This window comes from Solanum dulcamara, chromosome 3 (assembly GCF_947179165.1).
Source record: "Solanum dulcamara chromosome 3, daSolDulc1.2, whole genome shotgun sequence".
NCBI classification, from domain to species: domain Eukaryota; kingdom Viridiplantae; phylum Streptophyta; class Magnoliopsida; order Solanales; family Solanaceae; genus Solanum; species Solanum dulcamara.
The window spans coordinates 7,151,025-7,223,113 of record NC_077239.1 but is presented as its reverse complement, the minus strand read 5'-3'; the positions used below and the strand labels follow the sequence as shown (position 1 = coordinate 7,223,113).

The following is a 72,089-nucleotide window of genomic DNA, read 5'->3' as shown; positions in this document are numbered from 1 at the left end:
CTTTCAAGAGTAGTTTAAATAGGCATTTATAACATTATACAATCCTATCAAATCATTCCTCTATTCATTTAGTAAATCTTTCTGAGACTCATCAAGACTCGAAGGTTCTAAATAGACAATTTAGGATAATCAACAAATTTAAGAAAATTAACATATTTAAAATAACCAACATATTTAAGAAAATCAACAAAGTATGTTTAACAACTCATATCAATAAACTCATACTAACATGAAGAATTTAGCAATTTCTTGACTCAACAACATCAACATAACAAAAATTAAGATAATAGATGAAAAGACTCATTTGGACATAAGCCTATCAAGAAACTCCATTTTTTTGAACATTTAACCTCAAAGAAGGTGTAGGGCACATGGGTTGGCTCAACCCATTCTTTGAGTAGCCTTACATTCCTTGGTGAAGATTTTGAAGGAACCTTGATGTTAGGTCTTCAATGGAAAGCTTGAATCCTTGAAATGTTTGAAGGCAACTTCTTGTTGGAGATGGATTGGAAGAGAATGGGGTGGAGCCTAGGGATTTTTTGAGAGCAAAGGACTGAAAATAATCAGTCCCAAAACGTTCCAAGGCTAGAGTATATATAACTAGGGAAATTCCCAATTTGCCCTTCATCAAAAATCTGCAAAATCAGGCTAAAACCCTCATGGCGCTATCGTGGCACGCCGTGCCACTGCAGCTCCAAGTCGAATATAGGCTTAAAACCTGCACATCTGATAGTGGCGCGTCGTGCCAAGTACCAAACTACTGAGGCTTGTTCTTGGCGTTATAGTAGCGCGTCGCGCCCTTGCAGCGCCAAGCCTAAATTTCCTTAGTTCTGAAAAATGGGCTTAAAAACCCTGCACATCTAATAGTGGCGCTTCGCGCCAAGGACCAAACTACTGAGGCTTATTCCTGGCGCTATAGTGGCGCGTTGTACCACTGCGGCGCCAAGCCCAGGTTTTCCTCAGTTATGGTCCAGGCCTAAAATTCCTGCAGCACTTAGTCCGTAGTAAAATAGTCATAACTTTTGATTTCGAACTCCAAAAAATGCAATCTTAGTGGTATTGGAAAGAAGACGCAAAGACCTTTAATGTAATAGGTCATGGTCCACCCAGTTCATTATATTCAAAAAGATAAGGTCATTAGAAGTCGACCCTTATACAAACTCATTAGGAAACTTAGACAAGACGAGTTCTTTGGACTTGGCTTGGTTTAGGAATCCCTTATGACCCTACATTACATCCAACACTCTCTAATTTCTTAGGAATTGATCCTAACTCATGCATGCACTTTACAATCGTCTAGTACGATCCTATACGTACACGAAGAACGGTCCAAATCTTAGTGGAAACTTTTAGAGGTGTTACAATATCGCACTCACATTGTCACAATAAACTAGGGTAGCCTTTTGAATGGGATAATGCAACTCTAGTAGTAGGTTTCGGATCCAGCATGAATTAGAAACAACATTAGCAACACCCCTGTACTCCGCCTCTGCACTACTACGGGAGAGAGTAGGTTGCTGTTTGGAAGACCAAGAGACCAAATTATCCCCAAGAAAAATACAATTCCCAGAAGTGGAACGACGGGTGTCAGGACACCCACACCAATCAACATTTGTATAAGAGATAAGTCGATTAACTGAGGATTTGTACAAATGCAAACTGTGGGTTAAAGTACCCTGAAGATAGCATATAATACGTTTGAGGGTACGCATGTGCTCATTAGTTGGAGCGTGCATATGAAGATAGACCTGCTGCACGACATATGAAATGTCTGGCCGAGTGAATGTGAGATACTGAAGATCACCTGTAAGACTATGATACTTAGTTGGATCATCATACGGAGTATCTGCGGTTGCACTAAGTTTGGACTTAGTGTCAACAGGAGTAGGACAGGGACTGTAGTTAGACATTCCAACACATTCAATGATTTTTGTAGCATATTGTGTCTAAGATAAGAAGATACCGTGGGTGTTACGGGTGACCGCAATACCCAAGAAGAAAATCAAATGACCTCGATCTTTCATAGCAAATTCAGAAGATAAGAGAGACATAATATACTTACGAAGATGGTTAGAAGAAGCTGTAAGAATAATGTCATCCACATATAATAGAATATAAGCAATAGCAGAACCATTCTTGTAAACAGATAAATAGTGATCTGACTTACTATGAGAGAACCCAATGGTAGACACAAAATCAACAAATCTTTGGTACCAAGCCCGAGGAGCTTGTTTTAACCCGTACAAAAACTTTTCAGAAGGCAAACATAGTCTGGAAATTGTTTGCTATGGAAACCCATGGGTTGATGCATATAAACTATTTCACTGAGACGACCATGTAAGAAAGCATTCTTGACATCCATTTGATGAATGGGCCAAGATTTAGAGAGAGCGATGTTGAGAACTTCTCTAATAGTAGCCGGTTTAACCATGAGGCTAAACGTTTCATCACAATCAATGCCCTGCTGTTGTGTATTTCTTTTACTAATAAGACGATCTTTGTAACACTCAAAAGAACCGTCAGAATTATGGTTATGAAGAAAAATCCACATAGACCGAATAACATTCACATTAGGTGGCCTAGGCACTAATTCCCAAGTCTTATTTTAAATTAAAGCATTAAATTCAGCTAACATTGCACTTTTCCAATTATGATCAGGAAGCGCACTAACAGGATTCTTTGGGATAGGAGAAATATCAGTAGTGATCGTAGTGTGGTAGTTGGAAGAGTATTTGGGGTTGGGTTTGAAAATGTTGTTAGATGTACGAGTGGTCATGCGGTGTGAAATGGGGTTAGTAGGCCTAGAAGTGGTGTGAGGACGGGTCAAGATAGCTAGGATGGGTGTAGGAGAAGTAGCATGAGGTGAGATGTGATCTGGGCCCGTGTGAGACTATGACCCAGATTGAGAAAGAGAAGCCGAATTTGTTTTGGGCTGCACAGGTTGGTCCGGTTGATTAGGTGGGTTAGTTTGCAATGTAGTTTGAGTGGAATTATTTGACAAATGATATATTAAATGGGAATTAATAGTGTCACTAAAAATATCATAATTCGAATGTTTTATTTTGTGAAGTTGGGAGAATGGAAATTCAGTTTCAACAAAACGAACATGACGACAGATTATGATTTTACCACTCAACATGTCGTAGTATTTTGAACCACGATGATTAGGAGCTGGACCTAAATAAGCACAAGGAGTGGACCTTTCTTGTAATTTATGAATAGTAGATGAGGGAAATAATGGTAAACATAAGCAACCAAAAACACGCAAACCCGAATAATCTGGATCACTTTGATATAAGATTTGAGCGGGTGATTGGTTATTCAATACCTTGGAAGGAAGGATGTTGAGAATATATGTGGTCATGAAGAGTGCATGATGCCAAAAGGATAGTGGCATGGATGCATAAGCAATAAGAGTTCGGATGATATTATTGATGGATTTTATGTGTCTTTTGGCCTTGCCGTTTTGAGGAGATGTATGAGGGCATGAAAGATGGAAAAGCATGCCATGTTTCTCAAAAAATTCCGTAAAAGTTCCATTTATGTATTCCATACCATTATCACACTAAAACGTCTTAATATTACGTTCAAATTGAATTTTGACTAAAGCATGAAAAACTAAGAAAAGGTGTTTGACTTGAGATTTCTTGGCAATAGGAAATGTCCACAAAAACTTACTATAGTCATCAAGAAAAAGAACATAATAACAATGGACGGAAGTACTAACAATGGGAGAAGTCCAAAGATCACTATGAATAATATCGAACGGAAGAAAAGTATATGAAACCAAATCATAAAAAGGTAGCTTAGAATGTTTCCCAAGAGGACAAGAAGAACAAAAAGTTTTACAAGCCTTATTACAATCAATAAACGTTTTACTACAAAGAGACTTAAGTATATTATCTCCAGGGTGACCTAGACGATTGTGCCAAATATCCGAAGGCAAAGCAGTAAAAGCAGATTGATTGGTGGAAGAAATGACTTGAGAGTTGGAGAAAGTGGATATAAGTCTCCAGTGCTATCACATCTCATTAGTCTGTTCCCCCGTCTGTAATTCATTAACAGAGAAATCAAAAGGGTCAAATGATATAGAAACCATATTATCTGTGGTAAACTTACAAACTAAGACTAGATTTTTGATGAGTTTTGGAGCATGTAACACATTGTTTAAGGTAAATGGTGGATAGGGTGGGGGAAAATAGTGTGACCATGACCAATAATTGGAATTAAATGACCACTACAGACAACAATGTTATGATGCTTATTGCTTGAATTAAAATAAGAAGAGAGAATACCTGCATCTGCCGTCATGTGAGATGTAGCACCGTTATCCATGTAGTAGTTCCCATCGGGTTGAGAAAAAGAAAGAGCATGCATAGCGGCCTCAATATCGGTGGGTGTGTAGCTAGGAGCAGTAGGTGCAAGAGCATTAAAAGATTGAGGTCTAGGCCTAAGTACGCCTAGCCTAGAGGTTGAAGGGAGTTGGGCCCCTGGATTGGGCCTTGGCTGCCACTGGAATGTAGGAAACTGGCAAGGAGGCACTGTCCAACCTCCCCAACTAGGCTGCCACCTTGGCTGCCACTGTGGTAGTAGACGTTGATGACGTGGATGCCACTGGTGCTGCTGATGTGGCGGCTGACTTAGACTGGGTCTACTTGAGCTTTGTTGAGATGCCTTTTTCTTGCCATTTGATTTTGAATTTTTCCTATTTTTATTATTATTGTTTCTTTTGGTTCTAGCAGAGGAGTCATTCGAAGAGGAAGAAGGTGAGGCAACCATGGCAGCGCTATCGGCCCGACTTCCGGAAACACCATTTTCACGAGCTTGGCGAGCCTTTATGGTACGCTCAGCCATTTTCAACCTGGAAGGAAAACTTTCAAAGGGGGAAAATGGCTCTTGATTTTGTATAAAATCCACCGTACCACTATACGCCTCCGGTAAGGAGCCGGTAAGACGTAAAACCAGGCGACTATTAGTCACCGGAGCATCAACATTAGCCAACTTGTCTGCCAGAGATTGTAAATAATTACAATAACTGTCAATTGAGGTGAAACCTTTGAAAACAGCGTTCATAAAGTCCTTCTCGAGATGGGTGGCTCGGAAGGCTTTGTTGTCTTGAAAAAGAGATTCAAGATGGTTCCACGCACCCTCTGCCGTGTTATTGCATTTGAGGATAGCTAGAAGAAGATCAGGTGCAATGGTAGTGTAAATCCATTGCAATGTAACAGCATCCAAACACTTCCAAAGAGTCGGATCAGCCGACTTGGTCGTAGAGTAGGCAGCCAGAGCCGACGCTTCTGTGGGTGGAACCAAATGATCGTAAAGATCATAAACCCTAACAATATTGATGAATAGAGTAGCCCAAGAATGATACAAGCCTTGCTCATTGTCTAATATTATGGGTACAAGAGACTTAATATTAGTGACGGTGAGAGCGGGATTAAATTTGGGCGAATCTGCCATGAGAAGAGATGAAAGGAGATAGGAAGAAGAAGAGATGTGGCTAGGATTAGGAGATCGTACTAGTCTGATACCATTAAGGAAGTGAATTATTTGCTTAATTTCATTGAACTTGGTCAATATATACAAATTACAAGATATGCTAAATACAAAGATTGATACTAATAGTTAAAACTAAGGAACCTAAATATATGTTTGCTATAAATACAAAAGTACAATATTAATTAGAATATATTCAAAATATATTATTAAAGGCATAATATATTTTAACATATTCTAACACTGTAGAAGCTCATTAAGTCCTAGAAATAATAAGCAGGCTGATTTTTGCTTTCGAATTAGTTCATTTAGATAGTTGAGGGCCATGTACTGTTGTATCTAATGCTGGGTATAGATATTTTGTTACTTTTGTGGTTGCATTTTCCCTAATGACATGGATTTACTTTATGAAAAATCATTCCAAAGTGTTCTTCCATTGCTCCAATTTTTGTGCTGAGATTAAGACACAGTTTAATGCATCTGTACATAGATTGAGGTGTGACAATGCTAAATAATTCATGTCAGCATCATTTCAGATCTACATGAATCAATATGGTATTGTTTATCTATCTTCGTGTGTGGATACAACCTCTCAAAACGGAGTGACTGAGAGGAAAAATAGACATTTTCTTGAGACTGATCGTGCTTTGCTATTCCATATGAAGGTACCTAAGCAATTTTGAGCGGATGTGGTATCCACAACTAGCTTTTTAATTTAATCACATGCCATCCACATTTCTTAATCACTAAAAAAAATGCTATTTAGACATGGACAAAACCGTGGCTATATGGTACATATTGCGTGGCTAACATACCTTCACCACGGTAACTTCGCCACAGTTAGAAGCTTCCTCATTACGGGCGTTGCGAGTAAATTCTCCACGATTTTTACCCTCGTTGTAACATTTAGTTAGCCACGGTTTCCCTAAGATATAGCCACGGTATGGTCGTAGGCTAAGTTAATTGCCGGAAAATAAATTTCATTTTGAAAATTTAATTAGCGACTAGTTTAAATTTTAATTAGCCACGGTTGACCTAATAAAATGCAGGACATTAATTTTAGCCACGGTTGAACGGTGGCAAAATGTGCAGTTTTTTTTTATAAAAAAAGTAGCAATTAATTCCCTACAATAACTTGGTACTATACACTAACAAATCCACAAATCCTTACTTTAATTATCTACTCATCATATATATATTACTAACAAAATGTAAGTTTCATCAATAACACAAGTACTGCTAGTGTAATCAAAATGCAAAAAGGTAGAAGCAACACCATATATATAAACTAAGAAGAATCTAAGTTCAAAGTAGGCAATTCACTACCAAATTTAGCTTGTAAAAATCTATGAAGAGTTGCCAAGTGATTCTCATTTTGCGCAAGCCGTTTCTTGGTCTCCTCAAGCTTTTCCTTGGTCTCTTCTTATCTGATCAGCTTCTCTTCCAAGGTTTCTACATGTTTCTCTAGGTCTTCAACACATTGATGAGATATGTTACTGGAACTACCGACGTTAGCATGACTAATTGAATGTCTAGGAATCCCAAAAGCTGTTGAAGGACAAACATTACCACCTATACCACGCACGCGACCAGAATGTTCAACACCAAACACTTTTCCAATGGCTTCATTAGGATGAGCCAATATCTTCAACGGAACACCTAAAATAGCAACATGTTCTTGATCTTCAGGTAGATGCTCCGAATATTTTATCCTACAAACAAAATAGAAGACATGATCCTAAGTAGTTGCAACCTTTGATCCATCCAACACCCTGCAACAACATCAAAGAGCTGCAAAAGTCTTTTTTCTCAGATGGAAAACACAAAATTACTTTGACAATCAAATTTCCAATTGTAAAATGGTTGATTATATTAGAATGTAGAGATAAAAATGAGAGTAAAATCCTTCTAATATCTTGCACGAACTCATTGCTCTATTGATGTCCTCTTAAAAGGTACGAGAGAAGCAACTTCTACCAAGATAATACACTACCGGGAAATGCTGAGATCTGTGGGAATAGAACAACTTCTAAACCAAATGCTTTAAGCCTTGTGGTATTATAGCTCTTGAATGATCTTAGCAAAGAAACTCCAAGAATTAGTGGTTTCTTCGCAGCCACAAAGAGGGAAATATCAGGTGTTACTGTCTATGGAGTAGCACAATGTGCTGAAACCATAACGGAAAGTGGCTGCCAAGATTGCTTGACAGTGGCGTATAAGAACATAGAAGGTTGTTTACCTAAATATGCAGAAGGAAGGGCTTTTGATGCAGCGTGTTTTATGAGGTATTCGGATAGAGATTTTTTTGGTGATAACATGACAACTGATATCACACCATTTCTTGGCGGAGGAGGTAGGAAATGAACCTCTTTTTTTCTCAACTCTTACTGGTATTAGCTCATTTTACAACGCGTTTATAATTAGTGGTGGTACTTTATGTAGGAAGTTCAAACAAGAAGAAAACCGCCATTATTGGGGGTGTAGTTGGAGGTGTAGGACTTATTTTGATTGTATTGGCTGTTATTTCCTATGGTATCGACTATCAAGAAAGCCAAAGGCAGCTGAAAGAGGTCAAATTCGGATGATCATTTCTATATCTTTTTTAGTTCTTTTTCGTCCTTCCGTTTATTTATGTTGTTAACTGATATAGTAGGTCATGTTCAGGTAATATACTGGGAGAAACTGATCTGAGAGGACCGATGAGCTATAGCTTCAAGGACCTAAAAATCGCTACCAAAGATTTCAACGAAAGTAATAAACTTGGTGAAGGCAGTTTTGGTGACGTATACAAGGTATGTAACACTATAACAGTTGAAGATCCTAATGTTGGTCATATGGACTTGATTATCTTGAATTTTTGATGTATTATTCATTTGGTGACTCTAATGTTATCGAACAGGGAACTTTGAAGCTGATCATGAAGCTGTAAACATTCATCTGAACTGCAGCAACATACAGAGCTGCAAATATTCATCTGAACTGCAGCAACATACAGAGCTGCAACATGCTGTATTCAATGCAAGCTGCAGCATTCTTGGAGTTCAAATCAACTAGAGTGTAGATACATAGAGTTGCAGCATCAAGTACTTGCAGATCCAAGAAGCTGCAGCCTGGCACAGCATAGTGTTCTCAATTAACAAAAATTTCCAACAGCCTGGCACAACATAGTGTTCTCAATTAACAAAAATTTCCAACAGCCTGCAATACTCATACATTGAAGCACTTTATACTTATCATAGATGAAGAGGCATTCTGTGATAAGCTTTGTATGGTGAACTACTCAATAGGAGCTGCAACTACATCAACCACCTACAACATTGTGAGCTCCTTACAAGTGTTTAACGTCTTTGTTTACTTATTAGTAACTGGGAGATAAGTCAAACGACTTTAATAAGTTAATCGACTTAGGTTCCGCCTAGGATGTATGCTTGTTCTTTTTCAATCGACTTAGGTTCTGCCTAGGATGACGACACATTTATTTTGTATAATAAAGTTGCTCTCAAATAAGAATGGAATTAACACGCAAGCAAAAGAAAGAACTACAAGAGTTCTGCTTGTCCCTCTGTTTGTCCCTCTTTATGTTAGACAGATTCGGAGTTCAAAGGTCAAACTAGCTAATTTTCGATGAACAATTGAAAGCACCAAAAGGAACATTATTTTGTATAATAAATTTGCTGTCAAATAAACTTCAAGGTAAAGAAACTTACCATTTGACGACCTCTCCTTGCATTGCTTTTACTACCACCGGCATGTGAAACTTTAAGTTTTTTTCTATTTCTCGCATTTTGTGCACTTTGTGTCTGCGATAATCAAACATTTGTCCAAATTACTAGACTCAAAGTAGAAATATCTATACATTAAAGTAGCGACATAGAAATTTGTGAAGCATAACAGTTGTTTAAAAGTCTTTAAGGCAATAATTTTTGGCCAAAAATTTAGAAGTAGTGATTGTTTTGAGTTTTAGGGTGAAGGATGATGAAATAAACTAAAGAGCCAAGTACAGACAGCATAAGGATGGATTACTTCCAACTTCAGAAACTGATGTTAACATTGCAGTACTTTCACTTAAAATATGGCTGCAATTTCACTCGAATTTGACCAAAAAATAATAGCGTACTTCAACTACTAAGGAGAAAGACAATCATTCAAAGACCGCCAAGCAAATTCAAGTTACAATACATTCCTACGACCTTTACTTAGGCGAATACAATCTAAATAATATTGTATTATAGAAACGAATGAGTAAATAAAAATAATGCAGCAAAATAATACCAAATCTATAGCAAAATTGAAGAGAAAGAGAGAATAAAATTATGAAGATCAATTACCTTCATCTTGTCCTCTTTATAGTGATGAACAAAAGCAGTCCAATCATTCCACGTTTGCTGGACGATTAGCAAGTATCTCTTCCTTACTTTTGTTAGGATAGAAGCGCTCACATCTTAACTTATATTTATAGGCCCTCCATCTTTCGCATAGAGAATGCATCACCCATTTAATTCCAACCGCATAATCAAACTCAAAATTCTCCTTCAAACATTTTTATATTTATAATTCAATATCTCATGAAAAAAGATACATTAATTAAATTAAGTTTAAAGAATGTATTACCTCAATAAGCTGCCACTGAAGGCGTGTTTTTGCCTCTGGCATCCTATCCCATCTCTCAACTGATATGGGGCAAAATATCGACTTTTGAGAAAGTTTGCCAAGAAATCATACAAGCAAATTTGAACCATTATCACTTCCTTGTCCATCCCCATTGTCACGCCCCGGGAGGGTACCCTAGACGTGACCGGCACTCGAAGACCATTTCTGGTCCCCAAGCAAACCACTTGGTCCAATCACACATCCGTTCATATCAATCAATCAGCGGAAAGTTTAAAATAAAGAAATAATTTAGTGGGCAATCCAAATCAATGATCTAACTGTAACACCCCTCAAAATTTTTCCCTAAGATTCGGACCTTTCTTGTATTCGGGTAGGGTCAAACTCGAGTATTATGGAGCATTTGCATGAGTAAGACGAGTCGATGAGAAATTTAGCAGCGTTAGAGGTGATGTGGGGTCATGAAGGACCCCTAGGACCAAATCAATCCAAAAGATTCATCGTGGCTAAGTTTGAGGAGGAGTTCGCATAAGGGGTTGACTTCTAACAACCCTATATTTAGAAAGATGACAATCTGGGTGGCCCACGACCCATTAAATTAAAGGTCGTCGAGTCTTCTTTCCAACGCCACCAAGAATGTAACTTTTGGAGTTCGAAGTCAAACGATATGGCGATCCTAAGATGAACTAGCACAGCAGGGATTTTCAGGCCTGGGTTGCAATTGCTGGAAAACTGGGCTTGGCGCCGCAGTGGCGCGACACGCCACTATCGCGCCAGAAACATGCCTCAATAGTTTGGGCTCTGGCGCAGCGCGCCACTAAAAGGTGTGCAGGTTTTTAGGCGTAATCGGCCTGGCGCTGCAATGGCGCGACGCGCCACTATCGCGCCAGGTGCATTTTTGCCTATTTTCAGAACTTTTTGAGAAGGGGCAATTTGGGAACTCACCCAAATTATATATGTATCATCCTTGGGCAATTTGGGATGATATTTTGCAGCCACTCTCTCTCTCTAGAAAATCCCTAGAAAACTCTCTCTTCTTCATCTTCTTTTTCTTCTTCTTCTTCTCCATTTCCAACAAGAAGAGTTCCAAGAGCTTCAATATTTGAGTCCTCCATTGAAGACCCAACATCAAGGTTTCCTTCAAGTCTTCACTAAGGTATGTAAGGCTATTCAAAACATGGTTTGAGTCCGCCCATGTGTCCTACTCTTGCTTTGAGGTTAGATGTCCATGAAAATGGAGTTTCTTCGTATGGTTTTTGTTTGAATGAGTTTTGTCCCCTATCTATTTGATGCTATATGTGTTGATGTTGTTGAGCTAAGAAGTTTCTAAAACCTTCATGTTAGTATGAGCTGATGGAGATGACTTGTTATTATGTTTTGTTGATCTCTTTAGCCACGTGATTGTGTTGCTTAAGTCAATTTCCTTGAATGTGTTATTCTACTTGAATTGTTGAGCTAAAGTCATAGAGTGGTGATGAGTCTTGAGGAGATGTCATAAATGCTTACCTAAATGAGGCTTGATTGCGTTAATTGGAAGGTAGAATTGACGAGTGGACGAGGTCCTACATGGAACTTGCCATTATGACTTAATTGAGTTGAGAATGAGGATAGAGTTGATGAATGGGCAATGTTCCACATGAAACTAGCCGTGAGGGATTGTTTGAGATGATTGGAGGGAGTCTTATGATCATAGAGTCATGGGAGGAGTATCGAGCACCGAAGCGGGTAAGAGTATAGTCCATACTCGAACCCCACGAACTACACCACCAACGTAGGTAAGGATGGAACCGTTAAAGTCGGATGCTTCCCATGGGATCGAACCGTTAAAGTCGGATGTTTCCTATTTATTTGTCCTGACATGATAGGACTTGACTAATCGATGGTATCCATGATTAGGGAGACGTTCATGCCCTGGCAAGGTATGGACGGACGTGGCAACAACGTCTGATTATTGTACTATCACTGGCTCATAGGTGATGGTTGTCGGATAAAAGAAACTCCCATTTAGGTCTTGATAGTTGTTACACCCCGTACTTTGGTACCTTAGAATGCTTCTTAAGCTTCTCAAGTTTCTGGGAAGGCTCTTCAGTTTCTTAAAAATCGTTATGTGAGTCGGATAGTTTATAATGCTATCAAATAACTCCAAGGAAAGGAGAACGAAATGCTTCATAATAAGGAAGATTGGAAATAGGGTTATAAAAATTCGAAAGGAGTTGGAGGCCGAGAAATGAGTCGTAGGACTCGATTTACCTACGTAAGCTACCAACTTAGACGTCTTACATACTTGAGTTTCTTAAGGACATACCAAGCTTACGTAGCATGAATTACATAGGCTCCTAAAATAAGACGAGATTACGAACCCACGAGGAAGGGGAAAAGACGACACGTGGAAGCCAATGGAGGAGTGACACATGGCAGCACCTCAAGCAAGCAGGTGACCCACCTACTTAGGGTCAAGTAGGTGACCCACCTACTTGGGAGGTGGGGCCCACAAGGAAAGGTGGCAGCCCCTCCTTGAAAGCATGGATCCGTGGCCCAATAAGGGTTTGACACATGTCACCCTTAGGGGCTGACACGTGTCACTTCCTAAGGGACCCTATATATGTATGTTAATGACTCTTAAGTCATTTGAAGTCCAAAAATCAGCCAAATTATAGAGAGAAACGTGAGAGAAAGAGAGCTCACAACAACAGCCACAAATTGGAGGAAATTAAGGTAAGTTCTTCATTTTTCTTCCTTGAATTAATTATCTACGGTATTCTTAAATTACGTGGAGGTGTATATATGTATATTACGATGCCTACGGAACCATATTTTCAGTTCTTCACTTGGAAACCTAAGAGAAACATAAAGAGAAAACGCTAGGGAACAGACCCATTTTTGGAGAGGACAGTTGTTAGTAATATTGGTATAACTTCTTGTGTATAGCTTAGTTTCGGGTGATTCAATATGTTTTAGAAAGGTATTTCATAGGTTTATAACTTTTATTTAGACCTTTAAATCCAGTTTTTCTTTTAGCGTCACTACAAAGGGTGATGAAGTGTAGAGGAGGTACTGTCCAGATTTTGTTTTGGAAATCCTACACGGACAGCTGTGAGTATTTTGAGCATATATTTTCGTAAAAAATTGCTGTAGGGGTAATTCAAAATTTTTTGCGACCTTGATAAACATGTCTATAACTTTCATTGAGGTCACAAATCCTGTTTCCCTCAATTACCCCTCCGAAACTAAGCGACAATATAGGACAGTGGGCTGTCCAGATTTCGCGTTTTGATAGTTTTGGCGAGTTTGACAAGTTTAACGTAAGGTAAGGCCTTTCCTTTTAAATTGGAGTTTATGGTGTTGTTATAGAGGATATTACACGTTTTGTAAGTTGCTGGAAATGTGAAAATATGATAAATATGCTTGACGTCCGAAATAAACCAAATTGGAATCGCTATAGTTAAATTGTAGTCGAAATGAGGCGTTGTGCGTGTGGGGGGCTGTTTCAGGTGTGTGATGGTGTGTTTCAGGGCCTAAAAGTATTCTAAAAGAGGTGTGGGAGCTTCCGGTTGCAGCCACATGGTCCTCCGCTTCGTACGGTTAAAGGTTTTGCAAAACAGAAACTAGAAACCTTATTTTGGTATCGTGGTTTTGAGTGAGTCGTTTGGAGTTTATGTGGTATAAGATTGGTGTGAATTGTATATGTATATGCTGCAGGTTATTGTTTTTGGTTGGCTATAGCTATTAGGAGTATAATTGGAAATTCGGATAGGGCACATTATAAGGGAGATGCTGCCCGATTTTTCGTTAACTCTTTAACTAACTAAGGAACTAGTCGAGAAGGCGAGCAAGGAGATGAGTTCTATAAATATTTGTGTGTAACCTAAGGTGCTGGAAAGACTAAGGTTGTTGATACTTGTATTGCTTACATGTTACTTAGGTTTAAAGGACGACGAGACAAACGGGATAAGAAGTAACCCGTAACAGGTATGTAAAGCTAACGTTTCTTTCTTTTGGCATGTTTTGGCATACGTATGTAAGGCTTATACTTTCTTTTAGCATTTATTTGACATAAGTATATAAAGCTAATATTCCTTTTCATCATGGATTTTAAGAAACAAGTATATAACTTTCATATGATTTTAAAGAAGTTCCTGTTCGTAAAGCCGCTAGAATGGCCAACTTCTCGACGTCCAAAAGATATTTGGTTATGCCTTGATATGTGTATATGATTCCCAAAAGTTTTATTTTGATATAACCTATAGTAACTTTCAAAAGGTACTTGATATGATCCTTGTCTGGATTTTGAATGATAGCTAATTTTGATTATTCCATCGAGTCTCAAATATGATTTAAATTGCATTTGGTTTCTCACTACTCCACTCGTGGATGCCTCAATGCTTCTTTCACCGAGCCCGGGCCAGGTTTTGTAATCGTGCATACTTCTCTGCATTGTTCGCCATGCTCCGATGTGAGGGGAAGGTACGACCTATACATGGGTTTGATTTGTGGAGTTATGATGTGCCATGTACACCTATGATATGATATGATCTGATATAACCATCTGATATGATATGATCTGTTATGGAGATATTCCCTACTCTTGAGTTATGATGTGCTGTAGCGCCAGTGATGGGGCGGCGACCACATTTTGTATTTGTTCACCGAGTCCCATAATGGGGCCGGATATGGCATATGTTTTTCCACATACATTATCTGTGATTATGAAAAACATTTTGATATTCTGGATATTTTGCTCATTTTTGCACCTTTTGTTCTGGTAACGACTTTATTTATTACAGTCCATGCTTTATATACTCAGCACATATATTGTACTGACCCTCTTTCTTCGGGGGGGGCTACATTACATGCCCGCAAGTACAGACGCCCGGTTTGCCGATCCGCTCGCCTAGGACATCCATCTTGTTGGTTGGTAGTGCTCTTTTATCCAGAGCCCTATTTTGGTACTTACTTTTTTTTTGTTATACATTTGTACATATTGGTTAAGGGTACGACGGGGGCCCTGTCCCGTCATATGATTATGCTACCGTTCTGTAGAGGTCTGTAGACTTGTGTTGTGGGTTTTGTATATGTGTTTTGGGCCTGTGTTTAGTGATGGCCTTAGCGGCCTTCGTGTGCTACATCTATTTTTGTGCGCTCTCTAGCGATCTCTTTTGATTTCCTAATTTGTTTGTTCTGCTAACATACTCAGTGAGGCTAAGGGTACGTATGGGTGCCCAAATAGGGCACCAGTCATGGCCTACGGAGTTAGGTCGTGACAATAGTGCTCCGAGTCAGTTGAGTTGAGTGGCTTATGAGTTAGTCCCGTCTAAACTATTCTTGTTAGACTTAGGACATTTGAGTGAGTTGTCTTGTATATATATATGAGTTGAGGTCCTGAGTTGATATTGATGTCTCCTTGATGTTTGTTTCATCCGACCATTTTACATACTCATACATTCCATGTACTGACGCCATTTGGCCACCATCATTTCATGATGTAGAGACAGGTACTAGAGATCATCGACCGGCGCTCCGTTAAAGATCCACATACACTCCCAGCTAGTTGGTGAGTCCTTCTAGTTTCCGGAGGGTCTTGAGCTCCTTGCATAGTTTTGTTTTGTCTCTGTATTTTAATTGTTGGTAGCCATGGGCTTGTCATTGGCACCTTCCAAACTTTGATAGAGGCTTCGTAGACTAGAGTGTGGAGAGGTTGGACTGTATTTTGAGGAGTCCTATTATACTTATTTTGTTGATTTTAACATGTTTGGCCTTCGGCCCCCATATCGTAAATAGCATGTTATATTTGAGCCTTCCTTTGAGCGTGTATGACGGAATGATTGAGTTAGGTGGTTCGCTTGAAGGTCAGAAATGGCTTTCAAGTGCCGGTCACATTTAGGGTACCCTCCCGGGGCGTGACACTAACTCAAGAAAAAATGGCCATGGGCCAACAAATCAAACTCCACTCTTTGTCATAAAAAAATAGTTTGACAAGAATAATTCAAGGAAAGAAAATATTCAATCGACCCATCACTATCTAGTCTATGAAGCCTCTATTACTACTATCTAATTGGTGCCAATGACATGTTCATGGCTACCTCAAATCAAAATGGTAAGGGCTAACTCGACGCAACAATAACATAAGCAGTGTCCTCTGAATGTGGGAGAAGACTCACCAATACACTGAGTGTGTAGAGATCCTCAATGGTGCTCCTATTGACGATCTCTTAAACCTGTATCTGTATCATGAAACGATACAGGTCTAAATGGACGTCAGTACATGGAATGTACGAGTATGTAATATGGCAGAATGAAACATACCTCAAGGTAGAATAATATCAGTTCAAATATCTCGAATCATGAGATATGAGAGACTCAATCAAAGTGTCGTAAGTCTAAAGTAAGAATGCATTTTTTGACAAAGACCAATCATATACCATACAATCCAATCCAATCATTTACAATACAGTTCAGTCAAATCATTTATAATTCGATCCCATCCAATCACATGCAACTCTATTCAACCCAATCCAATCGTACACTATTCGATCACATATCATTTAATCTAATCCGCCACATATCACCTACTCCAATCCAATCATACATAATCCAATCATATATCATCCAATCCAATTCAATCATATACAATCAAATCAACAAATAACTCAACAATTAATTCAAAGGACTCAACTCAATAAATATGCAAATTAGAACTTAGTAATGTGATATAATCCAACTCAATTATCAACAAGCTCAATCAAACCAATCAAATCATGTACAATCCACTCAATTTGGGAGTTTCTCTAACCGACAACAATCTCACCACCTATAAGTAGGTGATGCACTACAAGCACGTCGTTGCCATGCCCGTCCATACCTTGCCAGGGCATGAACGAATCAACAAATCATGGGTTCCATCGATTAGCCAAGTCCTATCATTTAAGGACAATAAAATGGGAAACATCCGACTTTAACATTTCGATCCCATGGGAAGCATCCGACTTTAACGGTTCAATCCCTTCCTACGTTGGCGACGTAGTTTATGGGGTTCGAGTATGGACTATACTCTTACCCAATTCGGTGCTCTATACTCCTCCCCAAACTCAATATACACATATCCATCAAGTGAGTAAAATATTCAAAATACTCATTTAGTCTCTTAGGACTTAGTTCCAAATCAGCTCATTTAGTCTTATTGGACTCTTTTCAAAACTCAAATCAAATCTTGCCTCATTGGACTTTCTTTCAAATCGACGCATCTCAAATCATCAAACTCTTCTTTTTAAAATTTATACAATCTCAACTCAATCTCAAAAATCGACATTTTAAGGTAAAAATGCTCAACTCATTTATACTCAAAATGCTCATATTTAAAAATAATTAAAAGACTTCTCAAACTCAACTCATGCTTAAACTCTTTTTAAATCATAGATGAAAATAATCATTCCTTAAACTCAAAAATAGTGTATAAATAGTTTATGCAAAAATGTTCACAAATCATTTATTTAAAACTCCTTCTCAAAAGATCATTTATTTTCAAAATGTTCATAAGACTCCAATCAAATCAAATTACGCAAATCACATATCACATGATCACATTATACTCCAATCCACTTCATCACACAACATCCTCATCAACATAACCTCTTCATCAATCATTCTACATATGTTAAATAACCACCATTCACATCATCACTCACACCATCATCAAAATATCACCATTCACATCATTATCAAACATCATCATTCACATCATTATCAACACATCTTACTCCAAAATTCTTATTTAATTCTATATTCCATTTATAGAAACAAAATTGACATTCTAGCTCTACCAATGTTTCATTTCTTTTTATGCCATTCACATTCATAACTATCCCAATTCTCATATAACTCAAAATCAATTTCATCAAACTCATGTAAAAGAATACCTCATTCCACTATGAAAATAATATTGTTTTTATTATACATAAAAACCATCAATCTCATCCTCAAGATAATTTATGACCAAAAAGAAATCTCATCTTGGGTTCATGTGAATGAATACATGACTTCATACTCTCAACAAAGTCAACTCAAGAACATCATTAATACATTTTAGTAATATTCTATAGTTTAGGAAATTTCAAGAAAACCTTCATAGAAGGTTAAAATCTTTCACAACTTCTATCTAACACATCTATAGGCATATGGAAGAACTCAATCCATATTTTAGGTTAGCCTTACATACCTTAGAGTAGATTTTGAAGAAACCTTCTTGTTGGGTCTTCAATGGGATGCTTGAATCCTTGAATTTTTTAGGGAAAATCTTGTTGGAGATGATTTGAGAGAAGAGGGTGAAGGTCAGGATTTCTTTGGAGGTGAGGAGGCTGAAAACAATGAGCCTAAAATGTCCTATGTTAGTGTCTATATGTTTAGGGAAAATATCTAAGTTGCCCCTTTTCAAAAATCTGGAAAACTGGGCAAAAACTCTCCTGGTGCTATAGTGGTGCGCCGCGCCACTGCAGCACCAAGTCAAAATAGGCGTAAAACCTGCACATCTGATAGTGGCGCATCGCGCCAAGGACCAAACTACTGAGGATTGTTCCTGGCACTATAGTGGCGCATCGCGCCCTTGTAGCACCAAGCCTAAATTTCTTGGGTTCTGGTAAATGGGCTTAAAAACCCTGTATATCCAATAGTGGCGTGCCATGCTAGGGACCAAACTACTGAGGCTGGTTCCTGGCGCTATAGTGGCCCAGGTTTCTTACAGTACTAGTCCATCTTAAGATAGTCATAACTTTTGACTCCAAACTCTAAAAATTACAATCTTGGTAGCGTTGGAAAGAAGACTCGAAGACCTTTAATTTAATAGGTCATGGGCCACCCAGATCATTATATTTCAAAAGATATGATCGTTAGAAGTCGACCCCTTATATGAACTTATTCTAAAACTTAGCCAAGATGAATTCTTTGGACTTAGCTTGGTATTAGGGATCCTTTGTGACCCCACATCACCTCTAACACTATTCAATTACTTGGGAACTCATCCTAACTCATATATATAATTACAAGTCCTTCGGTTCGAGTCTACACATATGTGGAGAAGTGTTCGAGTCTTTGCAAAAAATATTCTGGGGTATTACATTATCTCCCCCTTGGGATCATTCATCCTCGAATGAAGATCAACTAGAGATGGCCTCGAGGAATGAATAACAATCGAGACTCAATTAAATCAACCAATCAAGCAATCTAGACAATCAACTATTCCAACTCAAGAATAGCCAAATCAATTCAAGTCAAGAGTAGGGACATTTCCTTCATCATTCTCATCATTAGGCATGAATAAAACATCGAAACCCTATCAATTGAATCATTCAAACATCTAGATCATCAACCGTCGAACTTCAATTTATGAGTGACATCCCTAATTCTCTTTACAATTTTGTACGACCAATATATCGGTGCCCAAGATCCCCTATCTTTCCAAGCCTTATAACAACCTTCACGTATATCCAATCATTCGCCCAAAAGTCAACAATAGCCTACTCCCATCACTCTCATAGAGACTACCACACACTTAAGCCTATCACTCTAACCACTTCAACCACATCTAAGAATTGTCATGCTTACTTTAACGCTTCTACTTTCATTATTGTATGACCTCTTACCCAGAGACACACTAAAATACTCTTATTTATCTATTGCACATCACAAGGTCTAACCTCGCTCATTTTCCACACATCTATCCTCAACTAGACAAGTACAACACAACTATCATAATTAAGAAACACTCACTCTTCCCCATCTACTCTCACTCAACTCCACCTACTATCATCTTGTCCAACTCATCACTATCGAAAGCTCAAAACTTACTTTGGTTCATTACCCTATCATCTCATCTCCCCCTTAGCTCAAAGGAAACAACTAATAGATACTAACTAGGCACCCAAAGAAACTCATAAAATTAGAGCCTCATTCAAATCTATACTATCTCATATACACCTCTTAAGCCTCTTCTTACCATATGACTTAGACTCAATTCACTATTTAAATCTAAGGGTCACATACCCATTCATTCATAACACATACTCCTTACAAGTGAATATCTTAATCTCTCGCATCTATCATGTCAAGCCTACTAAATCAAATCCTAATTCTAGCAATATCACAATTATTATTTCCCCATTTGGAAATAACCAGTACTACTATCTTTCCACTCTTTGATAGGAACGATTAATATCTAAAACTAAACATTCCAAATTCTACCATTAAGGCCAGTCCATGCCTAGAATGAAATTGGAATCAATCATATTTAACTCGAATCAGTTTAACCATAGTATCTTCATGAGGAACAGGAGTGGTACAATCATTATCGACTCACTCAATCACAATAAACTCATCCATGAGCATCACAAAAGAAGTGGTACCCAGCCCAAACAATTCACAACTATCATGGGAAAGGATTCGAAACATACCAGGGACATCATCTGGTGAGCTCTCCTAATCTTGGTAATAACTCATGGCATACAAATGGTTTGTAGCCCCGCTCATACCAAAAGTAGCACCCCTCTGATTTTCTCGAATTGGTATTGCTGGGGTAGAAGATTGGGATTTACTGGCCCACATTAGACATTCTCTTTGAAAGTGACCCCCTTGTCCACACTTATAGCATCCACTAGTGCCCTTTCGACACTTCCCCAAATGGAGTTTTCCACAAATGCTGCATAGCGGTTTTCCTTTAGGACCTTAGGCCACACCTCTTTTCAACTGAGGATTTTGGACCTTGAAGTTCTGATTACCACGTAGCCTTAGATTATACCTGTTACTAGACATAGGTGTCCTCACTGATGGCGGTGCATGACTCGAGGACCTCTTGAGAAAGGAAGACTTATTTTTATTCCCTTGCTCCTGTTGACGATGCTTACATCCTACCACTTCAGTCTTTTTGCTCCTGGGTTTCTCCCTATCCTCCTCTACCCATTGAGCGAGTACATTGGGCTGAGTAGCATACTCAGGCTCCTCTGCCCAGAACTTGGTCTCCATTCCAGATTGTGAGGGGATGATTGGAGAGGAAATCTCAGTGCTGACAGCCTCTCTCGGGCTCACTATGTATTTTGAAGGCATGGTCTGATAACACCGCGTAAACACACGAGTTAGAAGTGGTTATATGGAGTTAAACCCTAAAGCATGAAATAGAATACGAAAAGAAGGTCAGCACTTCCTAATGTTATATAGCCTCCCCATTATGGATGTAGCGCGCTTCACACCAATAACAAGGACTCTACTAGACACGGCTTTATAGACTCCCTAGGACTCTTGAACTCTGTGCTCTGATACCATTTTGTCACACCCAGGAGGTTGGTTCCTGGCGCTATAGTGGCGCGTCACGCCACTGCGGCGCCAAGCCTAGGTTTCCTACATTACTAGTCCATCTTAAGATAGTCATAACTTTTGACTCCGAACTCCAAAAATTACAATCTTGGCGGCGTTGGAAAAAAGACTTGAAGACCTTTAATTTAATAGGTCATGGGATACCCAGATTGTCATATTTCAAAAGATATGGTCATTAGAATTCAACCCCTTATATGAACTCATTCTAAAACTTAGCCAAGATGAATTCTTTGGACTTAGCGTGGTCTTAGGGATCCTTTGTGACCCCACATCACCTCTAACACTCTTCAATTACTTGGGAGCTCATCCTAACTCATATATATAATTACAAGTCCTTCGGTTCGAGTCTACACACACATGGAGAAGTGTTCGAGTCTTTGCGAAAAAATTTCTGGGGTGTTACACCCATTTAGTTCCACCATTATATTTTATTTTTTTCCAAGTTCCAAACTCGATCTGGTTGCATCTTTTGAGTAGTAACTTCTCCGGTCGAAGTATCTATTATTGTAACAAGCAAACAACATTAATCAGTTATTTTGTTAATAATAAAACTTGAAAAGTTTGAAGAAGAAAAATATGGTCTCTTACAGATCTGCTAATTTGACAATAAATGTAACTTTTATTGCCAATAAATAAATAATACCAAAATAAGATAGAGATTAAAAAATAATAATCAATTCTAATATGAAATTACTTCTAACCTTTAACCTTGACAACTAAGGGCTCCTCTTTCTCTTGTATGCTGGCTTCATTAGAGCTTGAAGAAGAATTTAAGTTGTTATTACTGAGTGCAGGAGTTATTATGTTCTCATTTTCAAGTTGGTTTTCTTGTTGATCCTCATTAAATTGTTGTTGTGGATCTTGAAAAATTATGCTAATATTGTTAGCTTGTTGTCCTCGTAAGCTTGGTAATAGTTCTTGTACCGACTTCTTACCTTTTTGCTTTATATGGAACTTATCCTGTAGAGATTACTTTAAAGAAACAAGCTTAAAGTAAAAATCAGCACCTATTCTGCACACATACCAGCAGAAAGCTTTTTCATCATTGTAAAATTCCTTAAAATGTAAGTTTTTATTCCAAGTCACTAGCAAGCAAGACAGGAAATCTTCGATACAATAGATTATGCAAAATATCTATCAGATGAGTAGATAAATATACTAAAGATGCAAAACACACATAATTAATTAAAACAAGGCAAGCAGACTACAATCTTAGTGCAATTCTTCAATTTCATAACAAAAGAATTGAACTAATCTCGCATTCCTTCACCATTTCATTCACTCCCATCATCATCATCTCCATCACTGTCACCATCATCATCATCTCTATTACTGTCCCTTTCATAATTATCATTACTGGAATCATCTTGTTCTTGTTCATCATAAATATCTAGGACTAATGGTAAGTCTTCAATATTTTCCAAATGTTGCTCACGAAAAGGTATGTCCTCCATTGATAGCTCCTCTAAATATACAAAATCCACATCTCCCATATCATATATGTCTCTCGGCTTCATATGACAAACACAACACCAATCTTCTTCAATTGGATCATCAACATAGTACACCATTCTAGCATCAGTTGCAAGTATAAATGGTTCATCTGTTTCTTTTGCACCTGTGTGTATCAAACGGGAAAAGTTTACACTTGTAATTCCAAATTCATCTATCTTGATTCCCTTGTTAAGTGTAGTGTCTACCCAAAAATATTTGAATAACACAACCTTTAACTTGCCATAATAATTTAACTCTATGATGTCAATCAATTTACCATAGTACATGTCATCACTTGATTATTCAGTAGATTCTCTACCATTTGAAAATCTTTTAGTAACAGCAGACATAACAACACCACTATTTTGTGTTTTCAATCCTTGCTCCTTCCACATTGTAACACCCCCAAAATTTTACACTAAGATTCAGACCGTTCTTCGTGTACGTATAAGATTGTACTAGATGATTGTAAAGTGCATGCATGAGTTAGGATCAATTCCTAAGAAATTGGAGAGTGTTGGATGTGATGTAGGGTCATAAGGGATCCCTAAACCAAGCCAAGTCCAAAGAACTCGTCTTGGCTAAGTTTCTGAATGAGATTGTATAAGGGTCGACTTCTAATGGCCTTATATTTTTGAATATACTAAACTGGGTGGACCATCACCTATTAAATTAAATTTCTTTGAGTCTTCTTTCCAACGCCACCAAGATTGCATTTTTTTGAGTTCGGAGTCAAAAGTTATGACTATCTTACGACAGACTAGTATTGTAGAAATTTCAGGCCTGGACTATAACTGCGGAAAACCTGGGCTTGGCTCCGTAGTTTGGTCCTTGGCGCGATGTGCCACTATTAGGCCTGCAGGGTTTTTAAGCCCATTTTCCAGATTTCAGAAAATTTAGGCCTGGCGCTGCAATGGCGTGACCCGCCACTATAGCGCCAGAAACTAGCCTCAGTAGTTTGGTCCTTGGCGCGATGCACCACTATTAGGCTACAGGGTTTTAAGCCTATTTTGACTTGGCGCTGCAGTAGAGCGGTGCGCCACTATAGCGCTAGGAGGGTTTTAGCCCATTTTTCCAGATTTTTGAGGAAGGTCAAATTGGACATTTTCCCTAATTATATATACACTGACTTGGTCACATTTTAGACCATTTCTTTTCAGTCCATTGCCTCTCCGAAAAGCCCTAATCCTCATCCTCTCTTCTTCAATCTATCTCCAACAAGAATTGCCTTCAAAATTTTTTAGGATTCAAGCCTTCCATTGAAGACCTAACATCAAGGTTCCTTCAAAATCTTCACCAAGGTATGTAAGGCTACTCAAAGCATGGGTTGAGTCCATCCATGTGCCCTACATCTTCTTTGAGATTGAATGTTCATAAGAATGGAGTTATTGATAAATTTATGTCCAAATGGGTCTTTTTCATCTATTAACTAAATTTTTATTATGTGGATGTTGTTGAGTCAAGAAAGTGATGTGCTACATGTTGATATGAGTTGTTAAACAAGTTTGGTTAATCTTCTTAAATACGTTGGTTTTCTTAAATTGTTGATTTAGAATCTTGGAGTCTTCATGAGTCCCAAAAAGATTTGCTAAATGAATGGAGAAATGATTAGATAGGATTACATATTGTCATAAATGCATATCTAAACTACTCTTGAAAGATGTGATTGGGATTGATCGGATAGTATGATTGGAAGAGGTTTGATTGTGATAGAATTTATGAACTGACAAGGTTCCAAATTAGACTTGTCGATATGATTAGATTGAGTTGATTGGATGGATTTTTATGAGCTTTTGAGTCTTGGGAGGAGTATCGAGCACCGAATTGGGTAAGAGTAAGTAATAACTTGAATCCAATAACTACATCGCCAAACATAGGAGGGGATCAGACCGTTAAAGTCATATGTTTCCCAAATTATTGTCCTGACATGATAGGACTTGGTTGGTTATAGATCCATGATTGGTTGATTCATTCATACCCTAGAAAGGTATGAACGGACGTGGCAACAACATCAGCTTGTTGTACTATCACTGGCTCATAAGTGATGGTTGTCGGATAAGAGAAACTCCTATATAGGTCTTGATAGTACTATGAGTCGGATTGGGTTGAATTACATGTGATTGGTCTCATCAGAACCATATTCTTGTTTAGACTTAGGACACTTGATTGAGTTGTTCTTTCCCCTGAGTTGAGAATCCGAGTTGATTTGATTCTTCCTTGATGCTTGTTTTATTCGTCCATTTTACATACTCATACATTCCACGTACTGACCCCATTTGTCCTACATCGTTTAATGATGCAGAGACAGGTACTAGAGACCATCAACTGGCACACCGTTAAAGATCTACTCACTTCCAGCTAGTTGGTGAGTCCTCCCTGTTTCCGGAGGATGCCGAGATTATCTTTCTAGCTTTGACTAGTGTTCCTTTATTTTGATTTTTGGTAGCCATGGACCTGTCATCGGCACCTCCTAGATTATTGATAGAGGCTTCATAGACTAGAGTGTGAAAAATATTGAATTATTCGTTTTGACTAGTTTTATTCTTGCTAGTTGTTGATTGGATATAAGTTTGGCCTTTGGCCCTAAATTATGAATAGTATTCTTATGATTAAGTCTTCCGCTGATAGAATGTGACTGAATGAAAGTGTGATTGGACCAAGTGGTTCGCTTGAATGCCAGAAATGGTTTTCGAGTGTCGACCACGTCTAGGGTACCCTCCTGGGGCTTGACACACATAGTACGAAACTTAAATCCATGAATGTTATACTCCTTGAATCTCCTCACAACATTATTTGGTCCATTTGCAAGCAATTCGATTTCAGGCGGAATCTCCACACCATTCTGACTTGCAACCTTTGTTATAAAATATATTAGGACAGTTATATATAAATTACAAGATTGAGTTTAAAAGGGAATGAAATATTTGAGATCTTACATATTTCTTAAACCACTCGTGAAAATGTTTGTGCACATATTCTTCCATAAATTTTGAGGAGTTTCTTTTGCCACGATGCATCCTAGTGACCTCAATTCTAAATTTTCTGAATGTAATTATAAATCATAAGTCAAGATATTTATATATATATATATATATATATATATATATATATATATACACATACATATTAGAACTAAAAAATGAAAAATATGAAAGATCATATAACTTATTCTCGAAATACATCAACTAATTCACAATTAGTTAATATATATCGCTAAGCTTGTATGATTTCCAAGGAAGATATGGATAGAGTCTTAATAGCCCCAATAGGCTTGCCCAATGCAGGAAACAAATTTCACAAGATAGCAGATTCACTACTAGCATTAATTTCACTTTCATCATCATTATGCCTTGGCCGATTAAACCTTGTTTCAATATCACCATCCTCAAAATATCTAGAACAATTAGTAAGATTTTCCTCTGTAAGGCAACCTTCAGCTATACAACCTTCTGCATCGGAATTGTTACGAACATAAGATTTAAAATGGCCCATTCCCCTAACAAAATATTAAAACAAATCGTAAGATTAAAAAAATTAAAAATACATAGACTTACTAAGCAAAGAATATACCTTTCAATAGGGTACATCCAATGACCTTGTATAGGACCAACAAGAATTGCTTCCTCTCCAATGTGAATGACCAGGTGAAACATAATAGTAAAGAAGGATGGAGGGAATATTGCTTCCATATTAGCATGATTCAACCAAATTCATCGCTGGAGATCCTCTACATGCTTAACATCCAAAAACTTGCTTGATATTTCTCTAAAGTAGTTACATAACTCAATCAATATTGAAGTAACTTCTTTAGGAAGAGATCTTCTACAAGCAATTGGCAAAATATGCTCCATCAAAATGTGAGAATCGTGACTCTTTAAATTAGAGATCTTGCATTTCTTAAGATCAACACATCTTGAAATGTTGGATGCATAATTATCCGGAAACACCACATTGTTTAAAACTTTTAGAAAGATATCTTTCTTATCTTTCTTCATGTTAAAGCATGATGGAGGAAACTTAGAAGAATTAGGATATGGGTGAAGTTTTTCTCTAATTCCCATCACTTGCAAGTCTTTACGAGCTTGCAAATTGTCTTTTGATTTTTTTTGTCACCAAGTATTGTAAACAAGACATTGTCACAAACATTCTTCTCTACATGCATCAAGTCAAGATAATGACGAATAAGATGGTTCTTCCAATAAGGTAAATACCAAAAGATACTCTTCTTCTTCCATTGTTTTGGGCTAGCCTTACTTGTACCATCATCACGATGCCTCTTTAGACTCTCCTCAATTTGTCTTAACAAAGTTAATCCTGATGGTGGGATAGGCGCGGGTCTATGCTCCTTAAAACCATTAAAAGACTTCTTGTTGTACCTATATTTGTGATCATGTGGTAAAAAACGGCGATGTCCCATAAAGCAATTTTTTCTACCAAACTTTAGCCTCATAGAATCTGTATTATAATTACATGATGGACAAGCAAGTAATGTATGTGTATTCCACCTAGACAAGTTATCAAGATCTGGAAAATCACTTATGGTCCACATCAATGCAGCACGCAATTGGAACATTTCCTTAGTTGGGGAATCATAAGCATTTACACCATTCCATAATTGTTTTAACTCAGCAATTAGAGGTTGGAAGTAAACGTCAGTGCTATTTCCAGGCATTTTAGGACTAGGAATTATCATCGACATGACAAGAAAAGTTTGCTTCATAAAACACCATGGAGGATAGTTATAACATATAACATCACAGGCCAAATGCTAACACTGGAACTTAGATTTCCAAATGGATTGAAACCATCCGTAGCTAAAGCAAGTCACACATTACGAGTCTCTGAAGCAAAGTCTGGATAGAATGAATCAAAATATTTCCATGCTTTGCCATCTCTAGGATGCCGCAATAACCCATCTGGATTAGCTTTTGTAGCATGCCACTTCAAGAGTTCCACAATTTTAGAGCACATGTATAGCCTTTTCAGTCTAGGTATAAGTGGGAAGTACCGCAACACTTTTGTTGGCTTTCATTTCTTTCTATGTTGGTCATCAATTACAACATTTGCACCAACACCATTTTCATCTAATATATACCTGGAAGTATTACATACCTTGCATTTATGTCTATTCTCATCCCCTGATGATCCCCAATATAGTATACAATGGTTCGAACATCCATCAATCTTATTGTAGCTCAAACCTCATCTTTTTTGAGTCATAAAATGATGATGGTAGTTTCGCTTAGGGAAAAGCATCCTTTAAAAGGTCAAGAATCATTGAAAATGATTTATCTGTTGCACCACATAAGACCTTAATATGATAAAAACTAACAATGAATGACAATTTACTATATTTTGTACAACCATCATAAAGTTCTTGATTCCCATCCTCCAACAACTTCTTAATTTCCTCTCTCTATTATTGACTCTTACCTTCATCACCTCTAGGATTCTCATTATTTAGTAGATTTGATGGACCAAAATCTTGAAATTCATTATTATCAAAGACACCAAAAACATCATTTAACATATCATGCATAGGATATTGTCTAGCTGGCTCATTATGTACTCGGGGTAATGATTCTACATTCGATTGAGCACGTTTTTCTCCATGCATATGCCAACAAGTATACTTTTCTGGAAACCCCCTTTGAAGTAGATGACTAAACACTTCAGCTCTATTGCGCATAATAGAAAATCCACATAAAATACAAGGACATAAAAATTTTCCATTAATAGATGCATTTGAAAAGGCAAATTCCAAAATTGAACAACACCATCCGAGAATTCTTTCGATCTAATTGGACTCTCAATCCAACTCTTGTCAATCATGTTGGACTAAAGGTGTTGAAGATATGAACAAATAAAAAATTAGGACTAAATTTTTTATAAACTTAAGTGGAAAATTTTTCAGTGAATTTAATCGTATACTTACTTCTCCCCTCCAATTAAACCATTCAAAACAAGCATATCATAAAAATAACTACTCAAAAAAAAGCTTTTTATTACTCTATTTCTTTCCTTTCTTGCAATATTGTTTTAGCAATTTTGCCTATGAATGCCCAAATTGTGACATCTGTATGTACAACAACAATGCTGACTAGTTTTACTCCTTCTGGAACAGAGGCTCCAAGTGTTTCACCAACATTAGATCCTAGTCCTTCTCAACATTAGCTCCTAGTCCTTCTCCTAGTCCTAAAGGTATTACTTTTAATTACTTTTAATAGTATCACTGTGTGGGACCAGAAGTCCCCTATAATTATTCTAATAATCACATATCCAAGATCATATTTGCATTTGCTGTACCTATGAGGGAGGGGACTAATAATCAAGATGAAACTCAGGCAGCTCTGTTTGGTCTCACATGGTGCCTTCAACTTGGATACAAGAAGGTTATCATGGAAATAAATTCTGAGCTACTCCTTAATTGGATTAATCAGAGTTCTACTCCTCCATGGTCAGTCAGAAGTCAAATGGATCATCTATATAAGACCATTGAACTTTTCCAACACTTTAGATGCTACCATGTGTATAGAGAAGCCAACTTTGTTGCAGACCAACTTTCTAAACAAAGTCACAAATGCACCAGGTCACAGATCTACTTCAAATCAAGTCAACTACCTAAGGAAGCAAGAGCATACTATGAATTGGACAAGGTTGGTTTGGTCAACTTCAGAAGGAGGAAACTCAAAAGAATACAAGAACCTCCATGAGTGATGCTGCAGCAAGCTGGAGATCTCCATTTAGTTTGTCTCTTAGTAGTAATAATTTTATGAAGAATTATTATAGTTAGGACCATTGTAAATGAGAGAGTGTCTCCCTTGTTTATTGCTTTCATAGACTAGTATATTTTAATTTTCTTGCCTCTTTTGTGCAGGTACCTTCAGAACTTCAGCATCCAAGTGCAAAATGGAGACTGCAAGTTGGCCCTACAAGGTGTCACACCCCTAAAATTTTTCACTAAGATTTGGACCCTTCTTCGCGTACGTGTAGGATCGAACTCGACTATTGTGAAGTGTATGCATGAGTTAGGATGATTTCCCAAGTAATTGAAGGTGTTAGAGGTGATGTGGGGTCACAACAGATCCCTAGAATCAAGCTAAGTCCAAAGAATGCGTCTTGGCTAAGTTTTAGAATGAGTTCGTATAAGGGTTGACTTCTAATGACCATATCTTTTGAAATATGACGATCTGGGGTGGCTCATGACCTATTAAATTAAAATTCTTTGAGTCTTCTTTCAAACGCCGCCAAGATTGTAATTTTTGGAGTTTAGAGTCAAAAGTTATCACTATCCTAAGACGAACTAGTATTGCAGGAATTTCAGGCCTGGGTTGTAACTATAGAAAGCCTGGGTTTGGCACCGCAGTGGCGTGTTGCGCCACTATAGTGCCAGGAACCAGCCTCAGTAGTTTGGTCCCTGGTGCGGCGCGCCACTATTGGATGTGCAGGGTGTTAAAGCCTATTTTCTAGAACCCAGAAAACTTAGGCTTGGCGCTGTAAGGGCGCGACACGCCACTATAGGACCATAAAACAGCCTCAGTAGTTTGGTCGTTGGTGCGATGCGCCACTATCAGATGTGTAGGTTTTAAGCCTAAATTCGACTTGGCGCTGCAGTGGAGCAACGCGCCATTATAGCGCTAGAAGGATTTTAACCTATTTTTCTAGCTTTTTTAGGAAGGTCAAATGGGACATTTTCCCTAAATATATATACACTGATTTGGTCATGATTTAGACCATAATTTTAAGTCCATTCCTCTCTCTAAAAGCCGTAGAAAATCCCCTTTCTTCTCCTTTAAATCTTTTTTCAACAAGGATTGCCTTCAAGAACTTCAAGAATTCAAGCCTTCCATTGAAGACCTAATATCAAGGTTTCTTCAAAGTCTTCACCAAGGTATGTAAGCTACTCAAAGCATGGGTTGACTCCACCCATGTGCCCTACATCTTCTTTGAGATTGATTGTTCATAAGAATGAAGTTTATTGGTAGATTTATGTCCAACTAGGTCTTTTTCATCTATTATCCTAAATTTTATGATGTTGATGTTGTGGAGTCAAGAAAGTGATGTGCTACATGTTGGTATGAGTTGATTGAGATGAGAGTTTGAACATATTTCATTGATCTTTCTTAACTATGTTGACTATGCTAAATATGTTAATCTTTCTAAATATGTTTCTCACCTTACATTGTTGATTAAGAATCTTGGAGTTTTGATGAGTCCCAAAAGATTTGTTAAAACGATTGGATAGGTTTGTATGTTGTTATAAATGTATATTTAAACTACTTTTGAAAGACATGATTGGGATTGATCAGATAGTATGATTGGGAGAGGTTTGATTGTGATAGAATTGATGATTTGACAAGGTTCCAAAACGAGACTTGTCGATATGATTTGATTGAGTTGATTGGATGGAGTTTTGTGAGCATTGAGTCTTGGGAGGAGTATCGAGCACCGAATTGGGTAAGAGTAAGTAATAACTTGAATCCAATAACTACATCGCCAAACGTAGGAGGGGATTGAATCGTTAAAGTCGGATGCTTCCCCAAAATTATTATCCTGACATTATAGGACTTGGTTGGATTGGATCCATGATTGGTTGATTCTTTCATACCCTGGCAAAGTATGAACGGACGTGGCAACAATGTCCGTTTGTTGTACTGTCACTGGCTCATAAGTGATGGTTGTCGGATAAGACAAACTCCCATATAGGTCTTGATAGTATTCTGAGTCGGATTGGATTGAATGGTATGTGATTGGTCCCATCTAAACTATATTCATGTTTAGGCTTAGGACACTTGATTGAGTTGTTCTTCTTTCTGAGTTGAGATTCCGAGTTGGTTTGATCCTTTCTGATGTTGTTTTATTCGGCCATTTTACATACTCGTACATTCTATGTACTGACGCCATTTGGTCTGCATTATTTCATGATGCAGAGACAGGTACTACAGATCATCAATCGATGCACTGTTGAAGATCTTCTCACTTCCCGCTGGTTGGTGAGTCCTCCTAGTCTCCGAAGAATGCCGCAATTTTCTTAATAGCTTTGTTTTGTCTCCTTTATTTTAATTGTTGGTAGCCATGGGCTTGTTATTGGCACCTCCTAGATTGTTGATAGAGGCTTCATAGACTAGAGTGTGGAAGTGTTGAATTGTTCATTTTGACTAGTTTTATTCTAGTTAGTTATTGATTGGGTATTTTTTTGGCCTTTGGCCCTAAATTATGAATAGTATTCTTATAATAGAGTCTTCCGCTGATAGAATGTGAATTAATGAAAGTGTGACTGGATCAAGTGGTTTGCTTGAAGGCCAGAAATGGCTTTCGAGTGCCGGCCACATCTAGGGTACCCTTCCGGGGCGTGACACAGGGTGACCACCATCAACATACATACTACACCATCTAGGAAAAAAGAATTGGTATACTGCAGAGCTACAGCAGCCAACATTCAGCCTATCAACACACAACATATAGAGTTGCAACATCTTGTACATTTAATGCAGGATGCAACACTCTTGGATCTCAAGTTTTACCTCCTGCAACACATCATACTTGGAGTTGCAGCAGCTGATCTTGGAAATCTTCCAATGTGCAGCAACAACTCCCTATGCTTTGTGAAAAAAAGTGAGATGCAGATTGCCATTCAGCAAAATGCAGGTCTCCTTTTTTGTGCAATTGTAGGTAGTTGGGATGCAAAATACTCAACAACAACTTCGGATGCAAAACACTCAACAACAACTTCCACCAACCAGATTTGGAACACATCACATACTTTGGAGCCTCTTTTTATGTATTCACGTAGATAAATAGGTCTTCTTCTTGGTTGGTAAGCTTTGATTGAAGTTGTCGTCAACAAGATACACCATCTAAACCTCATTTGGACAAACTTGGTACGACAATGATGCACTCTCAATTCATGGAAATTAGAAATTTTTTTATACTTGCTCTTCTTCAATTTAGCTATATATTAATATAGCTTACTTGAATAGGACTAGTGTAAGTTACTTTCTTTTTCACATGTAAGGGGAGAGTCTCCCTTATTTAATGCTTTCCTAGACGCTTTGTATTAAGAAGACTCTTCTCGTAGGTGCATAGTTACCGAGGGGCCACTAGATTGTATTGGGGATGAGTTGACAAATCTTAGTAGGTTAGTCGACTTATGAACTACCTAAATTTCGGAGGTAAGGGGCATAACTCAAATCTTAGTAGGTTAGTCGACTTATGAACTACCTAAATTTCGAAGGTAAGGTTTATGCCCCCTCCTTGTATTTTTCTGTTTTTATGTATAATAAAGCTTGGGGGTGTGCGGCTCAACCCTTGACCGCGATGAGGGTGAGAACCTCGAAGCAAAGTCCGTTTCCCATTAAAAAAAAGCCTATCCAATTTACCCAAACTGTAGATTTTTAGGTTCCAGACCAACAATTTAAACACTAGCCATATATAGACTCACAAAATGGAATAAAGTTAGAAGTATAAATTCACACCATTCATAAAATTGAGTACTAATACTTCAGAGTGGATCAATAAAAGGCCACAACTTTGTAGCAATTGTCACATGAGAGTAAATAAGAATGGAATTAACACGCAAGCAAAACAAAGAACTATAAGAGTTCTGCTTTTGAGCCATTCTTAGTACAGCAGAAGCAGACAAAAGCATTTCAAACCATAAAATTTCTATTCTACGATTACAAGTCATGTGAAAATAGAAAGTAGGGTTTGTTGGTCATATGATAAACATATATGTGGAATACAATAGAAGATTGAGATAAATGAGATAAATAGAGAGCAAAGAAAATAGAGGAACGTACTCGCCGATGGAAAGTTCGTCGATGGAAAGTTCGTCGTCGCCAATGGAAAGTTTGCCGCCGCCGATGAATTTACTGAAAAACTTTAGATTTTAATTTTGGGTATATGAGAAAAGAAAAGTGTGGGAATAAGAGGGAAATAATAGAAAAAAGGAGGAAGTAAAATTTTTTACCGCCTTTTTTGGCCATGAATTTTAGCCATAGTTATAAATGCGTAGATATTTTTAACTTTTAAATTAAATTTGCCACGGTTTTTATAACCATGGCTAATATACATTTTTTTGGTAGTGAATGGTGATTTTCCCTAAGGTGTTATCTTTCCTAATAAGTCCTTATTTTCATTAGAGTCAATTGGCCTTTCGATCAAGGATTGACCTTTTATATAATATTCATGTACCCACTTAATCCATAAACTGTCCTTTTTGTTGGCTAAATCCCAATGTGACTTAGCAATTGCAGCTCTATTCCATACTTTTAGTTGGTTAAGCTTAAACCTCCTCCGGCCTTGGGTAAACATACCCTTTCCCATGTAACAACGACCTTCTTAGTGGAAAGAGGTATGCCTAGATATTTGAATGGGAGCTCTCCTTACATAAATCCGGGTTGTTGCGGAATTTTGTCTCTGTCTCTACCAAAATTGTAACACCCCGGATTTTTTTCGTAAAGACTCGAACATTTCTTCACGTGTGTGTAGACTCAAACTGAAGGACTTGTAATTTTATATATGAGTTAGGATCAATTCCTGAGTATTTGAAGAGTATTAGATGTGGTTTAGGCTATTGAGGGATCTCTAACACCAAGCCAAGTCCAAAGAACTCCAATCGATTAAGTTTCCGGATGAGTTAGTATAAGGGTCAACTTCAAACGACCATAACTCCTAGAATACGATGAAATGGGCCCATAACCTAAAAAATTAAAGGTCTTTGAGTCTTCTTTCCAACGCCACCAAAATTGCAATTTTTGGAGTTCGAAGTCAAAAGTTATGACCATTTTACTACAGACTAATACTGCAGGAATTTCAGGCCTGGGCGACCACTGCAGGAATTTCAGGCCTGGCGCGACATACCACTATAGCGTCAGAAAATAGCCTCAGTAGTTTGGTCTTTAGCGCGACGTGCCACTATTAGGTTTGCAGGGTTTTAAGCCCATTTTGACTTGGCGCTGCAGTGGCGCGACGCGCCACTATAGCGCCAGCAGGATTTTTGCCCAGTTTTCCAAATTTTGAAGAGGGGCAACTTGGACATTTTCCCTAAATATATATACCCTAACTTGGAATATTTTGGGATCATTTTTCAGTCTCCTCACCTCCCAAAAAAAAACCTAATCTTCATCCCCTCTTCTGTTCCAAACATCTCCAACAAGATTTGCCCTCAAAAGCTCAAGGATTCAAGCTTCCCATTAAGACCCAACAACAAGGTTTCTTCAAAATCTACTCTAAGGTATGTAAAGCTAACCTAAGATATGGATTGATTTCTTCCATATGCCCCATAGACGTGTTGGATGAAGATGGTGAAAGACTTGAACCTTCTATGAAGATTTTCTTGAAATTTTCCTAAACTCTAGAATATTTTTATGTACTAGTAATTGATTGGTGATTTTCATGACTTAAATTCTTAAATAATTATCTTTCATATTTATTTCACAAACCGTAGTTACATATTGACAACAATAAATTTTGAATATAAATTGATATGTAGTGATGGTGTTCTTAAGTTGAGTTTTGTTGAGAGTATGGGTTCATGTATTCAGTCACATGAACCCAAGATGAGATTTCTTTTGTCATAATTGTCTTGAGGTTGAGATGGATGGTTTTTGTGTATATATGTATTGATTGGAATGAAAATAATGAATTGGGATAGTTATGAATGTAAATGGCATAAAAAGAAAGTAAACATTGGTAGAGCTAGAATGTTACTTCTGTTCCTATAAATGGAATATAGAATTAAATAAGAATTTTGGAACAAGATGTTTGATAATAATATGAATGATGATGTTTGATAATGATGTGAATGATGATGTTTAATGATTGATAGAGAGGTATGTTGATGATGATGCTTGAGGTGAAATGGATTGGAGTCTAACGTGGCTACATGATATGTGATTTGCATAAATTGATTTGATTGGAGTCATATGAGTACAAATTATGGTTTGTGAAGGAGTTTTAAGTAAATGATTTGTGAGCATTTTTGCATAAACTATTTATACATTATTTTGGGTTTAAAGAATGATTATTTTCATCTTGATTTAAAAAGAGTTTAAGCATGAGTTGAGTTTGAGAAGTCTTTTAATTATTTTTGAACATTAGTATTTTGAGTATAAATGAGTTGAGCATTTTTACATAAAAATATCTATTTTGAGTTGAGTTGAGGAGTTGAAATTATGTTTTAAATGCATCTAATATTTTCTGCATTCATTGAGTTGAGATGGTATCAAATATTTAAAGAGAAGAGTTTGATGATTAAGATGAGTTGATTTGAAAGAAGGTCCAATGAGGCCAGATTTGATTGAGTTTTGAAAAGAGTCTAATGAGACTAAATGAGTATTTTGAGTATTTTACTCACTTGATAGATATGAGCATATTGAGTCTTGGAAGGAGTATCGAACACCGAATTGGGTAAGAGTATAGTCCATACTCAAACCAAAAAACTACGTCACCAAACATAGGAGAGGATTGGACCATTAAAGTTGGATGTTTCCTAAATTACTATCCTGAAATGATAGGACTTGATTGATTGATGGATCCATGATTGGATGATTCGTTCATACCCTGGCAAGGTATGAATGGTCGTGGCAACAACATTGGCTTGTTGTACTATTACTCACTCATAGGGTGATAGTTGTCGGTTAGAGAAACTCCTGATTGAATGGATTGTGCTTGATATGATTGGTTTGATTGTGATTGTAGATGATTGAATTGAATTGTAAAACATTGCATAATCTCAATTTGCATATCTATTGAATTGAGTTGATTGCATATGATTGGATTAGATTAGATGATATGTGACTGAATTAGAGTTGGTGGTATGTGATTGGATTGGATCGGATTGTACATAATTGGATGGGATCGAATTGTAAATGATTTGATTGAAATGTATTGCATATGATTAGATTGGATTAGATGATATGTGACTGAATTAAAGTTGATGGTATGTGATTGGATTGGATCGGATTGTACATGATTGTATGGGATCGAATTGTAAATTATTTTATTGAACTGTATTGTACATGATTTGATTGGATTGTATGGTATATGATTGGTCTTTGTCTAAAAATGTATTCTTACTTTAGATTTATGACACTTTGATTGAGTCTCTCTTATTTTTCTAATTTGAGATATTTGAACCAACGTTATTCTTCCTTGAGGTATGTTTCATTCTTCCATATTACATACTTGTACATTACATGTACTGACGTCCATTTGGACCTGCATCATTTCATGATATAGAGACAGGTTTAAGAGATTGTTAATAGGAGCACTATTGAGGATCTATTCACACTTAGCGTATTGGTGAGTCCTCCCCTACATTCAGAGGACACTGGTTATGTTATTCTTGTATCGAGTTAGCCCTTTTTATTTTGATTTGAGGTATCCATGAACATGTCATTAGCACTAATTAGATAGTAGTGATAGAGGCTTCATAGACTAGATAGTGATGGGTCGATTGAGTATTTTCTTCCCTTGAATTATTCTTGTCAAACTATTTTCAATGACAAAGATTGGAGTTTGATTTGTGTCATGACCCAACCCCGTGGGCCACGACTGGGGTCCGACCTGGACCCCCGTATACATATTTGTCAACTACAGTCAAATTGAACTATGAGCAAAGCGATACTACTCACAAAAAACCCCAATGAGTTAAAACTTTTTCGTGTATATGTGGCCTCTTTCATTCATATCGTATCATGAAAGAGAATGCAAGACGATAAGACTGCCATAACGTAAAAACATTTACAACGTGCCGTACAGGCACAACCGCAATAAACTCATGAACAACCCACACATACATGTCTACAGACCTCTAAGAATAGGAATGACAACATATGGCGGGACAGGGCCCCCGCCGTACCCCTGTGTAACCAAATATATACATCGGTGGTTTGGTACCAAAACTTGGCTCCGAATCAATGGAGCTTCTTCTAAACTTGCTGAGTGGAATCCTGAGCTGGTGGACTCCCAAAATCTGTATTATACTTGCGGGCATGAAATGCAGACCCCCCGAAGAAAGGAGGGTCAGTATGATATATGTACTGAGTATATAAAGCATGGACTATAACTAGTAAACCCATTACCAAAACAGAAGGTGCAAAAATGAGCAAACTATCTAGAATACCAAAATGCTTTTCATAACCACAGATAATGTATGGAGAGAAACATATGCCATATCCGGCCCCATTATGGGACTCGGTGAACAAATACAAAATGTGGTCGCCGCCCCGTCATTAGCGCCACAGCACATCATAACTCCAGAGTAGGGAATATCTCCGTAACAGATCATGTCATATCAGATGGTCATATCAGATCATATCATATCATAAGTGTACATGGCACATCATAACTCCACAAATCAAACCCATGTACAGGTTGTACCTGCCCTCTCACATCGGGGCACGGCGAACAATGCAAAGAAGTACGAACAATAACAAAACTTGGCCCGAGCTCGGTGAAGGAAATATTGAGGGATCCACGAGTGGAGTAGTGAGAAACTATATGCAATTTAAATCATATTTGAGACTCGACGGAATAATCAAAATGAGCTTTCCTTCAAAATCGAGACAAAAGTCATATCAAGTACCTTTTGAAAGTAACTATGGACTATATCAAAATAGAACTTCTGGGAATCATATATATGTATCAAGGCATAACAAATATCTTTTGGAAGTCGAAAAATTGGCCATCCTAGTGGCTTTAAGAATAGGACTTCTTGGGAATCATATGGAAATCATATACTTGTTTCGTAAAAACCATGCCAAAAAGGGAGATTAGCTTTATATACTTATGTCAAATCATGCTAAGAGAAGGAATAAGATTTACATACTTATGCCAAAGAAATACTAAAATAAAGTATAAGCCTTACATACGTATGCCAAAACATGCCAAAAGAAGGAAACGTTAGCTTTACATACCTGTTATGGGTTACTTTTTATCCCGTTCGTCTCGTCGTCCTTTAAACCTAAGTAACATAAAAGCAATACGAGTATTAACAACCCTTTGCTTTCCAGCACCTTAGGCTACACCTTAGCATCAATAGAATCTATTTCCTTAGTCGTTTCCTCGACTAGTTCTTTAGTTTGTTAAGGCGTTAACGAAAATTGGGCAGCACCTCCCCTATAATGTGCCCTATATGAATTTCCAATAAGGTCCCTAATACCTATAGCCAACCAATAAAAACAACCTGCAGCAATTCATACCAACAATATACAACATAAACTCCAAACGACTTATTCAAAAATACGGTATCACAATAGGGCGTCTAGCCTTTATTTTGTAACGCCTTTAATTATACGCCACGAGGGGTCATGTGGATTCAACCAGAAGCACACTAACACACATTAGAACATATTTAGTCCCTGAAATAACAAATTACACCCCTGCAGCAACAACTCACAAGAACAACACTTTATTTCGACGACAATTCACTTGTAGCGACTCCAATTTAGTTTATTTCGGACGTCAAGCATATTTAACATATTTTCACATTTCCAGCCACTTACACAACGTACAATACCCTATATAACAACATCATAAACTCCAATTTAAAAGGAAAGGCCTTACCTTACGTAAAACTTGTCAAACTCGCCAAAACTATCCAAAACGTGAAATCTGGACAGCCCACTATCTTATATTGTCCCTTAGTTTCGGAAGGGCAATTGAGGGAAACAGAATTTGTGGCCTCAATGAAAGTTATATACATGTGTATCAAGGTCGCAAAAAATTTTAAATTACCCTTACAACAATTTTTTACGAAAATATATGACAAAAATACTCACAGCTGTCCGTGTAGGATTTCCAAAACACACTCTGGGCAGCATCTCCCACATGCTTCACCACCATTTTTCGAGCAGAGAAAAGCAAAACTGGGTTGTATAGTCTAAATGAAAGTTATATCCCTATGAAATACCTTTTCAAAACATATTTAATCACCCGAAAATAAGCTATACACAAGAAGTTATCCCAATACTACTAACAACTGTCCCCTCCAAAAACGGGTCTGTTCCCTAGCGTTTTCTCTTTAGGTTTCTCTTAGTTTTCCAAGTAACGAACTGAAAATATGGTTCCGTAGGCATTTTAATATACATATATACACCTCCACGTAATTGAGGAACACCGTAGATAATTAATTGACGGAGGAAAAGTGAAGAACTCACCTTTAATTCTTCTAAACCATGGCTGCCTCCTTCCCTTCTTCTTCTCCACGTTTTTCTCTCTATGTTTTGGGATGATTTTGGATAACTAATGACTTAAGATTCATTAGCATACATATATATGCTTCCTTAGGGAGTGCCACGTGTCAGCCCCCAAGGGTGACACGTGTCAAGCCCTTATTGGGCCACGAATCCATACCTAGCCTCCAAGGATGCCATGTGGTGGTGTGGGACCCACCTCAAGTAGGTGTGTCACCTACTTGGTCCAAGTAGGTGCATCACCTAATTAGTCAAAGTAGGTGCATCACATGCTTGCTTCCGAGTAGGTGCTATGCCTCCTTCCGCCTCTCCCGTGGGTTCGTAATCTCGTCTTACTTTAGAAGCCCATGTAATCCTTGCTACGTAAGCTCAACATGTACTCCAGTGGCTTAGTTATGTAAGTCGTCCAAGTTGGTAGCTTACTTAAGTAAGTCGAGTCCTACGACTTGTTATTTTGACCTCTAGTTCGTTTCAAATCCTTATAGACCTATTTCCAACCTTCACTCTTAAGGGGCGTCACGTCCTTCCTTCCTTAGAGTTATTTAATCATGTTATAGATAATCTGGGTCACGGGACATCTTTCAAGAAGCTTAAGAAGACGTTCCGAAGCATAAAGGTACGGGGTATAACAATTTGTTGGCCCATGGCCTTTCTATCTTGAGTTAGATCGTTGATTTGGATTGCCCACTAAATTATTTCTTTATTTTAAACTTTCCGGTGATTGATTAATATTGAATGAATGTGTGATTGGACTAAGTGATTCGCTTGGGGACCAGCAATGGTCTTCGAGTGCCGTCCACATCTAGGGTATCCTCCTAGGGTGTGACAAAAATAGACTGAACTCTTACCCATATTAGCTTGTAAGCCCGAAGCCTTGGAGAATTTGAGGCAATATGTTGCATGGATATAACAGGTTTAATGTCTCCTTTGGCAAATAACAAAAGATCATCTACAAAGCTGAGATGAGTAAATCATAATTTAGCACATCTTGTACTGTATTGCATTGTATTGAGAGCAAATCTTTTAGATGTATTTGGGATCTCTCTCAATTCTTTGTTAATATAAAGGAAGTTGTTATATGGTGGACATGGGATCATTCTGATCCGAATCACGTTAAATATTGTTGTTCTTTCTTCTTATTTACATTTTCACATTTACACTAACAGATATTGCTTGGACAAGGACTTCTATTTGATGGGAAGTTTGAAGAACAAGCAAATAAAATGCACAAAAACAAAGCATTTGGTGATTTTTTCCCTATCTATCCAAGCCTTGGTGGGCAAATTTACCCAATACTTGTGCTGGTGGGAGGTAGCAGGTACCCGTGAAAATAGTCGAGGTGCCCAAGAGCTAGCGCATGAGCAGAATTGCTTAAGTAAGGTAGTTGCTTCTTTTTTTCATGAACCATGGCCCTAGTATGTCACTTGGTTAGCATTTGTAGAACAAAATAAGTAGGGCTGGTTACTTTTGCGAGAAAGGGCTTCTTGCTCTCTAGGCTTGAAGGCAAGCCTTAGGCTTATAAACTGATTGAAGGCATACCAAGAGCATTACCTACGAGGATTTCTTAGGATGGGTCAAAGACTTATTCAAGGTTAAAAAGTTAAAGAAAACACAAAGAACAAGGATGGGAATGGAAAAATGTTTTGCAATAAAGTCATCAGCTTGCCGACAGAAATTGACTTTCAGGTTCCTTATCTTTACAGGCCTTGTGATTGCTCTTACAGTTCTTGCACTCTATGAGAAGTATAAAGACCAAGTTGATGTGTATGTGTTAGTGGCATACAGGAAATTGTGGCAGTTGTATTATAAATTTGATGGTGTGTGTGTTAACAAGGTTCAAGGATCAAGTTTGGAAAAGAAGAAAATAAGCTAAACCATTTTCTTGTGTCAATTTTATTCAACTTTTTTCTTCTTCAAAAAAAAATGGGATTGGGGGTAAGGTTTTTTTGGGGTTTGTGGTTTCAATAACCTTTGTCATATATGTTGTTTTCTTTCCCTTTTTTCTCTTTCTCGACGGAAGTGAATGGCGTGCAAGTGTTCGAGGGGCACCAAGATATGAGAGATTGTAATTTGCACATATATTGTGTACATCCATGTATTGAATTGGAACCACAACAAAAGAGGTTCTTATGAAGATGCCCGTGCTTCTTGTTTCCTCTTAAATGGATACAACTAATTGGGGATTGAAGCTGTAATTGCAGGACCCAATTTAGAAGCTTCAAATCTTGAATACCTTCTCAAGCAGAAAGAGATTTTTACTGTTTGAACACAAAATGGTTGAAGCTGGGTAATTATCAGGGAAACCAGTGTTTGAGCTTTAACAAAACAAAGTTGGAAGTTTAGAAAGTAAAATACGCTGCCGGCAACACAAAAATGGGCACTGTTCTTACAAAAGAAAAGAACATAACTAGTCTTGGCTACTTCCGAAATTAATTATCATGCTTTTCATGTTTCCAACCATAGCCCTGTCCATCATGACTTGTATCACTAGAATAGTGTCTGCCCCCTCTCTGGATTTGTGACATGTTATGATGTATAGGTGGGGGTGGTGGGAGGGACATAGGTTGTGGCATCAGTATACTCTATCCACCTTCCAATCCTCTGTTGGTTGAAGGCAGAGGTGGCAGCTTTGAGGGTACTACACTGGCATTCCTTCCATAGTCTCCTTGGTAAAATACTGCTCTTCCTTGAGGATCAGCAACATTAACAATACCATCTCAAGGAGGTTGAACTACAGTGCGCTCAAACGGCCCAGTCGGCTGCCCTATATTCCATGGCCGAGGGTAATTTTCTGGAAAATTCATATTTCCTGCAGCACCAGGTGGAAAACCTAACAAAGACCCTTATTTTGATCCCCTTTCAGAAGTCGAGTCTGGCCTAGACATCTCAAATGAAGTAGCACCATAAAATGGTTGGGCTCCATCGGGTGCAAACTGAGGATAACCAAATTAAGGAGCCAAACCTGGATTCGAACTCATAGGAACAGTAAAGCCATGAGGTTGGGTCATGTGCATTGGATATTCATGAAAAGGAGAACTCACCATAATCTCTTACTGCTTTTCCAGAAAGTGACCTGGGTCTGGCCGCAATGAACTGTAACACCCCGGAATTTTTTGCAAAGACTCGAATATTTCTTCATGTATGTGTAGACTCAGACTGGAGGACTTGTAATTTTAAACATGATTAAGGATTAATTACTAAGTAAATGAAGTGTGTTAGATGTGTTTAGGGGTCATAAGGGATCTCTAACACCAAGTCGAGTCCAAAGAATCCCAATAGATTAAGTTTTCAGATGAATTAGTATAAGGGTCAACTTCAAATGACCATGTCTCCTAAAATAGGATGAATTGGATGTCCCATGACCTATAAAATTAAAGGTATTTGAGTCTTCTTTCCAACGCCGCTAAGATTGTAAATTTTGGAGTCCGGAGTCAAAAGTTATGACCCTCCTAAGATGGACTGGTACTGTCGGAATTTCAGGCCTAGGTTGTGACTGCAGGAAGCCTGGGCTTGGTACCGCAGTGGCGCGATCTACCACTATCGTGCTAGGAATAAGCCTCAGTAGTTTAGTCCCTGGCGCGGCACGCCACTAAGAGATGTGCAGGGTTTTCAAGCCTATTTTCCGGAACCCAGAAAATATAGGCTTGGCGCTGTAAGGGCGCGACGTGCCACTATCGCGGCATAAAACAGCCTTAGTAGTTTGGTCCTTGGCGCGATGCGCCACTATCAGATGTGCAGGTTTTAAGCCTAAATTCGACTTGGCGCCATAGTGGCGCGATGCGCCACTATCGCACCAGGAACATTTTTAGCTTGTTTTCCAGATTTTTGGAGAAAGGGAAATTTGGGTATTTCCCCAAATTATATATACACTATCCTTGGATGTTTTGGGACCATTTTTTTCAGTCCCTCTCTTCTTCTCCAAATCCTTCTCTAACAAAGAGTGCCTTCAAGAGCTTCAAGAATTCAAACCTTCCCATTAAAGACCCAACAACAAGGTTTCTTCGAAATCTACTCTAAGGTATGTAAGGCTAACCTAAAATATGGATTGAGTTCTTCCATATGCCCATAGATGTGTTAGGTAGAAGTTGTGAAAGATTCAAACCTTTTATGAAGATTTTCCTTGAAATTTTCCTAAACTCTAGAATATTTTTATGTACTAGAAATTGATGGCAATTTTCATGACTTAAATTCTTGAATAGTTATATTTCATATCATTGACCACAAATAAAGTTTTGTATATAAATTCATATGTATTGATGGTGTTCTTGAGTTGAGTTTTGTTGAGAGTATGGATTCATATATTCATTCACATGAACCCAAGATGAGATTTCTTTTTGGTCATAATTGTCTTGAGTTTGAGATGGATGGTTTGGATATATGTGTTGATTGGAATGAGAAGAATGAATTGGAATAGTTATGAATGTGAATGGCATAAAAAGAATTAAAACATTGGTAGAGCTAGAATGTCACTTTTGTTTCTATAAATAGAATGTAGAATTAAATAAGGATTTTGGAGTAGATGTTTGTTGATGATGTGATGATGGTGTTTGATGATGATATGAATGATGATATTTGATGATGATGCGATGATGATGTTTGATGATGATGTGAATGATGAAGTAGATTGGAGTCTAATGTGATTATGTGATATGTGATATGTGATTTGCATAATTTGATTGATTGGAGTCTTATGAGCATTTTGAAAATAAATGATCTCTTGAGAAGGAGTTTTAAATAAATAATTGTGAGCATTTTTGCATAAACTATTTATACGCTATTTTGAGTTTAAAAGAATGATTATTTTCATCTATAATTAAAAAAAAGAGTTTAAGCATGAGTTGAGTTTGAGAAGTCTTTTAATTATTTTTGAACATGAGTATTTTGAGTATAAATGAGTTGAGCATTTTTACTTTAAAATGTCGATTTTTGAGATTTAGTTGAGATTGTATAAATTTTAAAGAGAAGAGTTTGATAATTTGAGATGAGTTGATTTGAAAGAAGATCCAAGGAGGCCAGATTTGATTGAGTTTTGAAAAGAGTTCAATGAGACTAAATTAGTTGATTTGAAAGAGTTCAATGAGACTAAATGAGTTGATTTGAAAGAGTCCAATGAGGCTAAATGAGCATTTTGAGTATTTTACTCACTTGATAGATATGAGCATATTGAGTCTTGGGAGGAGTATCGAGCACCGAATTGGATAAGAGTATAGTCCATACTCGGACCAATAAACTACGTCGCCAAACGTAGGAGAGGATTGAACCGTTAAAGTCGGATGTTTCCCATAGGATCAAATTGTTAAAGTCGGATGTTTCCCAAATTATTGTCCTGACATGATAGGACTTGGTTGGATTGGATCCATGATTGGTTGATTCGTCCATACCCTGACAAGGTATAAATGGACGCGGTAACAATGTCGGCTTGTGGTACTATCACTCGCTCATATGGTGATAGTTGTCGGTTAGAGAAACTCCCAAATTGAGTGGATTGTGCATGATATAATTGGTTTGATTGTGATTGTTGATAATTGAGTTCAATCGTAAAACATTGCATCATTTAATTTGCATATTTATTGAGTTGAGTCCTTTGAGTTGATGGTTGAGTTGATTGTATATGATCGGATTGGATGAGATGATATGTGATTGGATTGTGTACGATTGGATCAGGTTAGATGATGTGTGATGGATTGGATTAGGTGATATGTGATTGGGTTGAATAAAATGATATATGATTGGATTGAATGGTTTAATTGGATTGTATCATACAAGATTAGACTGAATTGGATGGTTTATGATTAGTCTTTGTCTAAAATATATTCTTACTTTAGACTTATGATACTTTGATTGAGTCTCTCTTATCTTTCTAATTTGAGATATTTGAACCGACATTATTCTTCCTTGAGGTATGTTTCATTCTGCCATATTACATATTCGTAAATTCCATGTACTGACGTCCATTTGGACCTGCATCGTTTCATGATGCAGAGATAGGTTTAAGAGATCGTCAATAGAAGCTCCATTAAGGATCTATACACACTCAGCGTATTGGTGAGTCCTTCCCTACATCCGGAGGACACCGCTTATATCATTCTTGCATCAAGTTAGCCCTTTCTTATTTTGATTTGAGGTAGCCGTGAACATGTCATTGGCACCAATTAGATAGTAGTAATAGAGGCTTTATAGACTAGATGGTGATGGGTCGATTGAATATTTTATTTTCTTGAAACTATTCTTGTCAAACTATTTTAATGACAAAGATTGAAGTTTGATTTGTTGGCCCATAGCCTTTCTTTCTTGAGTTAGATTGTTGATTTGGGATTTGTCCACCAAATATTCTCTTTATTTTAAGTCTTCCGCTGATTGAATGAATTAACGGATATGTGATCAGGCTATGTGGTTTGCTGGGGATCCAGAAATGGTTCCTTAGTGCCGGTCACGTCTAAGGTACCCTCTCGGGGCGTGACAAACATAATATGGTATCAGAGCATAGAGTTCAAGAGTCCTAGGGAGTCCATGAAGTCGTGTCTAGTAGAGTCTTGCTTATATGTGTGTTGTGCACCACACTTATAATCAGGAGGCTATAGGACATTAATAATTGTTTCCCTTCTTTCATATTCTGAGTTCGTGCGATAGAATTTAACTCTATGAATGTTCCCTTCTAATTCGTGCATTGCTTAAATCCATTCGACTACCCCTCATACTCAAGGTGGTTGGAACAGTAAATCTGAGATTCTTGTGGATGAGTTAAGATAAAGTCTTGAGGAAGTGAAGAGACTGCACAAGGCTTGAGAGGAGCCGATTAATGTGTTTAACTCTATTGATTTGGAAGAATGTACTCTCATTCATATGGATCATGCGTTGAGTCAGAGTGAGATGTATCCTAGAATCTCATCTCTAAATCTTGATTCGAATGTTACCTTCGAGGGGGAAGTTGCGTATCTAGGTGATAAGTGTCACCATCCGATGGAAATGTGATTTGAGGTATGGTGAGATATGGTTGATAGGATGATTGTAGAGTTAGAAAGAAAGAGTTAGAGGAGTAGAACTCAAATAGTGAGAATGGTGGTTGATTGAGGCCTACGACTAGGGTGAAGGATCTATGAGGTGAGTAATGAGGTGTAATGAATGATTGTGATAGTGCTAGTTTTAAGATTTGATTTGGTAGGCTTGACACGACATATGTAAGAGATTAAGATATTAACTTGAGAGAAGTGTGTACTATGAATGGAGGGGTATGTGACCCTCAAATATAAATAGTGAGTTGATGCTAAGTTAATTGGTAAGAAGAGGCTTAAAATGTGCATATGAGATAGTTAGTATTATTTGTTAATTGGATATAGTTAGTTTGATTTGTTGCCCATGGCCTTTCTTTCTTGAGTTAGATTTTTGATTTGGGATTTGTCCACCAAATATTCTCTTTATTTTAAGTCTTCTGCTGATTGAATGAATGAACGGATGTGTGATCAGGCTATGTGGTTCGCTTGGGAGCCAGAAATGGTTCCTGAGTGCCGGTCACATCTAGGGTACCCTCTCGGGGCGTGATATGAACCCTGTGCATCAAAACCTTGCTGAGGTAACTAGCTCTGCATGCCAGGCCTTTCAAAGCCTGGAGGATGATTACTATCAGACTGTTGCTCTAGTGGATGATTTTGGATTGAACCAGTGAAGGTGGCTTTTGTTGCATAAAAGGCGTAGGAGGCTGTTGGTCTCTAGTTTGAGAATGAAGATCTTTGTCTTCACGATCATATACCTGAGAACCTGAACTACACGAAAATATGGGCCTAGGTGGTGCTTGCACTGTAGATTCAGATGCTGCAGGTTTTCTAGCATTAGCAGATTCTGAAATGTATCCATCTTTTTCTGCATGAAGGAGATCACTGTGAATCTCATGAATATGAGATTCAAATTCAGTCTTCTTCAGAAAGGACTTGAGACAGTGCGAGCTGCGCAAACATAGACCCATTCCAGCATTTTAATTGTCTGAATCTTCTGAATGCGTTCTTCACAGCTGAATAAAAAAATATAGTTTGGATTCCATATCATTAGATCAGTGAAACAGGTAATGCCAAACCAACCAACCTAGTTTACTCACAAACAATTAAGTAGCAATACAGTTGAATAAGGATGTGTGAGAATTCTCTAGAATATGCTTATCATGACAATATCAAATGCTCTTGATGAGATTCCAAAACTTCCAGTCACAGTTTAAATCAACCATCTGCCATAACAAGGGCTGATGAAGCTCTTTATAGGAGAAATATCTCTCCAACTTGGACGAGAATTTCTAATAAAATGGTATTTCAAAATCTAGCCCAAGCTGATATAGGATTAGACTACAAAACTAAGATGACAATGCCCTAGTCTACTTGACCAAAAAAAAATGGAAAATTCAGGTCTAACAACAGAGATACGATACTAAAATGACCTGACAAAATATCAATGTGAAATTCAGATTTAAGTAGAACAGCCAAGACCTAACACATACACCTTATAGTACCCCACGCTGGTAGCAGCAGCATATCCCCTAGAAATTACTATATTGTTTGCAATCCTTTTGACTTGCCATCTTTAAATGTGAGATGTCCAAAATAATATTTGATATATAGTAGATAATTTTCTATTTTATCTCCTAAAGTAATGACCATATTACTCTTAAAAGTGGAGAAACAGGATATAGGTTTACAGGTAGCAGAGAGTCGCTCCTGGCACAATCTAGACAGAAGATATGTTCGCATGGGCTCTGCAGAAAGAAGATAGTAAAGATCATTTTGACGCGAAATGTAGTTTAAAGAAGTAAATATAAAGGTGATAGTGTGTTCCAACAGTTCATAACATTGATAATGTCTACCAACATAAGTCATACACCAGCTTTCAAAAGTATAACCCAGTTAGTCTATGACATACAGCCATTTCGTAGTAACAAAAAAAAGATCTGTCAGACTTGCCACATATACACAGAAGATAATAGGAAAAGCATTAACCAGTTAGTGTATGAAACAGGACAAGTTATTCAATATATGCATCATCTTTAAAACAAAAACAAGGTCTTTTTAATTTGTTTTGTTAAGGTTCATATGGGATACTTTTAAAACTACCCTCTCAAGTGTTTTTCCTTGGGCAGCAATCTATAAAGCCTGCCACGGGGATAGCATTAGCTGGATGAACATTCATGTACCATCAATGCTTAGTGAATAGATGTTACATGTACCATCAATATCTGGAGACCAACAAACACCTCTTTCTACACTGCCAAATAGTAGCTGACATTTGGAATATTTTCCTCTAATTTGGGATTTTCTTGAGTTACGACATACAATAGTATGCCTATGAGAGCCGGAGGTTTTGGAAAGTTGATGAACAAAAACATCATAAAGATCTGGCGGATGATACCAACCAGTATATTTTGGTGTATATGGTCAAAAAGGAATCGACGGTGTATCAATTCCCATGCACTCTGTAAAAGCTAGGTGTATTTTAAACTTATTCTATAAAAGCTTGGAGTACCTCTTACATTTTGTAAGCTCCCTATCCTTTTGGACTAAATCTCTGTTATAATTTCCTAGTACTTTTGATTTCTGCATCCACCAAAAGCCATTAATGAACTTTTTAAAATAAAAAAACAATTGGGTGTAGGGGAAAGGGAAATGGGGGAGGGGATTACAATGTGGGGAATTGAACCCTCACCAACAGGGTGGGAGTTCAGGTAGTCAACCAACTAACCTACTAAGATTCTCCATTAATGAATCCTTGTTCATGTATTTAAAAAGAAAAAAGAAAGGAAATCCTAAGTAGCAACAGCCAGAAGGTAGCCTAGTCCTGATCTCTCATTAGTTGGTGAAAACAATCAGTATTGCACAGTAATAATAGGAATATGAATATGGTTGATTAAAAAATATGTTGTATCTATAACAATAAAGGAGTACGACTCTTCAAAAATGTCATCGGGTGTGAGTAGGGTTGTAACACCCTAGAATGTTTTTTGCAAAGGCTCAAAGATTTCTCCATGTGTGTGTAGACTCGAACCGGAGGACTTGAAATTCTACACATGAGTTAGCATTAATTCCTAAGTATTTGAAGTGTGTTAGATGTGTTTAGGGGTCATAAGGGATCTCTAACACCAAATCGAGTACAAAAATTTCCAATCGATTAAGTTTCGGATGAGTTCGTATAAGGGGTCGACTTCTAGCAACCATATCTTTTGAAATATGATAATCTGGGTGGCCCAAGACCTATTAAATTAAAGTTCATCGATTCTTCTTTCCAACACCACCAAGAGTGTTATTTTTGGAGTTCAGATTCAAAAGATATGACGATCCTAAAATAGATGGGTACTGCAGGAATTTCAGGCCTGGGTTGCAACTGCTGGAAATCTGGGCTTGGCGCCACAGTGGTGTGATGCGCCACTATCGCGCCAGGAACAAGCCTCAGTAGTTTGGTCCCTGGCGAGGCGTGCCACTACGAGATGTGCAAGGTTTTCAAGCCTATTTTTCAGAACCCAGAAAACTTGGGCTTGGCGCTGTAAGGGCGCGACACGCCACTATCGCGCCACAAAACAGCCTCAGTAGTTTGGTCCTAGGCGCGACGCGCCACTATCAGATGTGTAAGCCTAAATTCGACTTGGCGCCGCAGTGGCGCGATGCGCCACTATCGCGCCAGGAGCGTTTTAGCCTGTTTTCCAGATTTTTGAGAAAGGGCAATTTGGGTATTCCCCCAAATTATATATACACTATCCTTGGATGTTTTTGGGACCATTTTTTAGTCCCCCTCTCTCTCTCTCTAAAAGCTCTAATATTTTCTCTCTTTTTTTTTTCTTCTTCTTCTCCAAATCCTTCTCCAACAAAGGGTGTCTTCAAAAGTTTCGAGGATTCAAGCCTTCCATTGAAGACCTAACATCAAGGTTTCTTCAAAGTCTTCAAGCAAGGTATGTAAGGCTAACCTAAAATATGGATTGAGTTCTTCCATATGCCCATAGATGTATTGGATAGGAGTTGTGAAAGAGTTGAACCTTCTAGGAAGGTTTTCTTGAAAGTTTCCTAAACTATAGAATATTTTTATATACTATTGGTTGATTGATGATTTTAATGACTTGAGTTAATAAATAGTTATCTTTCATATTATTGACTACAAATGGATCTTTGGATATAGATTTATAGGTATTGACGGTATTCTTGAGTTGAGTTTTGTTGGGAGTATGGATTCATGTTTCATTCACATGAACCCAAGATAAGATTTTTTTATCATAATTGTCTTGAGGTTGAGATGGATGGTTTTGTGTATATGTGTATTGATTGGAATGAAAAGAATGAATTGGATAGTTAAGAATGTCCTTTTGCTTCTATAAATTGAACATATGACTAAAATAAGGATTTTTGGAAGTAGATGTTTGACGATTGATGTGATGATGATATTTGACAATGATGTGATGATAATATTTGATGATGATGTTGACGATGATGTGAATGAAGAGGTTATGTTGATGAGGATGTTGTGTGATGAAGTAGATTGAAGTCTAATGTGATTATGTGATTTGCCAAATTTGAGTTGATTGGAGTCTTATGAGCATTTTGAAAATAAATGATTTGTGAACCTTTTTGCATAAGCTATTTATATACTATTTTGAGTTTAAAGAATGATTATTTTCATCTTTGATTTAAAAAGGAGTTTAAGTATGAGTTGAGTTTGAGGAGCCTCTAAATTATCGTTTTTGAACATGTATATTTTGAGTATAAATGAGTTGAATATTTTTACATTAAAATATCTATTTTGAGTTTGAGTTGAGGAGTTGGAATTATATTTTAAATGCATATAATATTTTCTACATCCATTGAGTTGAGATGGTATCAAATTTGAAGAGAAGAGTTTGATGATTGAGATGAGTCAATTTGAAAGAGGGTCCAATGAGACCAGACTGATTGAGTTTTGAAAAGAGTCCAATGAGACTAAATGAGTCGATTTGAAATTAAGTCCTAAGAGACTAAATGAGTATTTTAAATATTTTATTCACTTAATATCTATGTGCGTATTGAGTCTTGAGAGGAGTATTGAGCACCGAATTGGGTAAGAGTATAGTCCATACTCGAATCCCATAAACTACGCCGCCAACGTAGGAAGGGATTGTACCGTATCGGATGTTTCCCTATTTCATTAACCTGAAATGATAGGACTTGATTGATTGACGGATCCATGATTGGTTGAGTCGTTCATACCCTGGCAAGTATGAACGAACGGAGCAACGGCGTGACTCGTTGTGCATCACCTATATATTGGTGGTAGGATTGTTGTCGGTTAGAGAAACTCCCAAATTGAGTGGATTGTGCATGATATGATTGGTTTGATTGAGATTGTTTGATGATTGAGTTAGATGGTATAACATTACTAAGTTCTAATTTGCATATTTATTGAATTGAGTCCTTTGACTTGATTGTTGATGTCACGCCCTGGGAGGGTACCCTAGGCGTGGCCGGCACTCGAAGGCCATTTCTGACCTCCGAGCGAACCACCTGGTCTAGTCACACATTCAATCAATCACATTCTCTTAGCGGATAACTCAATTAAAGAAAATACTATTCATATATAGGGCCGAAGGCCAAACATTTACAACCTAACAAGGCAATAAAATAAGACTCCTCAAAATAATCATTCGACCTCCCCACACTCCAGTCTATGAAGCCTCTATCACAGTCTAAGAGGTGTCAATGACAAGTCCATGGCTACCAACAATCAAAGTAAAGGAAATGTCAATAAAACTGTACATGAAGGCTCAACATCCTCCGGAAACTAGGAGGACTCACCAGCTAGTTGAGAGTATATGTGGATCTTCAATGGAGCACCGGTTGATGACCTCTGGTACCTGTCTCTGCATCATGAAACGATGAAGGCCAAATGGCGTCAGTACATGGAATGTATGAGTATGTAAAATGGACGAATACAACGAACATCAAGGAAGAATCAATCAACTCGGAAGCTCAACTCAAGAGGAATACCAACTCAATCAAATGTCCTAAGTCTAAACAAGAATATGATTTAGACAGTACCAATCGCATACAATTCCACTCATTCTGACTTAGAGTACTATCAAGACCTATTTGAGAGTTTCTCTTAACCGACAACCATCACTTATGAGCCAGTGAAGGTACAACAAAACGACGTTGTTGCCGTGCCCATTCATACCTTGCCAGGGTATGAACGAATCAAACACTCATGGATCCAATCCAACCAAGTCCTATAATGTCAGGACAAACTCTCGGGGAAGCATCCTACTTAACGGTTCAATCCCCTCTACGTTTGGCAACACATGTATTGGGTTCGAGTATGGACTATACTCTTGCCCAATTCGGTGCTCGATACTCCTCCCAAGACTCAATGCTCATAAAACTCCATCCAATCAACTCACATCAACAAGTCTTATTACATCCTTGTCAACTCATCAACTCTATCACAATCGAATCTCTTCTAATCATACTATCCGATCAATCTCAATCATATCTTCAAAAGAAATTTAAATGCACATATATAGCAACATCTAGATATAATCAATCATTTCCTCCATCCATATGAGAAATCTTTGAGACTTATCACAATTTCAAGACTTTAAATTCACATTTTTATAATAAGCAACATTTTTAAGAAAATAGCATCCTTTATCAAAATCGACATAGTCGAGAAGATCAATAGAACATATTTAACAACCCATTTTCATCAACTCATACTCACATAGAGGCTCATTTTGGGAACTTCTTAACTCAACAACATCAATACATATAGAATCAATTAAATAGGGGACAAAACTCATTTAAACTTAGACCATACCAAGAAACTCTATTTTCATGAACATCTAACCTCAAAGCAAGAATAGGGCACATGGGTGGACTCAACCCATGTTTTGGATAGCCTTACATACCTTAGTGAAGACTTGAAGAAACCCTTGTGGTTGGGTCTTCAATGGAAACTCAAACCTTGAAGCTCTTGGAACTCTTCTTGTTGGGAAAGGATTTGGAGAGGAAGAAGAGGAGAGAAAGAGAGAGAAGAGGTTTCTAGGGCTTTTAGAGAGAGAGTGGGGGCTGAAGAAATGATCCCAAAATAGTCTAGGGTGATACATATATAATTTGGGGCAATTCCCAAATTACCCCTTCTCAAAAGTTCTGAAAAATAGGCAAAAATGCACCTGGCGCGATAGTGGCGCATCGCGCCATTGCAGCGCCAGGCTGAAACACGCCTAAAACCTGCACACCTCGTAGTGGCGCACCAAGCCAGAGACCAAACTACTGAGGCATGTTTCTGGCGCGATAGTGGCGCGCCGCGCCCTTACAGCGCCAAGGCAAAATTTTCTGGGTTATGGAAATTTGGCCTGAAAAACCCTGCACAACTTTTAGTGGCGCGTCGCGCCAAGGACCAAACTACTGAGGCATGTTTCTGGCACGATAGTGGCGCATCGCGCCCTTACAGCGCCAAGGCTATTTCCCCAACAGTTGCAGCCCAGGCCAAAAATGAAATTCCTGCCGTGCTAGTTCATCTTAGGATCGTCATATCTTTTGACTCCGAACTCCAAAATTTACGTTCTTGGTGGCGTTGGAAAGAAGACTCGATGACCTTTAATTTGATAGGTCGTGGGCTACCGATATTATCGTCTTTCAAAAGGTAGGGTCGTTAGAAGTCGACCCTTTATGTGAACTCCTACCTAAACTTAGCCACGACGAATCTTTTGGGCTTAGCTCGGTCCTAGGGGTCCTTGGTGACCCCACATCACCTCTAACACTGCTCAGTCCCTCAGAGACTCATCTTAACTCACGAATATACTTTAAGATACTTGGGTTCGACCCCTCTCGAACACAAGAAGGGTCCGAATCCTTGGAAAACTTTTGAGGGCGTGTTACAGTTGAGCTGATTGTTGAGTTGATTGTATATGATCGGATTGGGTTAGATGCATTGTGACATGGATGATATGTGATTGACTTAGAGTTGATGGCATGTGATGGATTGGATTTAATCATATATTATTGGATTAGATCGGATTGTATATGATTGGATTGAGCCGATTGTATATGATTGGATTGGATGGTTTATGATTGGTCTCTGTCTAAATTGTGTTCTTACTTTAGACTTATGATACTTTGATGGAGTCTCTCTTATCTTTCTGATTTGAGATAATTGAATCGACGTTATTCTTTCTTGAGGTATGTTTCATTCTGCCATATTACATACTCGTACATTCCATGTACTGACGTTCATTTGGACCTGCATCGTTTCATGATGCAGAGACAGGTTTAAGAGATCATCAATAGGAGCATCATTAGGGATTTATTCACACTCAGTGTATTGGTGAGTCCTCCCCTACATTTAGAGGACACCGCTCATGTTATTCGTGCTTTGAGTTTAGCCCTTTTCATTTTAATTTGAGGTAGCCATGAACATGTCATTGGCACCAATTAGATAGTAGTGATAGAGGCTTCATAGACTGTATAGTGATGGGTCGATTGAGTATTTCTTTCCTAGAATTATTCTTGTCAAACTATATTTTTTTATGACAAATATTAGAGTTGATTTGTTGGCCCATGGCCTTTATTCTTTGAGTTAGATTAATTTTTTGAGTTGCCCACCGACTATCCTCTTTATTTTTAGGTCTTCCGCTGATTGAATGGATGAATGGATGTCCGATCAGGCTATGTGGTTCGCTTGGGAGCCAGAAATGGTTTCTGAGTCCCGGTTATGTCTAGGGTACCCTCCCGGGGCGTGACAAGGGTCTTTCGAAAGTAGTGCATTTTTGGAGGATCGGATGCGGCTATGACAACATTTTTAGAGAGTCTGAGCAACTTAGGGAAAAAGTTAAACATTGAACATTCTATATTCACCAAACATCCATAAATAGCAATTATGAAGTCCAACGAACATAAATTTAGGAAAAAAGTTAAAGGGTTGAAGACAATTGTATACTGACCAAACGTCCATAAACAACAATGGGGAAGTCACAGCGAATACAAATATGTACTTGTTTACCAGGTTGGCGCAGAGACCTCCGGCCAACAGTTTTGATCGGAGATGCATGATTTACCAAACCAGGGCTCTTGGCTACAAGAAGATCAGCTAAAACAAGATGATTAGGACAAGCAACTCTGACAGTTTCGGGAGGCAACCCCTTAACAACTCCACCACTCTCATTTGTTCGCTTGTTAAGCAAGATCCGAAGCATCTTGTCCGATTAATTCTGTTCTCCACTCTACTTCAGATGGCTCTAGGGTTAAGTCCCCAAATAATATAAACTACCATATATTTATGTAAATTATTAGTAATAAAATAATATAATCCTTTTTTCATATTTCTCGCGAATTTACTTTCAAATTTCAACTCTGATTTTTTAACTAAGCATTTTTTGTCTCATTTGGTAATTGAATAATACACTTACTGGTTTTAATCTTTTTGTCATTGTTGTCCATTTATTTAAAACAACTTTTGGGCAGCTCAGGATGATTGTATTAATCGACGAAATAAAAAATAACTTGTCCAATCAGCCAAAGTTGGCTGACCCAAAAACAACCAAATGAAAATACAAAGAAAATCTATATCTCTCTATCTATTTTATAAAAGCATGACTGTTCCATGTTAAATGTTGATCTCTAAATTTTTATTTTAAGTTTGTATAACAAAATAGTGAATCGAAAAGATACGTTAAGTGATAGCTATATCACTTGAGAAAAGATTAAGTGAAAATTTACACAAATATATCCCTTGCATTATAAGGAATTACAACAAGCAACAAATTTTCTCTACTACAAAATTAAAGAAGCAACTCGGTGAAGAAAGAACTAATCTATTACTACAAATTAAGAGAACCCAACTTAGCGTAGTGTAGAGAAATCTAATAACATCATCTTCCTTTTCTCTACACATTTCTTTAGACAAAGACTCCATTTTTTTCCTTTTATCGAATGCTAAATCTTTCTCAGAACATGGAGTGTGAATCAGTGATCATGCTTTAATCCTCGTGACTCCCTCAAGTTGAAACACTGCATGGTCTACCTATATAACTATTTCAACAAAACATGACTCTTTCCCTCCTCTCATAATCTCAACTATACGTGTGTCTCTTGCTCTTTTCTCATATACGTTTTCAAGCACATATTTATTTCTCACTTTATGATTGTTGTTATTAAATGTCAGTTCTTGCCATAAAAAATATTTGGGTTCTTCACCATTACAAAGAAGATAAGTATACATTAAAAACACTTAATTCCTAATTAGTGCTAATAAGTTGAATCACGTAATTCTAATGCAAAGGAAAAGGTACACAAGTTACTTTACTTTCTTTTGGCTAATTCATTATATAATTTATGTAATGATCTTTTGATTGTCTTACAAATAAATATCTTACAATTCGAAAGATAATTAAAATATTGTTATATAATATTTAACTAAGTAGATTTATAATATTTAGATTTAAAGCAGGGGAAAAATCGCAATCCAACTTTGAAGGTTGGAGCTTCCCACTTTTAGTATAATATGATGAAACAAGTTAGAGGTGGATGTAGTTGTAGTTCTTTTTTATTTACACCATGCGTAAGTTATGTGTTATCTGTTGGTTTAGATGTTTTAGGGGATTACCGGAGAAGAGAAGTGTTTGTCCCTTTGTTCTTCTGTGCTGAAACTTGAAAATTGCAGTGAAGGAAACTCAAGAAACCCTTTTGCAGTTATTTACGGACATGGGCCTTCATGTTTCCCCGTCTTAATTTTGATATGCTCTATTTTAGGATTCATGTTTAAAAGGATTAGGCCTATATATATACTACAAAATAGATAATTTTCATAAATATTGGTACTTAAGTGCGTAATTACCAAACATAATGATCGTTTGACAAATTATCAAACGTAGCATCAGTTTTGAAGTTTGTTGTATCACTGATAGATCTTTCTGAAATTCATGTTGTATCACTGATACAATTTCGTGTTGTATAACTGATACAACTTTCTGAAGCTCGTGTTGTATCAATGACACGATAATTTTGTTGTATTTGTTCGCTCAATCTAGTTGTTAGCACTGTATCTATTCTCTCAACTTAATTGTATCAACAATATCTTAATTTTTATTTCTTTAAACATTGGTAAAGTTGTATTCTTGTCCACCTTCAAAAATTTACAGCCCCAACCAAAATTACTAGCTCCCTATTAATTCTTTAATTTGATCTACATCTTCTATACACAGTTGTTTACACCAAAAAAGTAAAGATACTACCCAATTCCCTTCTACTTTATGAATAGAATTAGATCTGTCTTCAAAACATCTCCCAATTATTTCCTTCTACACTGACCACCCTATGCATGATGGTATTAGCTTCCACCACTTCTTTTGAGTCTTTCTAACTCCCCCTTCTGATCTAGCAATTAAAAAGATCAGAAGTTTCTTCTAGCATAGTCCAACTAAAGCCTGTGATGTTGAGGATGAGCCGTAGATCTATGTAGTGATTTGCAGTGACGGAATAGGTGTTTGTTTCTTTTTCCTGCCAAAATTTGCATAGGAAACATCAAACATATACGGACTAGTTGCATTCCTTTCTTCTGTAGGACTTCATGAGTTAAGCAAGCTCTTTTGATGACTAACCAAGTGAAGCATTTCACTTTGGTGGGAGTCCTCTCCATATACTCTTCTAGTGATGATGGTAACCTCCGACCCCAACTTCTATTCTTATCAACAATATTTTAGTTCTGTTGAATACATTGATTTTAGGGAAAGTTTGTTTTCTCATATACAACATTTCTTTGGATGTGTTAACAAAGCACTAAATTTTGCTGGATACACTTTCTCAATTTGGTTGGATACACTTAGGGGGCATAAAAACCGAAAAATCGGAACACCAAATCGAACTAAATTTTTTCCAATTTCAGTATTTCAATTTTTGATTCATATTTTTTGTAACTTCTGATTTTCGGTAACAAAATTTATGTATTTTGGTTTAACCAAAATTTATGCATTAGTATACTATATTAGAACTATAATACAATGGCCAACCCTTTTTTACTAGGCCCAACCTTTTCTACTAGGGTCTTGGCCTTTTTTTTCCTTCTCTACCCTTAGATTTTTGTCTTTTTTAGTTTTGATTCTCATTCAACCCAGTTGCGGGCTGTTCTGATTCCACCAGCAACTTGTAGCTGCATTGAGTTGTCTACGATTCTAGCTTTTGCTGGCCAGCATCCGCCGTCCAGCAAAGTGCAATTGTCACCACTACAGCAGTAAATCATATTTCGAGATTCCAATTTCTTCCGGTTCCAGATATCCCATCCCAGAAAAAACTAAATTTAATAAATCAAAACCGAATCAAATTACAAAAAATAACCGAATTAATTTGGTTCGGTGTTCGGTACAATAAATTCAATAACTGAAAACCAAAACAAGGGAAACAGAACCAAACTACCGAATTTCCACCCCTAGATACACTGATGTAAGTAAAAAATATTCCAAAGCTTGTTGCTTCTATAATAACAAACACTTCGATGTAAGAATGATTGCAGCTTGGTGGTGTATATAAGATAGCTGCAGAATACCTAGCAGAGATACTGAAAAAGGTGATTGACAAACTAGTCTCAGAACATCGAAGTGTTTACATTCAAGTCAAAAAGATCATTGATAATTAATTTCAAATTGCCTCAAATGTTGATTCCTCCATTGCACATAACAGACATAATGTCATTATGGGATCTACAATTTGTTGGGGGGAGGAAGCACCACAACTACAGTTTGATATGATGAAAATAATGAAAATAAATTGGACACAAGAATTTTACGTGGAAACTCCTCTACAAAATAGAGGGGAAAACCACGGGGTAGAAGGATCTCACTATTTAAATATGGAGTACACTGCTCTCAAATACAAGGAGAAAACAACAATTAACACTTCTCTCTTGTAAAAGGAACAACTACTAAAGAGGACACTCAAGACTACAATATTTATCTTGGTGGTGTATAACTCTCTTTGTATTCTTACTCTCTCTTTCTGGGATTTTTGGGATGATTTAAATGAGGGAAAGAGGCCCTCTATTTATAGGAAACAAAAAGTAGAAAACGCGTTTCTGCAAACGTGTTTCTGCCCAACGCATTACTTTTCCTTCTTTTTTTTCCAACAAAAGTAGGCTGCCTGCCAACTTTTGAGTTTTCTTCCTCTTTTTCGTTTCTTTTCTTTTCACATAATTTACAAGGAACTAAAGGAACTGTTGATTTTGTTACAAATACTGCAGTCCTTCACTTTCTCTAGCCACACAAATGATAGTATAAGTTGGGGCAACACAAAATGGGGTTATTCACAGTGAAAGCAGGCTGCAGATCTTTCAATAACTCAGATTGGGAATGTTGAGCAATGGCTTTGGGAAGCTCATACGGGATTTTTTTTATAAGGTTCATATGGGATAATTATAAAATCAACCCCCAAACTCAAAATGTTTTACACATGGCCAATTATAATTCGGCACATTATTATTATTATTATTATTATTATTATTATTATTATTATTTATTTTAAAAAAAGTCAACTAATTCAACAAGACCCCAAACAACTGTTAACATTTTTCAATTGGGTTTTGGATGAAATATTTTTTTTTGGTTATTCTTTCTTAAAAACATCAAGAACACATAAAGAATACCAAGAACTCCTAAATTTTCAAATTCTTCAATTCTTCACGAAATCACCTCAAATTTCAAGAGTACCATTCCTCCGAGCTAGACACCAAAATCCAATATCTTTTGAGCTCGAATTCAACCTAACTCAATAAGACTCACTTGAAATTTGTTCAAAGTTTTAAAACTTCAATATTTTTTAATGGTAAAAGTTTTCTCCACAAATCCAAATCACTAGAAAATTTTGAACATAGACTCAAAAAATACGAGGGAACAAGGATCCAGTGTCAAAAATAACAACAAAAACACGAATCAAAGCAAATTTTCCAAATTTTGGGACTAATTTTTGTTTTTTTGGAATATTTTTTTAATACAGGTGGGATTTTTAAATTCCATGAATGATTTTAGAATTTTGGCTTTTTAAAAAAATCAGTAATGACATGACCGAATTATAATTGGCCACGTGTAAAAAATGATTTTGGAAAGACGGAGTTAAAAAATAATGGCATGGATGAGCCTTTTCTCTAACAACAATTGGCATAGATGAGTCAAACTTTTAATGGATAACATAAATAATCTTTTTGTCAAAGTTCGATAGCATATTTGAGTTTTCTCAAAGTTTTGCTAATCCTTTGCAATACATATATTTGAATGTGTATCTATTTCTACATGACATGTATAAATGAATGTATATTATTAATAGAAAAAAATATTATATATCATAATTTGTGCATGGTAATATATCAGAATTTATACATTACATCCTTTTCTCAATTAAATTTCAGAAAAATCATCCAAAAAAGCTTAAAAGTTCATCGTAAACAGATTTGAAAAAGCTGATGCAATCTAAAGGTCATGATTATACTGTCATGTCAAAGATTAGATACCTGCAGATTACAAAATAAGAATAGATAGCAAATTTGAATTGTAGAGTATATACAGACTCGAAACCATCTTTTCTCATGGAATATTTTTTTCATGCTTTGGGAGTCCCCATTCTCTAGGAAATCACTTTAACAAAATATTAATATAAGTAAAGGATCAAAAATAAACCTAAAATATCCTACTTTTTGAGATTCATACCTGAACTATAAGGTGTATTGTAATGACCTTGAGGGTCATTTTTGGAAATTTATATAAAATTACCATTTTATCCTTATCTTTAGTGCCCCCGAGTGTTATTTGATGGGTTTGTGTTGATGATTTTGTTAAAATCTTAATAGGTTGTGAATTGTGTAAGTTTTTTTATTTTTCATAAGCTTTAAGTGTTAACAAGTGGTTTTCAGTACCAATCAGAGTTATGAGTCTCGGAACGGGGTTTCGTCAATTTCATCAGCTCCAGAATGTGGAAATTGATCTAGGTGAGTTGTCGGAATCATATTTGGAGTTAATACATGAATTTGAGGTCTTGAGTTGGAAAATTTAATTTTAATGAGCTAAGTTTGACCTTGGTCAACAAATCGAGTTCCGAGTATCGGATGGTGATTCTGCTAGCTCCATTGACTCTGGAACGTGTTTTCTGATCAATTTGCACTATTGGTTCATATTTATAGGATTCTGAATGAGTTTTGAGAGTCAAAACATGTTTAGAATGATGGCGGTGTAAGTTGACCGCGGTCAACGCGTGGTCAATGCGCGGTCAACAGCAATCACGCGTGAACAGTAACTTTTTGGGCAGAAAATGCCCCTTTCTTCCCATTTCAATATTATTCACCATTTTTTTGAGTTCTTGAACTCCTTGAGACGATTTGAGAAGAGATTTTCGAGGCAAAGTATTGGGTAAGTGATTTTTGACCTAAAACCTTCCTTTTTAATTATGTATTGGATGATTTTAAATCGTAAATTTTAGTTTCAAACCCCAAAAATTCTTGTTTTTTCCCTAATTCAAATTTAAGGAAATTAGTGATTTCTAACTCGATTTGAACTCCATTTTTATAGGTTTTTCAACCATGAATTTCTTATTCCTAGTAGAATGTGATTGTCAAATAAATTTTCAGATTTGACCCTTTTTGGAAATAATTAATTTTTAGATCATTTTACCCCCGATTTCAAAACCTATCAATATAGGTGTCATTGGACTCCTTGTGATGTGCATGTTTTATTGTTGATAGTGAGTTGTTATTTAGAGCGTTGAATTCGAGATTTGCTTATCCGGTGGAGGTATTCAAGTGTGGTTTCAGCAATTGAGGTAGGTCTGGCTATCCTTGTTTGAGACTGAGATGGAGTAATTAGTCATTCATATGTTATAGACTTTGGGATGGGGTTACAGTATGAGTTGAGAATGTTATTTATATTGTGGTGCCGTGTGGGGCTTATTTGTTGATGTGTTGTCGTGTAGGGGCTTAGTTGTATTACATAGCCTGTGTGTGGGTCTTATTTGTTATCTTATTTGCTTTGAAAGCATGTGATTCATTATTTGCCTGTGAGAGAGGCTTGAGGATATTATTTGACTTGTGATGCCTACCTGAGGGGTTGAGTTGAGAGTTTTGAGCATGCTTGAGTATTGAAATATTGTTGAGAAAGGGGTGAATATTGAAATTGAAGTATTTCCTTCCCATTACTATTTATTGAGGGTGAATATCATGTGTAGGTTAAGCTTTGAGAACTTTGAACCTTGTACTACATGTGAGTTGAATATTACTTCCATGCCATACATGATTTGATGCATTCATCCTCGTTCATCATGTCATGAAACATAGGAGGTTGAGAAACATGAAAATTCTTTTTGAGAAAGAAAATGAAACACCTTTAAATCTTTGTATCTTGAGTCTCTAACCAAGGCAATTTTACGGTAGGGTAGTGGATACATTGTGATCCCTTGACCATGAGGAGGTGGCAAGGATGATGAGATATTGTGATTGAGGTATATGGTCTGCGAGACCCCCGTGGGTCCTGCTTGGTAGCACAACTCGGCAGGTGTATACGATAGGCTATGCGAAAGTCTTGATTCGCACCATTTTATATAAATTTGCGGCACTGATGCCAGAGTAGGACTTTTCTGTATGCAGGTGGAAGCGTACCTTAATTTATTTCATAGGTTTGATTAATTCATTATAATCAATCGACTAAAATCTACTAAGTACATGTGGATTATACTCACCCCTACTTCTGTGTCCCTTTTTGATGCAAATACTAGTCAGGGTACCTTACGTGGCAGCTGATATTCTAGCGGATTGTGTATTTCTCAGATTAGTGGTGAGGTCCCAGGATTTGGATCGTCACTAGTCTATCTTTATTTCTCATTCTTTTGTATCATTCAGAGACTTATGTTGTATCTTCAGACTCAAACCTTGTATTAGATGCTCTTTATATTTATGACACCAAGTTTTGAGATAATTTTATTGTTGTCCGTTTATTGTGTTTAATTATGGCCTGACTTCCCTTTAGGAGTCTCGTATGGTTTTATTTCTTTTTGAGCTTACACATCGATATGGGATTAGAGATGTGTGCCATCATGACCTTAGTTTTAGGTCATGACATGTATACATTTTCTATCTGAATTATCAGAAATAATTTATTCAAACACACCTCAACTATCAATTGTTTACTTTTCCTACTTGAAATAGAACCATCGTTTAGGTAGAAAACTTAAACAATTAATAGTTGATGTGTGTTTTGATAAATAGTTGGTGATAGTTCAAGTAGGAAACTTGCTGTCACGCCCCGGGAGGGTACCCTAGACGTGGCCGGCACTTGAAGACCATTGTTGGTCCCCAAGCGAACCACCTAGTCCAATCACATATCTGTTCATTCAATCAATCAGCGGAAGGCTTGAAATAAAGAAGTAATTTAGTGGGCAACTCAAATCATCAATCTAACTTAAGGAAGAAAAGTCCATGGGCCAACAAATCAAACTCCAATCTATGTCATTAAAATAGTATGACAAGAACAATTCAAGGAAATAAAATACTCAATCGACCATCACTATCTAGTCTATGAAGCCTCTATCACTACTGTCTAATTGGTGCCAATGACACGTTCATGGCTACCTTAAATCAAAATGAAAGATTAAACTCAACGCAAGAATAACATAAGTGGTGTCCTCCGAATGTAGGAGAGGACTCACCAATAATCTGAGTGTGAATAGATCCTCAATGGTGTGCCTATTGACGATCTCTTCAACCTGTTTCTGCATTATGAAATGATGCAGGTCCAAATGGACGTCAGTACGTGGAATGTACGAGTATGTAATATGGCAGAATAAAACATACCTCAAGGTAGAATAATATCAGTTCAAATATCTCAAATCAGTAAGATAAGAGAAACTCAATCAAGGTGTCATAAGTCTACAGTAAGGATATAGTTTAGACAGAGACCAATCATATACCATCTAATCCAATCATGTACAATATAGTTCAATCAAATCATTTACAATTCAATCCAATCCAATCATGTACAATCCAATCCAATCCATTCATATATCATCAGATCCAATCCAATCATATATAATCGGTTCAATCCAATCATATACAATCCGATCCAATCCAATCATATACAATACGATCCAATTCAATCATATATCATCTAATCCAATCATATATCATCTAATCCAATCCAATCACATGTCATCTAATCCAATCCAATCACATATCATCTAATCTAATCCAATCACATATCATCTAATCCAATCTAATCATATACAATCAATTCAACAATCAATTCAACAATCAAGTCAAAGGACTCAACTCAATAGAAATGCAAATTAGAATTTTACAATATTTTACCATTCGACTCAATCATCTACAATCACAATCAAACCAATCATATCATATACAATCCACTCAATTTGGGAGTTTCTCTAACCAACAACAATCTCACCACCTATAAGTAGGTGATGCACAATGAGCCACGTCATTTCCACATCCGTCCATACCTTGCCAGGGAAAGAACGAATCAACCAATCATGGATTCCATCAATTAGTCAAGTCCTATCATTTTAGGACAATAAAATGGAAAACATTTGACTTTAACAGTCCAATCCCATGATAAAACATCTGACTTTAACGGTCCAATCCCTTCCTATGTTGGCGGCGTAGTTTATGGGATTCGAGTTGGACTACTCTTACCCATTTTGGTGCTCAGTACTCCTCCCAAGACTCAATATGCACATGTCTATCAAGTGAGTAAAATACTCAAAATAATCATTTAGTCTCTAGGACTTAGTTTCAAATTAACTCATTTAGTCTCATTAGACTCTTTTCAAAACTCAATCAATCTGGTCTCATTGGACCTTCTTTCACAATCAACTCATATCAACCATAAAACTCTTCTTTTTGAATTTGATACCATCTCAACTCAATGAATGCAGAAAATATTAGATACATTTGAAACATAATTTCAACTTCTCAACTCAAACTCAAAATAGACATTTTTATGTCAAAATACTCAACTCATTTATACTCAAAATACTCATGTTCAAAAAATAATTAAAAGACTTCTCAAACTCAACTCGTGCTTAAACTCTTTTTAAATCAAAGATGAAAATAATCATTCTTTAAACTCAAAATAGTGTATCAATAGTTTATGCAAAAATGTTCACAAATTATTTATTTAAAACTCCTTCTCAATCAATCATTTATACTCATATCACTCCAATCAATTTAAATTATGCAAATCACATATCATGTAGTTACATTAGACTCCAATCCATTTCATATCAAACATCATCATTCACATCATCATCAAACATCTTGCTCCAAAATCCTTATTTAATTCTATATTCAATTTATAGAGACAAAAGGGCATTCTAGCTCTACCAAGGTTTCATTCCTTTTTATGTCATTTACATTCATAACTATCCCAATTCATTCTTTTCATTCCAATCAATACATATACACGAAAACCATCAATTTCAACCTCAAGACAATTATGACAAAAAGAAATCTCATCTTGGGTTCATGTGAATGAATACATGAATCCATACTCTCAACAAAACCCAACTCAAGAACATCATTAACGCATATTAATAATATTCTAGAGTTTAGGAAAAATTCAAGAAACATTCATAGAAGGTTTAAGTCTTTCACAATTTCCTTCCAACACATCTATAGGCATATGGAAGAACTCAATCCATATTTTAGGTTAGCCTTACATACCTTAGAGTAGATGTTGAAGAAATCTTGATGTTAGGTCTTCAATGGAAAGCTTGAATCCTTGAGTTTTGAGGGCAAATCTTGTTGGAGATAATTTGAGAGAGAAGGGGATAAAAATTAGGGTTCTTTGGAGAGGCAAAAGACTGAAAAATATGATCCAAAACGCGTCCAAGTTGTATATATAGGTATTAGGTAATTTTCCCAAAATACCCCTCTAAAATCTGGAAAACTGGGTCTGTGACACGGACGTGTCACACACCCTTCTGGTCGACAAAAAAATAAAATCTGGAAAAAAACAAGGCAAGTCCGCGACAGGTCCGCGTCGCGGACTTGTCATGCACCTCTCTGTTCGATTGGGCATATATTTTGACTCCGAACTCATAAAAATGCAATCTTAGTGGCGTTGGAAAGAAGACTCAAATACCTTTAATTGGATAGGTCATGGTCCACCCAATTAGTTATATTTTAGGAGATATGGTCATTTGAAGTTGACCCTTATACGGACTCATCCGGAAACTTAGCCGAAAGGAATTCTTTGGACTTAGATTGATTTTAGGGATCCCTTATGACCTTAAATCACATATAATATACTTCAAATACTTAGTAATTGATCCTAACTCATATATACAACTCAAAGTCACCAAAGTTCGATTCTACACCTACATGAAGAATGGTTTGAGTTTTGGCAGAAAAAATTCAGGGTGTTACACTTGTACACTTGATAATTCAGGTATCAAACTTGAAAACCCGAGTTAAGGTGTTTTTTGACAATAAAATATATTAATATAGAACCCAACAACAACAACAACAACAACAACAACGAACCCAGTGTGATCCCACCATGTGGGGTCTGAGGAGGGTAGAGTGTACGCAGACCTAACCCCCACCTTAAAAGGTAGGGCGGCTGTTTCCGAAAGACCCTCGGCTTAAGAGAGAAGAACAAGGGAGGAGAAACAAGGAAAAACAAGGAAAAACAAGACATAGGTCAGTAAAGCCAGGCATATAACAGACAATATAAAGATATAAATAATGAGAGCGATAAAGCGATAAAGTCAGGGTAGGAAAGATCGGGGATAAAGGGGCATTAACTACTATAGATAAAATAGGATACCCAAAGTAGACTGGGCCAACTAATATAAGCAGTAATCCCATGCAAAATCCTATGTTAAGACAAATGAGCGCGACTACGACTACTATGGAGAACCGATCGGCCACCTAGCCCACTATCTTAGTCTGAGTCCTCCATAGCCTCCTATATTCATGCATTATTTTGGATGTAGAATAAAAACAAGTAATGCACTGTGATGAACCTCCAGGTCATTTCTGTGTAACTGTCTTCTCCTCATCTTTTAGATCATTCCTATAGCGACCCCAAGTTATTTATAACTTGCTTATACTAATTATTTGGTTGCCTAGTTGCTCATTTGGGATTTATGCATGTTTTCCTATTTTGGAGCTTTTTAAACTTTAAGAATTGACTTGGTATAAATATTATGTAAACAACATCATAATAGAATTCTGATAATTTCATCAGCTCTAGAATGGTCATTTTAGGCTAGAGGCATAGCCATCTCGAGTCCCAAGGCTTTCGATGAGAGTTTGAACCATTAGGCATTTTAGCCTTTAAGCTTTGACTTAAGTTTGACCTTGGTCAACATCCTTAGTAAACGTGCTCGGATAAGAATTCGCCAGCACAATTAGCTTTAGAATATCAATTTTGGTCTAGCAGGACCTTTAGTACGGGTCTCAAGGCTTCCGGTGTTAGTTTGAGCATTTAGATGAGATGTTAGAAAGCTTAAAGGCCTAGAGTTGACTTTGGTCAATATACAGAGAATTAATTGTCGTATGAGAACTCCATCGGCCATTAACTCTGGAATGTTAAGTTTGGTCTAGTAGAGTGGTTGGTTTAAGTCTCGAGACCTTGGGTTGCGATTTGGGTGTTTAGGCAAAAAATTAAATTTTAGGCCTAAAGGGCTCCCTAGGGGATATTTATGTCATAAAATTATTTTTTCAAAAATCTCACGATTTCATTGAGTCCGGAATGTCGAATTTAGTGGGGTAGCATATTTGGTTTATTTTTATCGGGTTTCGAATGAATCCCAAGAATTCATTTGAAGATTTTAAAAACTAGCAAAATTTGGTGTCGCTGATGCAGACCTCTAGCGGCGATAAAATAGGCTATTAGCGAAGAGATCAATAACACCCCAAATGTTTTTGCCAAAACTCAAACCATTCTTCATGTGCGTGTAGGATCGAAATCGGAGACTTCAAATTGTATATATGAGTTAGGATAAATTCTGAAGTATTTAAAGAGTATTAGGTGTGATTTAGGGTCATGAGGGATCCCTAAAACCAAGCCAAGTCTAAAGAATTCCTCTCAGCTAAGTTTTCGGATGAGTCCGTATAAGGGTCAACTTCAAATGCCATATATCCTAAAATATCATGAATTGGGTGGCCCATAACCTATCAAATTAAAGGTCTTTGAGTCTTCTTTCCAACACCACTAAGATTGTATTTTTCTGAGTTCGGAGTCAAAAGTTATGCTTGGTTGAATAGAGGGATCCGCAATAGGTCCACATCGCGGACCTGAAGTGAACTTTGACGAATTTTTCCGAATTTCATTTTTGTCAACCAGAAAGGTGTGCGACATGTCCGCATAGTGGACCTGTCGCGGACTTGTCCTTATTTCCAAAATTTGGAGGAGCATTTTGGAAAAATTATCTAATACCTATATATACAACTTTGACGCATTTTGGATCATATTTTTCAGTCTTTTGCCTCTCCAAAGAACCCTAATCTTCATCTCCTTCTCTCTCAAATCATCTCCAACAAGATTTGCCTCAAAACGCAAGGATTCAAGCTTTCCATTGAAGACCTAACATCAAGATTTCTTCAACATCTACTCTAAGGTATGTAAGGCTAACCTAAAATATTGGACAGAGTTCTTCCATATGCCCATAGATGTGCTGGATGGAAATTGTGAAAGACTTGAACCTTCTTGGATTTTTCCTAAACGCTATAATATTATTAATAGGTGTTAATGATGTTCTTGAGTTGAGTTTTATTGAGAGTATGGATTCATGTATTCATTCACATGAACCCAAGATGAGATTTCTTTTTGTCATAATTGTCTTGAGGTTGAGATTGATAGTTTTTGTGTGTATATGTATTGATTGAAATGAAAAGAATGAATTGGGATAGATATGAATGTGAATGACATAAAAAGAAACGAAACCTTGGTAGAGCTAGAATACCCTTTTGTCTCTACAAATTGAACATAGAATTAAATAAGGATTTTGAGAAAGATGTTTGATGATGATGTGAATGATGATGTTTGATGATGATGTGAATGATGATGTTTGATATGAAATGGATTGGAGTCTAATGTAACTACATGATATGTGATTTGCATAATTTAAATTGATTGGAGTGATATGAGTATAAAGGATTGATTGAGAAGGAGTTTTAAATAAATAATTTGTGAACATTTTTGCATAAACTATTGATACACTATTTTGAGTTTAAAGAATGATTATTTTCATCTTTGATTTAAAAAGAGTTTAAGCATGAGTTGAGTTTGAGAAGTCTTTTAATTATTTTTTTAACATGATTATTTTGAGTATAAATGAGTTGAGTATTTTGACATAAAAATGTCTATTTTGAGTTTGAGTTGAGGAGTTAAAATTATGTTTTAAATGCATCTAATATTTTTTGCATTCATTGAGTTGAGATGATATCAAATTCAAAAAGAAGAGTTTGATGATTGAGATGAGTTGATTGTGAAAGAAGGTTCAATGAGACCAGATTGATTGAGTTTTGAAAAGAGTCTAATGAGACTAAATGAGTTGATTTGAAACTAAGTCCTAAGAGACTAAATGAGTATTTTGAGTATTTTACTCACTTGATAGACATGTGCATATTGAGTCTTGGGAGGAGTACTGAGCACCAAATTGGGTAAGAGTATAGTCCATACTCGAATCCCATAAACTAGGCCACCAACGTAGGAAGGGATTGGACCATTAAAGTTTTATGTTTCCTATGGGATTGGATCGTTAAAGTCGGATGTTTTCTATTTTATTATCCTGAAATGATAGGACTTGACTGATTGATGGAATCTATGATTGGTTGATTCGTTCATGCCCTTGCAAGGTATGGATGGATGTGGCAACGACGTGGCTCATTATGCATCACCTACTTATAGGTAGTGGGATTGTTGTTGGTTAGAGAAACTCCCAAATTGAGTGGATTGTACATGATATAATTGGTTTGATCTTGATTGTAGATGATTGAGTCGAATTGTGAAACGTTGCTAAATTCTAACTTGCATATCTATTGAGTTGAGTCTTTTGACCTTGTTGTTGAGTTGATTTCATATGATTAGATTGGATTGGATGGTATGTGATTGGATTGTGAACGAAGATTGGATTAAATTGGATTGTATATGATCTGATTGGATTGGATTGAATATGATTAAATTTGATGGTATGTGATTGAATTGTAAATGATTGGATTGAATTGGATTATACATAATTGGATCGGATTGTATATGATTGGATTAGATCATATTGTATATGATTGGATTGGATCGGATTGTATATAATTGGATGGAATCAGATTGTATACGATTGGATTGGATCGGATTGTATACGATTGGATTGGATCGGATTGTATATGATTGGATTGGATCGAATTGTAAACGATTAGATTGGATTGGATTGGATTGTATATGATTGGTCTTTGTCTAAACTGTGTTATTACTTTAGACTTATGAAACCTTGATTGAGTATCTCTTATCTTTATGACTTGAGATATTTGAGTCGGTATTGTTTTATCTTGACACATGTTTCATTCTGCCATATTACATACTCGTACATTCCATGTACTGACTTCCAATTGGACCTGCATAATTTCATGATGCAGAGACAGGTTTAAGGGATCATCAATAGGCGCACCATTGAGGATCTATTCACACTCAGCTTATTGGTGAGTCCTCCCCTACATTCGGAGGATACCACTTATGTTATTCTTGTGTTGAGTTTAGTCTTCCATTTTGATTTGAGGTAGCCATGAACCTATCATTGGCACCAATTAGATAGTAGTGATAGAGGCTTCATAGACTAGATAGTGATGGGTTGATTGAGTATTTTATTTCCTTGAATTATTCTTGTCAGATTATTTTAATGACATAGAGTGGAGTTTGATTTGTTGGCCCATGGCCTTTCTTCCTTGAGTTAGATTGATGATTTGAGT

At 37.0% G+C, this 72,089-nt stretch overlaps 1 long non-coding RNA gene and 1 pseudogene across 1 annotated transcript; one reads left to right on the top strand and one right to left on the bottom strand.

The window, feature by feature from the left end:
* The first annotated feature begins 7,744 nt into the window (after positions 1-7,744).
* LOC129881515 (uncharacterized) lies at positions 7,745-8,179 on the top strand. The gene is made up of 3 exons (XR_008765601.1): positions 7,745-7,852; positions 7,942-8,069; positions 8,164-8,179. It is a non-coding gene; the product is annotated as an uncharacterized LOC129881515 (long non-coding RNA).
* Positions 8,180-42,583: 34,404 nt separating this feature from the next.
* Positions 42,584-56,337, bottom strand: LOC129881514 (E3 ubiquitin-protein ligase HAKAI homolog; annotated as a pseudogene).
* Positions 56,338-72,089: the final 15,752 nt, after the last annotated feature.